At 41.5% G+C, this 50,869-nt stretch overlaps 1 protein-coding gene across 1 annotated transcript; it reads left to right on the top strand.

The window, feature by feature from the left end:
- The first annotated feature begins 2,901 nt into the window (after nt 1–2,901).
- On the top strand, nt 2,902–49,646 carry PPP1R1C (protein phosphatase 1 regulatory inhibitor subunit 1C). The gene is given in 6 exon segments (XM_033064077.1): nt 2,902–3,287; nt 3,290–3,402; nt 5,701–5,761; nt 24,016–24,053; nt 25,892–25,952; nt 49,258–49,646. Coding segments are annotated over 6 exon segments (495 nt in total). The 5' UTR covers nt 2,902–3,154; the 3' UTR covers nt 49,347–49,646.
- Nucleotides 49,647–50,869: the final 1,223 nt, after the last annotated feature.

Below are 50,869 nucleotides of genomic sequence, written 5' to 3'. Positions count from 1 at the left end.
ACAAGATATAAACCTTTCCTAAGACACCAGGGGAAATAGCTCAAGCAGGAACTATGCCATGAGTGCTTCCATAGCTCATCGCTATAGCAGGATAGGATATTTTAAAAGGCAGTGCTTCATACCAGAACACAGCAAATGACATAGAAAGGAAAGATCTTGGACAGTTATTACTATTTTTAATTCTATTATAGCTGAATCATGAAGGCATCGGAAACTGAAATTGTGGGGGATGCACTAAAAACAGAAGATGAACTGTGAGGATGTGTCAGTACTTAAACGTGTTTCAGCTCTTCCCCAGACTATGATGCAGTCTAGAGAAAATGCCAGTGCACTTTGCCTGGAGACTTCTAGTGCTGCAAATTGGTGTAAGAGGGAGCCAAGGTAGGCATCCTGAAATGCTATATCTGAGTGCTCTCTCAGTGTGCCTCTTACACTATTTAAAAAATACTTTTATTGTATTAGTGCATGTGAAGATTGTTGGGCAGCCAGCTCTAAATAAGTAAGGGGAGGAAAGCTGCAGGAAGCAAATACTTCCACATCTCATCTTTTGGGGGCTCTCTCCCAGTCCTAGCCACCCCCATTAAGGATTTGTCTTTGTGTTTTGTTCTGTCCTGTTGTCTGTCTCCCTTCAGAAACTGCAAAAAAGTGGTTTTGTTGGTTTGGGTTTTTTGTAAGATTGTTGAGCTTTTTTCTTATATACCATTGATAAAAATGCATTTGAGACTCAATTTCTTTTGGACAGCAATGTCCAGCAATCTAGTGCTGAAACACACTGTTATAATCCTTTGAGGACTTAATATTTTAACAAATTTTTACTTTCTGAATATGTTTTTATAAAATTACTTCAGCATTAACACAAGAAATGTTAAGTCTTTGCAATGATACTTAAAGCTCCTCTAATCAGTAACGTATATTACAATTGCATGAAGTTTCATAGACATCTAGAATAGGTATTTTATGGAAAATAGGTTTTTTCTAGAGAAACTTGATATTTAAATTATGCCATTTATTAATATTTATGGTAGCAACGTATCTGGAAAACATTTTTGTCACATTATCTGGGACTGCAAAACCAATTTTTTCTTTCAAGTATGACAATTCAAGAGGAAAGCCACAACTTCAGATCCCCGGGTATGCCCCACCACGTGTAACCCTCTGTCTGTGGGTGTGTATCTATCCCTGGTATGTCTGAAGCTGTCATTGAAGATAATGGCACATCTGTGCATGAAATTGTGAAATTGCATAATCAGACTGTCCTGAAAACTCTCTAATTGTCCTGGTGGAAGCAGAGTGTTCTTTTCTTACTTTAGTGCCTTAGACTTTGTTGTGCCAGTTCAACTGCCACAATTGCACTTCTAATTGTGTGTGGAAATCTAGAAAGCAATTTGTGTTTTGTCTTTGTGGGAATAGTGAAGGCTTAAAAATGGTCATATGAATCACTGAATATCAGTGTTTTGTGCATCTCTTTCATTTGTTATGGTAAATGAAACCAAGCATTTCACTTAAGCATGAAAAATATTCAGGACTCAGACTGAGAGGTCCCAGAATAACCTGGTCTCAGACTGGGCTTCAAGCAGTTGGTGGGACCAAGTATCTCCAGAAGGCCCTGACCAGACTTCTGTGATCCAAAAGTCTAAGTTAATGCCACCTAAACTATCATACGAAATCGAACAGGAAAGCTGCAGTTGCCAGATACTAGCTGTCAGCTGGAAACCACTGTGGTTCACAGTAGCTTTGATTTGGATGAGGAGGGGAATTTTGGCCCTCACTGAGAGTTATTTTTGATCATCGAGCCAACAGGATCCTTAACTTTAAGTGTATCCTCACCTCCTAAGCTTTATCAGGTCCTTCACAAACCAGCTAGCTTGTGTGCTTACCTCTGCTCAGAAAGAGCCTGGTGTTCCAATACTGAGTCGTGATTTTGATTTGTAAAAATCAAAGCCAAGCAAGTATTTAATGTCTGACTTGCTGGTTTGTTCTGTGTGTACAGCCAGTGAGTTGTTCTCATCCTCAACCCTCGCTCCTTCCCCACCTCCTCCGTGGCACAGGTGGGAAAGTACTCAGTGACTCAGTAAGCTTGTGGTGAGCTGTGAAAATCCTTACTGCTCTCAGTGGCCTGAACAAAGAACATTTTCAAATTCCTCTGAGTTTTTCAAAGAGGTAGGTTGAGTCAGTGATTGCTGGGTATGGTTTCACACACTTCTTTTGAATTAACATGAAATGACAAGTGAAAATCAATTATATTCACAAAGGAGTACTATTGGTATCATTGACCAAATTATTTTCCTGGTCTTGGAATGAGGCACAGATTTTGTACCCTTAAGTAGGATTAAGCCTCTGAATTTTAGTCATCCAAAAGTGATTTAACTAGTCTGAATCATCTTTCCTTTTTCTAGAGTTAATGGGTAGAAAATGTCATCTTGAGTAAACACTATATCCCACTTTACTTGGATAGGATGAGATGCCCATTGATGTACTTAGCATGGGGGAGCCCAGAGAGCTGGCTCAGATGTGGGTGTTCTCAGCATTGTCTGGAGTCACGGGAAGTGGAGCCCACCTAAAGAAATCACAGTCTAAATCTGCACAACAGACCTAAGGTGCAAACCCACCAGAGAAGCACTATGAGATTGTGGGCAACTCTGTAGCATCATCACCAAAAATCTTCCTGTTAGATTTAGTGGAGTCTAAAACTGCAAGATTTTAAAAATATTTGAAAGAGCAAAGGGAATTGTGTGATATGTGAAAAGAGGAGAGCGGTTCTGGCACACTGTAACAGAGATCGAATTTTTGCGTCCACCCCTTCTGCTACCTCCACCCCCAAAATCTGAAAACTTCCTGATTTGTGTTCATCAATAATTAAGAGCCCATCAGCAATACTCAGAGGGAGCTTGCATTGCACTTCTGAGCAGGCAGTTAGTAATGTACGGTGGAGAGATCCTCTTTTTCAAATCCCAAGGCTCCAGGCCATGCAATGCTAGTATTGCATTTTCAATTAGCTTCTGAGTGAATGCTTGGCATATGTAGAAGTGAGCTGGTACACAATTAGCTTATTGTTCCTTTCAGCTTTCTGCTGAGAGGATCTGAAGGGCTGCTGAAGAGAGGGGAGAGAAGGGAAAAAAAAAAGCAAATAGCCAAGGCAGTGGCATCTCTGTGGATGTGGAATAAGGGAGCTGCTGGGCTCGCGCAGATTCCCGTGCTAAGTCGGGAGTTCCAGCTGCTCCTGCGGAGCTCCCAGCCTGGCTGTGGGGACGGCGCCGGGGCACAGCACAGAGCCAGACCAGCTCCAGCCTCTTCTCCCGTCTGTGTCACCTCAGCATCACCATGGAGCCCAACAGCCCCAAAAAAATACAGTTTGCTGTGCCCCTGTTCCAGAGCCAAATCGACCCCGAGGCAGCTGAGCAGGTAAGGAAGATGGGTTTCCTTCAGGGTTTTTAGGGAGTGGGGTGGGAATGGGGCAAGATATGGGTGAGAGCAAGTGATGCTTGTGGCCTAAAGGCTTTTCTAGCTTGTATTAGTAAAACTGTAGATGAAAAACTCTGGAGCTTATAGCAATGTTTGATATACTTACAGAGGGAGAAGGATATGTCCTCTAGCCAGAATAAGGCTTCTTCACCTTGGCTAGGTTTATATTACTGCTTATTTGTTGTGCCTTTTCTCTAACTGCACTTCTATACTAATATTTACACTTCACATGGATACACTCAATTAATACATTCTCAACAAATTAAGTGTATTATATATACATAAAGCACAAAGTTGATAATAGGTACCTAACAGAAATGTTGAGAAGGCGTCTTATTTACCTTTGATTTTAATGTGAGAAAATCCAATTAATGTTTTGCACAAAAGTCATCATTTCAATTACTTCCTGTATTTCTTATGATTTTTACAGTCTTTAAGGCATTTTTACAGTGTTTTACATGTATATGTAAATGTATAATATATATGTATGGATATGTATAATATATATACCTGTGGAAATATGCCATACTTATGTCCTTGTTGGAATAATATGGATGCTATTTTAGGTCTTAACTCACTCCCAAAAGATACACACACACACATATATATATATATATATATAAATATATATATATATAATGTAATGATATATATATATCAGTGCAGATGTCTAAGGAGGAAAAGATATCTATTACTGGGTACAGATATGTGTAGATGTGCCTAAAAAAAGGTCACAGACAGTCTTGTGAGCAAACTGGATAAATCTTAATTAGGTGACCCAGTACATTTCTCTCTGTACAAGTACTTCTCAACATTTGCTTCTATTTGGGTATGTCTGATTTTAGATGATACCAGGGGAATATTATAACCTTGAAAGTCCCATCCCATTAGCCATGAAATTATTTGCACTGTTAGGACAGTTATCTATTTTCCTGAATACTCTGATGTTGTGTCTCTTAAAAGGCAGGCACCTTTTCCAGAAAATGATGAGTTGTGAGTGATCATTAAATGCAAAATATTAGAAGGGTGCAGAAAAGAATTGTTGTGGGTCCTCATTTTGTCCACTTCTGAGCTGTGAGATGTCCATACCTTACTGAATAGTTCTGCGATGAATTCAAGCAGAACGTGTTCTGATATTTTTCTGAAGTCTGTGGGAACCATAGGATTAGGATTTCCTGGAATTCCCATGGCTTTTGAAATGCTGTAGCCTATTTTCTGCCTGGTATTTATGGGCAGTCCTTTTTTTTTGGTGTGTTGTGAGTTTGATTCCAAGTGCTATACAGTTTCACTGTGGGTGTGCAATGAAATTAAAATAGTAAATTCTACAGTCAGCTACAGTTACACTAATCTGGAATAAACCCATTAACCCTGATGATGTAATTTTCCATTTACACCTCTGAAAGCAAAATTTGAACCCAGCTAAATACAGATGTTGGCTCAGCAAATGAAAAAGAACAAATGCACTGACATTGAGGATTTTTTTCAGAATGGTTTCTAGCTTAAATGCTCCTGATCCCTCTCTTAAATTCAATAGCACATCAGGCCTGGAGGCTTTCAGTGCAAATGTGTGCTATATTGGAGGGTATTCCAATACCATGAAGTTCAGCCACTGTTAATGGAACAAAAGTTACCCAGATAAACTCTGAAGAATGGTATACAATTCAAGACTATATATTGGTATATAAAATCTGCTGAATACTCTTTTTAAGGTCTTGAATACTGGAGTATTTTTAGCTAAAGAATGGTAGTAACACCTCTGACAACAGTTTAGAAATATAAGGCATGCCTGCAAAACTCTGAAATGCACTTGCAAAATATTATCAATTATTACTTGTGAGAGCTATGCCAGTACTGGTATCTGCACATACAAGCTCACAACCTACAGCAATCATCTTCCTGAAGCAAAACTATGTGTCAATATTTTACGATATGACTGATATTTTTCAGCAATACATATCCAAAAACTTAAGTCAAGATGATTACAAATCCTAAAGGTATTTTGGACATCTCTCCCCGTGCCTTTGCTCTCCCTGAACAAGCAGCAGCACAACCCTGAGTGCTGTCAGACCAGACAAGCTGTCAGTAGGACAGTGAAGTGCTGCTGTGCTTTAAATAGTTTCCTTTTTAACTTTGCCTGGTCTATACTCTGGAGGACTCCAGACAGATTTTGTGCTATGCCTTGTGTGTGTGGCAATTGATGGGCCCTAAATGATTCTGCTTGGTTTGTATCTGTTACAGATCAGGAAAAGAAGGCCTACGCCAGCATCACTCGTCATCATGAATGAGCACATGCCCCCAGGTGAGTGCCAACATTCCTCCTAAACCACTGAACTTGTACACACAGCATTGACTGCAAACCAGTTTGATTAACCACACGATTTTAAATATACAGCATTAATTTTGTAGCTCTAAATATCAAACAATGGATGTGAGGACTACTTGGAGTAAACCCCATGAACACAGATAATTCCTGGCCTTTGGATAATGTCACTGATTTCACAATTTTATTCTCCATGTAAATGGAGTTGTAGATGTAGAAGGAGAATTAATCCACAAATATTTGCTTTCCTTGGACGAAAACTTTGAAGATCCACAAAGTCCAATCTCTAGAGATACCAGGCTGGGTTCAACCTCAATTTAACCAAAGGAGTTGTTTCTACAAAATAGATTCTGTTCTAGTTTCCTGATAAAACATATAATGTGTTTTTTCATTATTCTTTTTCAACTGTGAATATATTATCTCCATCCAGGAGTTCCCACAGAGAATCTTCTGTGGGATGGGATATTTTGAGGTTGAGACATACTTTGTCATAGAAATATGACTTCAGAAGGATTCTTTAATAGCTGTTTAGGGAGTGTTATAAACAAAAACTCCACAAAAAGGGGAAAATCTTCAGTACTTAATCCCTTGGAACACACTGCCTACTTTATATCAAACTTTTTATTTTTTGTGCTCTGCAACATTTTTTTTCCTGCCATATCTCTTAGTCACCTGAATCTTTTTAAAAATCTTTTGGTAGAGTATCTTTCTGTCCTGCATTTCAGGCAATTCAGCTCTCAGAAATGGTCCATGGAAGATCTGCCTTGAACTGACTTTCTTTACCTGTATGGGATAACAATGGGATATACACTGTCTGTATTGCTAGGACTTAATTTAAAGCAAATTCACCTTGACTGTTAATCTCTTTTGCAATTCACTTTGTACACTTTGTACCGTCATATTTCCTTTTATAAACAGATACTTGGTACAATACCAAATCAAAACCAAACAAAGAATAAGAACTCTTTAATTTACAGGAAATTTTACTGTAAACAAAGTGGTGCATGTCTGTTATCACCTTTCCTGCAATGTTCATAATAAGTCTTTAAATAAATCATTTTTATTATGAGTCAGGATTGCTGCAAGTTTCAGCCAACTTCCATATAAGCTCATGAGTTAGTATTTGTCTTCACTTATTTAGATTTGTTTATTTAGCTATTATTTGTTCTTTCTAGATACTGGGAACTAATATTAACGAATTCATTATTTGGCTAAATTATAGTCTGGTCCTGTTTTTAAATTTTCTGTGAAGTTGGATAAAAACTAAAACTTTAAAAGCAGCTTCATTTTCCTGCCCTTCACCATGAGGTTCATGCAGATTCCCATAGGGTGTCCCTTGGACAGGGTGTGTGCAGGTGGGTAGCTCTGCAAACCTGCTGAACACAAGGACTGCAAGGCCAGGTTGGAAAGGCAGACAAGAGCTTCACAATGGAAGTGCAAACACTAACTAAAGCCTTTGTGGTCTTCGTCTTGTCAGGGGCTGTGCAGCTTCTGAGATGGTTTTGTGCCTCCAGCTTTCAGAGTCAGCTAGTCCCTGGGCCTCTTTAACACCTTGCTGATTAAACCCCAAAATGCTGATCAGTTACTGGATCTTGAATAGAATTTGGAATAGTAAATTCATCACTGCAAATGGATGCAGTTAATTAAAAAAAATAATAGTACAGGAGCTAACTTGACCCTCCAACAAATTGCTTTAGGAGTGTGACTCTCTAGATCAGTGGAGAAACTGAGCAGCAGAGAATTCCAGTGATACTGACAGAGCCACCCTTTTTTATTAGGGCTAAGCAAGAGTCCTGTCCCTTGAATTTTACCCACTGGAGTATTCCACTTCCTTTATTAGGAGTAAGGAGATAGTGAAAGATGTGCTTCCAAGAGTTTGAAATGTGTGCCCTGATGCAATCCTAAATGTTTGGATGCCCCTCCAAAGTTTACTCAAATTATCTAAACTTCTCTTTTTCTGAGAAACAGAAACAGGCATAGAATCAGACTTTTCTATAGCCTTCTGTTACAGCTGCTTCTGATTGCAGCAGGGGAAAAAAAGTAGCATTTCTGTGGTATTTTGGTGTTCTGGATGCACACCCATCTGGAAACCAGAAGGCAATAAAATGTGTTTGGACATTTAAGAACTTCATAATAAATTCAGCTTGAGTTCTTCTGTAAAAAGGCCTAGAAGTTATTTTTCTATTAAGTCTTCTCATCCATCCCTGATGCCTGTTACAGCTTTGACAGGGATATGTCTTCACCTATTTAGGTCAGGTCAATTGTGCTATAAAGTGAATGTCTACTAAGCCTAAGTCATTTTAAACCAATGACAGCTGCTCAGAAACCATAAGAAGAGTCTGTTTGACTTCTTTGCTTCCAAGGAGACGGTGTTAGACTACACTGAATGATTCAAAGGCAGGTGATAAATGTGACTATAGGAGTTCATATCCAGCCTGGGGCATCATTGACTCTCACATTTTCTCATGCTCACCCTGGCTGGCATCATTTATAAGTGCAATCACAGCCAAAAAAAGAGAAATTTGAGTTGCAGCAGCAACAGTGATTGAAGTGGACAATATGACCTTGTGAAGCAGCATAGCAATGAATAAACCCTCAACTCTATCTGTGAGTTCTCTCTAAAGTGCTCTTAGGTGGGTTGTGTCACACCTGAGCAGAGAAACGACCAATAGCAAACTGAGACTTGAGTTACACAATCACTCAAATCTACTGTGCTTCAGTTCCATCAATGGAGCGTTATTTTCTGAGCATCTGATGTTTGATTTTTATAATATCAAATCAGTTTACTTTTATTTTAAATTATAAGACCCTTTTACTATCTGTGAAGGCAAAGACAAGTATAAAGTGAGGGAGCTACACAAATGGGCAGCATCTCATCCTGTGAGGGCTGTGCATGGGTTACTGGGGTAACCCACTTGCATCCTGCTATAGCCACAGTTGCTCTACACCTGCCTTTTAAAAAAAGGAATGTAAGCACACATGCTTAGTTTTAAAGATACAGAAACTGAGTATCACCATCAAAAACAGTCTTTTCTGTGTATGCACAACCTCCTGTCTCCATGCCCAGCATAGCAGAAAATACAGGAATATCAGTTCTTACTAACTGAAATAAAAATCCGAGCATGCTTTAAACCAGCAGAATATCATAATGCAACAGCTCAAGAAAAAGCTGGTAGCAAAGTAGAGAACTGCTAGCTGAGGGAAGAAAGCACGTCAGAACACAACTCAGGTTTAATACCATTAGGGCTTGCTTTGATCAGAAAACAATGCCAGCGTTCCTGTACAGACTGGCTTTGTCACAGAGCCAACACAACATCAAACAATCTGGCTGGCAAAGGCTCTTCAACTCATGTCGAAATGTTCAGTCTTCTTGAAGCATTAGAATATGGGTAAACACTAGGATAAATTCTGTGTATCTAAATTTTCTATGTATTTTCGCTTTCCAACTCCACTTTCTGCTTTGTTGCCTGTTTTGATTTCCTTGCTTGTAATGTAAATGTTACTCTGTGTGTAGAAATACAGCTGCCTTTTGGTGCTTTGCTAATCTCATTTCAAAGAAGGAAGGATATATTACCACTGCAAAAGCAATATAAAATGTATCTTTCCAGTATAACACAGTACATCTGAGCTTAGAATGCTGGAAACCGTAACTTGAAGAAAAGCAATCTGAACCTGTCTCCAAACAAGGAAGATGTTTGCAGCTTGTGTCTGGGCACTGGCAGTTTAGCTTTCTCGTTCCTAGATGATTTTTGGTTATCCAGAAAGGATCCATGCCAGCTTACTGTCACTTCCCCAGAGCTCTGCTGAGATGCCTCATGGGCAGTCTCAGTATTTAGTGCAGCAGCAAACAACACAGCCAGGTGAGTGGTGGGAGGAACATCTGTCCTAACACCTTTGTCAATTCCATGACAACCCAAAGTAGTTGAGGTTTTTATGCTAAATTGGTTTTAGACACTCTTGGACTTTCCCTGCACAATAAATCTCATTACCACAGACAGATCTGCTTTTCTGCTGATGCAAACTGTACCAGCACCACATTCTTGATGGGATTAATGTGAGTTACTTTGCCCAGCATTAAGGTTTATGACTAATATTAGTTGGACCATGCTTCTAGGTGAATGAATATGTTTGGGTTTAGATCTAATGGTCACATATTTTTTTTTCTTCCAAGGCACAATAAACTGAGCTCAAGAAAAGACCTACTTAGTAGGAGGCAGGTGTTACTGAGTGTTGCCAAGCAATTCTCCTATCCTTTCTCAGGGAAAAACCTCAGCAGAAAACTCTTGGTCTCAGAGTTCATGGAAACTGATATGTTTTTCAAACGATTGAGATTCTGGTAGGACATACTGCTTACTTTGGTCCAAGAACTAGAGAGTGAGTAAGCCAAATAGCAGCTGTTTTCAATTGCAAATTTAGGCTTCTAATGTGGTAATAGAGCATTCAGAAAATCAGTATGTGAATAAAAACTGGCCTTAGATATATTTTTTTCAAACTAGTTGGTCTTTCTATATGCTAAATGTATATGCCATTTAAGTATTCTGTCTCTTTTTACACCAGCCCAGGAGTCTGTGGAGGTATTTCAATAAGCAATGAAAAACATTTGTGCCCCCTCACAGCAGAGGACTGGTAGAGCCCAGTGTACATTACTTATGGCACCAGGATGTTCAGAGATCAGGCACTTCTTGCCAAGGCAGTGAGGACCTTCGTGTTCTTTCAGCCTGTGCTGGAAAGGACGATCTGACACAGGGAAACAATGAAATATGGAAAGTAAACATTGCCTAAGACCTGACAGGTGATAGGGTTTCCAGGACAGGGATGGAAATGTCTGTGTTCCAAAGTATCCTGCTGTTTGCAGGATGATGTGTGACTGCAAATGTTCAGTGGCAAACACATCCCTTTTTCTTACCTATATGCACTCTGCTCACGTGATTTTTGTATTTGGGTTACTCTGAATTTATTCTGCAGTTCAAGCTCTCAGAATTTCCTGCAACAAGGCACAGCAAAAGTTCCTCACACATATGCAGTATGAATACAGACTCCATGAAAACTAAAAGGAAAGCTCAAGGACTAAGGAAAAAAAAAAAATTAAAGAAAAAAAATGTCAAGAACCTATGCTTGAGCTGTTCTTTATTCAGCCCAGAAGGAAACAATGAATTAAAACAAAAAAAAAAGGATTTTTTTCATCATTCATGAAAATGGTCCATTTCCTGAAGATGCTCCATTTTCGTGAGAGGATGAGGATTTTCTATGTCAGTGTCATCACCTGCCAAAAGAGTTGCTATGCTCCCTGCAGCGCAGTAAGGACAGCAGGCTGGAGGACAAGGTCTGAGTTGGTTGGGATGCAGTGGCAGTGCTGTGCCTGGACTCAGGGTTGTCACCAAAGCAACCCGCTGCCTTTTCACAATTTTTGCAGTCCTGAGCACAACAATTCACAAACAGATGCATTCCCTGTGAATATTTTAGCAATTGTGTAAACCACATAGAGTGAAACAGTAGGAAACATGTACTATTTCATATAGAGCCCAGACAGAGTCTGGACAGTCTCTGTAGTCAGTAAACAGTGAAGGGTCTGACAGCTACACAGAGACAGTCAAAACAAATAGCTATTATGCATATTCTGGTAAAAATTTACTTATTTTGTTGATTTTTTTGGTGTTTATTTTTATCCATCCTTCCTTCATTTTCAGTGTTTATTGATTGACTGTACAGGTACATGTTGCATGACCCATATGAACAAGTTTCTCCAGTTGGCTGAAGTGAGCAAATTTAGTCAAAACAAGAATGAGTCTCTCCCATTCACCAGAGCCTACTGTCCCTCCATGAGATGGGGCAGCCCAGGGTGCAAACACTGCCTGAGAAAGCTCTGGAGGATGGAAATAGAGGTTGGATATCCAAAACCAGGACTCAGATTTGTGCCTACATCAGAGCAGTGCTGCAGCTGAGAGGGCAGGAAGCCAAAACCCCAAAAGCTTTATTTGCTCCCAATATGGACAGAATTGCACTGATCCATCACTCTTGTTCCAGCCTTGAATACCTAAGAAATTAATATAAATAGTTTTTTATTTACAGTGCAGCTAAACTCCTAATGTGTACTGTGATTTTACTTGTTCCTCCTGCTCCCTGTCTCCCATTGGTTTTGTGTTGGAAGGGTCAATGTCCGTGGAACCACCTGAAAGTGAGTGTGGTATTTTTAGATGCTGAACCTTGTACTCTTCATCTGTTTTCCTTGTTCCTTATACAAAAAGCACCATAGAAACCGCCTTCTTCCACCCCAGGAGATTATTTGCAAAATATTTTTAATATACATGGCTTCACGTTACAGCTCTGCAGCTGCTTGATCATCCAGCGTCAGGCCTGATAAGCTTTTGGAATGTTTACATTTGTTATCACCTCTGTGGATACAGCACCACAGAGCCAGAGCCCTGGGGAATAGCAGTGGGAGTGGCTGCCTGGCCTGCTGGGGAAGTTAGCTGGACAGATTCTAACTTTATTGCATTCATAAGGCTTAATATTTTCCTAGAGGAGTTCTTAACAGATTTGCACTGTGCCTAATACTTATGCACCTCATATAGCTGGTTTTGCTGAGAATTCGGAATAGATGGTGAGTTTTCTGGTTGACAAATGAAGTGCCTAGGTGTAATTACTTCTTATAGTCAAATGCTTAAGCTATGTTTAATACAACTACATGAGCATATGGCATTTTAAAAAAAGAATTTGGATCAAAATATGTCCATTCTAGTCTGTGGCAAGGAATCTATTTGTATTGATGGAAAGGGGTGTTAAATCACAAAAAAAAATCAGAGAATATTTGAAATTAAGTCCACTTAAGCATTATAAGACAATTTTAAAAAATAAGGATGTCAAGATAGTTTGTTTTGAGATTATGTTTAAATCAAACTTCAATAATGTGCTAATACTTAAACATATTTTTTCGTTCACATCAGGTAATAAACTAAAATCCATTAATAGAGGTTTCAGCCTTGCTGAGGGGAAAAGAATACAACACAGGGTTTTTCTGACCTCTGCTATTTAGTACTTAATGCAGCACTCATTTACCATGGTGACGTGTGCGGAATAAATAGATAATGCAGATAGATGAGAGAGAATCCAGCTTTTAGCACTAACCTCATTATGTTCAGAATATTGGGAAGGGGTTGCACTTAAAGCATCAATCAAGGTAGCCCATTTATTGAGCTTTTAGAGGCAAAAATTAACTCTTTATATGGCTTAACTGAAGTTAAAACTTCACTTCAAAAGACATCAAAGTCAGGAATTGAATGAATGTGGACCTAAAGCTAGCAGAGACCAAACAAATTGATGTATCAGTCCTGAAAGGTTTTGCCAGCTACAGAAGACCGCAGAAACTCTGTGAGAGGGCAGAGAGCTTAGCTTTGCTTTCGTGTGAGTCTGAGCTGCCTGTGTCATCAGCTGGTGGAAACAAGATCAGATGGACCAGTCAAGTCTCTTTTTGCAGTAACCAAAGCAGTTCTGGGGTAGAATTAAACTTTATGTCTATTGAAAGGAGCTCTGTTTTCTCCTCCCCTTCAAAACGTTATTCCTGTCTAAAATCACTTCTAATTTTTTTTCTCAAATGGTGGATCAAGAGACTATCAGAGTAGCAGAATGGAGCGTAGTGACCTTCTCCTTCTTTGTGCACGTTTTCCCTGGGATACCCAGCATGCAGATGTCCCACAGAGAATTGATATCTTGGTATTCTTCAACCTGTGCAACCAAACTGCACTAACAGAGTCAGCAGTGTTGAGTAGATGAAGGTGCATTGTAAAGGTTGTGTTTTTTACATCAGGCCATGTCCTTTGCTCTGATAAGATAAGCAGTGAAAATTACACAGAAAATGGACATGAGCAAGGCAGATTGGAGGCTCAATACAGCAGTGAGCTCTATTGCACCCTACAATATGGCTTATCCCATAACCTAGACATTTCTGCACTGAGCCTCCACCACTCAATAGCACACAGTGATAGAATTCCCTTCAATTCTTTCTGAAGTTGCCTGCCGTAGCTGTTCTCAGGTGGTGGTGGAAAGCAGAGATGTGGCTGACCCTGTCCTGCTGTTTCCTTGGCCACCTCCACAGAGTAGCTCCTCTGGGATTCTCAAGAACTTGCTCTGCCTTTTCCCTCTTGTAGTAGGATCTGCAGGACAACTGCAGAATCAGGGAGCTATTTAACCTAAAAGCCCAGCTGGTTTGAAAGCAACACGTTTCTATTGCTACAGGCTCCTTTGTATCCTTTTCTCTTACGAGTGGAATTGTACTCATGAGCTAAAAGGAAGAGGGGTGGGGAACAGGGGATAGGGGATAAAAAAGAGTTTTCCCTTTAAAGAATTGTGGCCTAGAAGATTTTTTTGATCCTGGTCAAGATTAGGATTTTACAGTCTGTTTCTGAAATGCAGAGGACAGGGAGCAGGCTGTGGCTGATAAGAGGCTTCCAAGCCCCCTGAAATGCTGCTGCTGGTGTGTGACTTAGGCTTTAGTGTGTGCAGCACATCCCATAGGAGCATGGGGCTCGTTCCAAAGGAATCACAGCAAGGTGTTTCTGATTGTGACAGTACAGATGCAGATGTACAAAACAAAAGCCCTGTGTCTCTGGTATGTAGTAAGGCTAGTAGAAATTCTGAAAAATGCTTTTGGAATTTACAGCTGACTTATTCCGAGCAAGCAATGATTGCCCTGGGCTCTTCCAGCCCACCTAGCTGTGCTTAAGGGAAGAATGCGATTATGGAACCTGGTTTTGCTGACTCTCTGAAGGCTTGGAAAACCCAACAATGGCTTTACAAAACTGATATTTGCATCTTCCTTTTTTGTAAAAAAGGGTGTTAACCCCCAAGAAGAGCTATTATTAGTAGGTGACTTGATTCCTGTGTAAGATGATCCATGTATGTGAGGAGCTCTCTGCATGTGCATTCTAACCACAAGCAAGCCACAAGCAGTTGGCCAGGACTAGCTTTACAAAGCATTCCTTGAGGTATTAAATCCTTGAGGTATTATTCCAAAAGGAAGGAAATCGCTAAGGCAGCAATAATAATCACTGACTAAGGAAAAATTTTATTTGTATGTTTTGTATGTTTTCTTATCCCAGGGCAAATGCCACTGTCCCGAATGTACAAACACATTCAGAGAGGATACATTTTAAATGGTTTTATGAGCTATAGCATGCTAAGAAATGTTTGACTGGGTTTTTTTTTGTTTTGTTTTGGCTGCTGCTGCTGCTGGTTTTTATTTTGGAGCTTAGAATATTCCTACAGCTCCCAGCCAAGAAAGGAACCACTCAAAGTGATGGCATTTGCAGCTGTAACACTGATACAAAAATTGTGATCAGTAGGTCAATTCTGAGCCATTTTCCATCACAACTGATCCCTGCGTATGAAGTTATTAGAAAATGGTTTAAAAGTTTATCCTGGGATTTGCCAGCACTACTTTCCTGGTAATCATGGATTTTACTTCAGGATCTTTTCCTCAATATTATATTTAGATCTTCAACCTCTTCAGTCATTTGAACACAGACTGAACCTAAAGCAAGCAGATGGAAAGTAGCACTTTACTAATACTATCCAGTGTTACTGATGGACTCCCAACACTGGGCAGCTCTCTGCTTGTCTTCCTTCTGCATGTGAAAGAACTTCATGACACCACTAAGTCGTTTCACAAACAAATAATTTTGTTATTACTTTGTCAATGTACAAAATAATTGCAAGCTGCTTGGGAATTTTTTTGAGCATGAGTGTTGGGTACATTTGATTAAGCAGTAGCAGCCATTAATAAAAGTAATTGTCTGGCAGTTTGTTTTACTTGGGGACACTGCAGAGCCATGTTTCTGCTCTGAACCTGTTTCTCTGAGTATTTGCTAGCAGCTTCTCGACAGCTCTGGCCTTCTTCCAACCTCCCAAAATCCTTTCTTACCTCCACTGCTCTGCTATTTCCTTCATGTGAGTCTTGTCTTTCATTGCCAGATTTCAGGCCAGGTGAGAGTATGCTGTGAGTGTGGAAACTGCCCTTGGTCCATACAGCAAAGATGTGATCTTTATTGACATCTGTCCTGTCAGAATAGCCCCTATGTCAATGTAACCTCTAAATGAGGGGAGTTCTCATTCGACACAGCTGGACAAGTTTGAGACAACATGCTGTGATTTAGGTCTACTCTGCAGTCTTTGTGCTTTGCCTTGTTCTGTATGTCTGTGAAAGTCTAATTTTCTAAGGTTTCCTTGCTGTTTAGTTTGGCCCTCCAGGCCTGCTTGGGACACCCAGAAATGATGGCAGTCCAGTTCCCTTCTGGTTCATGCCAGAAAATCAGAATCATTCTGGTTTACATTTATTTGCTGCAAGAATAAGAGATTTTTTTCGAATGTGTATTTCAGTCTAAAAGGGAGATTTTAATTAATCTAAGTAGCTGTGCATAAAAGGGTCTTATGTAAATCATCATGTGTCTTTTAAGTCTTACTTTACTCATTTTGAGACCTGAGTTTACCAACAGCTTTCCCAATAGACCAAGGATTTTAAATTTCATGTCAGTAATCCCAGTAATTTTCTTCACTTTGTCTCATTTATTTTTACTTATTTGAATGTATTAACCTGGACCTTCAATGGTGCAGTGAATATTGATATGACTGTAATTACTTAATTTAGATAATGAGCAAGAGTTTTGACTAAGAGGCAGTTTATGTATGAATGAAGTTCTTTCCCAGTTGCACTAACTCTAGAACTAGTTTATTAAATTAGAAAGTATTTTGCCTATTATTTTTTAACCAATTCACGCTGTATATAAAGGATAAAATACTGACTCTCCAACATTCTGTTTCACCCAGTTTGTTTTGCTGGTGCAGGATTTGCACTGAACTCCTGTGAGACTCATTTTGCCTGTACCACCCTTAACACCCAGCAGAACCAGGCACTGATGAACTCCTCTTTGCCGAGGGTCAGACCGCAGCAGGCAGCCCAGATTCCTGACTGAGCTTCACTCTGTCATGCTGCAAACAGAAAGAAGCACTTTGCTGTTAAATAGGTGGATTGTCTTTGGAATGAGTAGATTTTAGGGAGCTTTGAAGCAATGTGGAGGCAAGCTCTGATGCAGGGCTTCTGCCCACAGTGACACCCTGTGGTCCTGCCAGAGGTCCCTCCTGGCTCTGGTGCCAGGAGTCCGCACTGGTCAGCTGCAAAGTACATGAGAAGTTTAGCTCAGAGTCACTCCTGGTAATTTAGTCAGAGATTTTTGTTTGGTCCAGAAAACATCTCATCTGAGAGATCGAAAGAAAAAATAAAGTACTTACCTCCTCCTGGCTAATCTTATTTAGTCAGTCATTCTTTGGAAGGCTCTCTCCATTTCCTTCACCAAAGAGGAGTTTGTGCTCTTTAGAAAGCAACTAGAAGAAAGCATCAAGGCTGCCATTGTTTCTATTGTGAATTAAAGCCAGTCTTCACATTTGTTGTCCAAACAGAATGTTTATTTCATACATGTTTCTCCCTGGGTTGATTACCTCCCTGGGAAAACCTGCCAGCTCTGCAATTGTCCCCATACCATGGATCCAGGACATCAGTCAGGAACTCTGTGCCTTGCTCACCTGCCTCTCATGGAGCAGGACTGGGCCTCTCGTGTTTCAGAAAAAGAAAATTCTGCATGGAACTACGCTTTCCATGAAAGGTTTTCCCACAAAACCTGTTTTGTTCAAAGCCAGCACAGTATCAGCATAAAGCCTTACAGAGCTGGCAGCAGCTGGAAGACCACAAAGGCAGAAATGCAACACCAAGACAAGAGGCGGAAAATGCAGTTCTTTTTTAAGAAGGGAGCAAAAAATTAAATTTTAATTCTCTTTCAAAATATATTTTGAGAAGCTATATTTGATTTATGATGCTTATTTAGAATTTGTCTTATATTAATATTTATCATGTATTTTAGGGAGGGAGAATGAAAAAATTGGAACAAAATGCTCAGGAGAAGGATGATTTTTGTGCTTGTTGCAATAATTCGTGATTGCTCTGTGGAAAGGCTGCAGACCTGATTCATCACTCTTGTACTCTTGTTTAATGCCAATGAAATGAGACTGATTTCCATGAGTCTGGCATGAGTCTGGAATAACAAGGTGGTGAATCAGGCACTATAATTCCCTTCTGAGAATCATGTGATGTAAACAAATACATTCAGATTCACATTTGAGGTTTGTAATGTCTCCAGTTTCTTCCAAAATAGATTATGTTTACCAGAATGCAAGTTTTAAAGAAATTTTAATCTGTGTAGTTTGTGAAAGGTGTTATTATTTCTATATATTCTTATGGCTGTGCAGCTTGAAGTGGGTCCTTAGATGCTGTCTGTATGATCAGAGATGTTTGGCTCAGATGCTCTTGCGTGCATCAGGAGGAAAAGGATGATTGTTCCTTTCATTTGGGGGCTGACTTTGAGCACCAGTAGGAAGATTTGGTCCAACAAAGGAGATTGCAGCCCCTACTCTCAGTACTAGTAATGGCTGCTTGAATATGGAAGGTGGGAAATACACGGTTGTGTAAATAAGTGATTTACCTGGGGAAAAAAAATTTAAATGTCCAAAGAGCAGATTGATTTGGCCTGCAGGATTTTACCGAAGTACAAAGGGCTGGTTACAGACAGGAGCTGGCTGGGAAAAGCTGTGCTATGATCTCTGAGAAGGAGGGACAAGAGGTCCCTTGGTGCCAGTGCTGGCAGCACAGTGTGGGACCTTCCCCAAACTGCACACCTGAGCTGCAAGGGTAGATAGGCATGCAAATGCCTCTGTATCCAGCAAATTCCTCTCTACCCCATGCTTTCATTACTGCTTGCTATACAAATCTTGTTATTAGCGCTCCCTCAAGGGCCAGGCAGTAATTTAGATGCTGATTAGGGAGTGAGATGCAGCAGCAGCAGCAGCAGCGCAGCGCCCGCTCCCTCCTGTCAGCCCTTGACTGAGGAGGGGAGCAGAGCTCCCAGCTACGCCTGCACAGCAGCTGCAGCCCCAGTCTAATGAGCTCTTCCTGCAATGGGAGTGTTTTCAGAAACACACACTCACTCCAGGAGCACTCCAGGATATTTCTTTGTAATTAAATGTAATGACATCTAAACCCATAGTCAAGTTCTCATTGATAAACACTGGCAAATAAAAACCAGCAAGCAAAAATCAAACAATTAACTATGTAAGCATTTCTTAGGATGGTCTTTTCCGAATTTTTTTCCTTTTCTGAATTTTTTCCTTTTCTGAATTTCTTTCCTTTCCTACCCCAGTGGTTTAGTAAAAAGTGATGAAATGCTAGCTGATGTGGCGATGTGTAGCTAAGACTCTGGCAAAAGAAAACATGAAATACTTTTTGGTCTTGCTATGGCTTCTAGAAGAAAGGAAACGTAGTTGTGATAGCAGAAAAAACTAATATTATGTTGGTCAATTTCTAAATCAGACTTCAATGAGCTTGTTTTACAGATACCAATGGCTAATACAGGTGGTGGTGGTCAAACACCAGCAAGGTAAACTGGTAAATTAAAAAATATTTATTTTATTTTACTGATGGAGAAATTGAAATGTGAAATGACTGAAACATAATTTTCAGAAAATTTCATCTTTTTCTGTCACTAAATGGAAGGAAAATGAAAGATTATTTTCTGGTTTTAGTTTCTAAAATTGCCTGGGTCCAAACCTATCAGCCCCTTGGGATTTTTATCTGCTCAGCTGTGTTTTCCCAAGGAAATTTCCAAACTCTCCACAAGAAGCTTTCTCCAACAATTATACCAGTCTCTTACTGAGTTTCTTTTGTGTAAAAACTGGCCTCTGACCCGTTCTGTTTCTCCAGTGCCTGATTGAAACCCTACAGAAAAGCTTTTATTTGCTCCTGCCGAGGAGAAAGCAAGCAGGGTACTTAGCTGGATGAGATAAGCCTTTGCTGGATGAGACCACTGCAGAGCCCATGGGTGATATCAGAGGCCAGCTCTTTTTAACAGGTCACCTCCTGCCCTGCATGGCTGCTCCAAGTGCATTAGCATTATCCAGGGGGAGAAGCAAGGCAGATGAATTTTGATCTCACGCTAAAACAACCACAAAGCTTCCCCCAGCAAAGACATGATGTTTGCACAGCAGTGGAGATCCATGGAAGAAGAGATTTGCACCATCAAGCAGATTCCATTCCAGCTACAATCAGCCTCCTTCCTCTGGGCTCTTTTCTGGCCTCAAATAAGGACACCTTTGGGGGAACTCATTAGATCAGCTGGGCTGGGGGATGTGCCAGTAAAGATTCATAGGGCTCTGCTAACAGCCCAGTTTGGGAGACAACCCCCTGGTGTTTCTCCAAACTGTTTCAGCAATATAGTCGGGCCAGGTTTCCCTGCAAGTGGGTGAGATTCTGCCCTGGGTAAAGGCTACAGCTTAGAACTCTGATTCTGTGCAGGCAGATGGGCTCTCAGAAGTGACTTCCCTTAAAAAACTAAGGCTTTGTTTCAGAAAGTCTGTGCACATATCTGGATTGATGGGAATACCCTTTGGACTGAACCCTTCATTGTATATTTTTTATATCCGAGGATACAGAAAAAAGCATTAAATCCTATTTATTTTCCAGGTGATGCTCCAGCTTACATGAGGTAAGGATCACATTAGGCCCAAACATTATTCACCCAGCAAAAGGGAAAGTCCTCGACTGCTTCTTCCTCTGCATGGGTATAAAGAAGTCTGTAAACAAAGCTCCAGGCTTGTTTTTACATACTCCACTTGGCTATGTATAAGCCCATTCTCAGGTCCTTATACGATTTCTATAACACCTCCTTAAAACAAAACCACAAAAACTGTCAAGAAATTAGTTGACTGATTAGATTCCTATTAGTAATTAGTGCAGCCTAGAATAAGTTAAACTAGAAAAAAGATGTATGTTGAGATTTGGAATACAATACAGCTATATTGTGTTCTGTGAACAATGTTATGGGCTGTGAGGAAGGAAAATGGAAAACCATTTTCTTTCCTTCTGGCCTGAAAAAGAGAGCAAACTTGTCAGGAGAAGTTACCTACTGAGAGCTGGGGGTTTGTTTCATATATAAGAGAAACAGCTGATCTCTTCACATTCTCCATGATATAATTGCTATGTTATAAACATGAAAAGTGAATTTCTCATTCTGTATAACTATGATTTTTTTGTGAGCAGAGTCTTGCCTGCACAGTAGTCAACAGGAACTAAAGGATATTGACAATGCAGAGATTTCTGTGAATCAAGTGATATCACAGCCTGATATTTGTGATTTAGTTTCTGATTATTACCTGACCCTTCTCAAGATGAATTCATGCTCTTAGAGCTCACTAAAGAAATTCAGTTTATAATTGTCAATGGATTTGAGAGGGATTTGAGGGTAAGAGATGCATGGCTTGTTTGACTTCCAGTGGTGGAAATGTTTGATTTGTAGGTGCTAACTGATGATGTTTTTTCTTGCCTTGTACCTTCCATTCTCCCAATAAGGTCTGTTGTCACAGAGATTTTCTACATGACCTCTTGATGCCAGTACTGGCCTTTTGCAGGGAGAGCATTAATTCTTACTTTAGTTCACTCTCACAAGGATGCTTTCCTAGTAAGACTGCTGTAACAACATGCTTTCATTAACTTATTTTAACTGCTTTATAAAGTAACTAATATAAAGTATTTATAAAGCATTACACTGGAAAACCCATCTTTGTCTAAGGAACAACGTTCACACAATTATTAATGTAATCCTTCAGCTGGACCAAGATGCCTCCAAGTATTTGGCCAGGCAGAGAACTCCTGGCTGAGCTCCAGCTCACACTGGACTCCAGCTCTTATCTCTGTCATCCCTAAATTTCCCCTTTTACTGTTGGTACAGCCTCAGTGTCCCTGTTTCTCATTGCTAATTCAGTTACTTACAGGTTCTTCTATCTTCCTTCCATGTCCCCCTTGCCTTTCATCTCTTCCTCCTCATCCATGCATAGAAGGTTTGTTTATTTTATTCTCTCTGCCTCAGTCTGTGGCATTCTGGGATTTAGGCTTCCCTTGTTCCCAGTCCTTGTCACCTCGCCTTAAAAATCTATATTCATCACAATACCTGTCAAAAATAAGCGTGTGATCCTACTTCTATCCTCAAAAATAAATTCATGTCAAAATGTACCATTGCCCAATGGTACACTTCATGACTCCTGCCTTCAGTTTTTATTTTTCAGTCCCTTAGGTTACTTTCTGATCTCTGTTTACTGATTTGGAAATTTTTTTTGTTTATGTGATTTTATGGGTTGTTCTTAAATGTCCATGTTGTCCGATGCTTCTCATTGGCACTCTTTGCCCTGTGGTGTGAATGGTTTCTCCAACTCCATACAGAACCAGCCCTTGTTCCCAAAGTTGTCTGTCATTTAAAGGCTGCTGGGTGAAAGGAAATGTTCAGTTCTGACAGGTTTAATGTCACATCACTAAGAACACTAAGTGTGCCAGCCCAAAGGGTTGGAGCTGTGCACATTCTCAGGATCAAGACCTGAAACACAGCAAAGCTACTGACGCCAGTTTCTGTTCCTTGTGCAAGTGTCAAACTGGGTTTACAAAATATATTTTTAATCTGGGCAAATTTAGATTCTCAGGAAGGAATGGGATGCAACTTACTCTTTATTGTTCTTTGCTGAAAGTTCCTGATTTATTAAAATTTCAGCATTTAATCTAAATCCAGTATCCTGAATTAAAAAAAAGTCCAGTGTTGTCTCATTGATGTGCTGGTACATAACCAATAAGAAAGGCTGCAAGCACATAAATAATCACTCATTTAGCCAGCTTGACTTCATACCCCGAAGTGTTTATGGACTTGAATAGACACTTCTATACTGAAATAGACACTTCTATACTTATTTACAGGTAGGGAAGTCCAGGAGGAGATCAGTGACCTTACCAAAGTTCATGCAAATGTCAATGGCAGGAAACTGGCTCCTGATTTTCGTCTAATTCTGTATCTGTGGGATCATGCTTTAGTAATCAGCACTGTTTTCAACTGCACTTTTTAACCCTGAGTATGAGTGATTTTAATATCTTTCAGAGGGAGGTAATGGGAAATACACTGAAAAACCTGGTAAGTCAATTAACATTTGCAAGATGCACAGAGCCAGTGGTAAAGAATGCAACAGAAAATGTGATCACATTTATTTGTGATCCAGCTGCATAAACTGGCTCTTCCCCCCATACACAGTGCACCACAAGCAGCCAATATCTAGAGAATAAGTCAGATGAAATGATATTGCCTAGACCTAATTCTTTGCTCAGACCTATGCTTGCAGATCTGTCACACCTCAGTGAAAATTACACACTGGTATCTGCAAGTGGAAAATTTTCTAAGGCCCATTGCAGCAGTGAGAGATTGATGTCTGTGTTTTTAATGGCACTTTATTTTGGAGCTCCAAACTACTCTGTATCAAATATTCTGCACGATCTTTGTCAAATATTTGTGAAATTGTCAGCAGGAGACAGATACCTTCTGGCCATTAACCACATGAAGACAACAGCAGCAAAATAATTTAGCTCATACAAAAATTGGTTATGTGCCATTGTTAGGAAGAACCTTGAGCCTCCTCTGTGTCATACAATCTTAGTTGTTCATACAGATTCTCAGAGGCATTTGTTTTTAGTAGAAATCTCAAGTTTTGCCAATTCTGCCATACATACAGTCTAAAGCAAATTGAGGCATCGAAAGTAAGAAGTTTCAGGAAAAAATTCTATCTGCTAATGTCATGAAATTTCCAGGGTAAAGATTGCTCTTTGTAAAGCTTTGTTGTGCTAATTTTGCATATTACTGTGAGGCAGTCTTCAGTACCAGCATGGGTGTAACAATAACTAAGGCGAGGTTCTTGTTTTCATTTGAGTGCACTAGAACTCCCTGTGAGTTTGCTCCACACCATTTGCCAACCAGGTCTTTTCTGACCACAGAAGAAGGCTCAGTCCCTGGGCAAGGCAGCCGTGTCCCCCGACAGCCCCACTGGCAGTGCCCTGCTGCCAGCCAGGACAAAGGACCTGCTGCTGCAGGAGCTCCAGGGCTCACTGCTATTCACTGACAAAATGGGAACTAAGGGCTTCACACCACTGCTTATGTCTAAATGCTAATCAGGGCCTCTGGCTTTCTGAGACACACAAATGAGAAGGAAAAGCTGTAAATAAGAAGGTTAATTTCTTATTTACAGCAGTGCTGTAGGTTCATGGCAGAGCTACAGTGTTAGCTCTGAGAAACACTTCTGTATTAACTTCTCTCTTTTCATATGTTTTTCTCTAGAAAAAGATGAGAAGAGAACAAACATCTCACAGGCAGAGGTAAGTTATTTTATTTTTTTAAACATATTTATTTTAAAAATAGTTCTATTTTTAAAAACTCTTGGAAGCTCACAGGGTCGCCCTGTTTGATACTATTATTTACATGATCATGCCATCTGAAGTAACACAGCATTTAAGACCCCTTATTTCCAAAGCAGGGCTGTGTAGAGCTGTGTTGTGTGTTCTGCCAGCTCTCCCTCCCCCTGCAGCAGGGAGCTGGGAGAGGCGAGTTCCCCTGTGCCTGCCATGCCCGGTAAAAGCGCAGCAGAGCCAAGGTGACCCTGCCCGTTCACCCACCCAGCACTGCTGGGGATCTGCAGGTCCCTGCTGGGCCACAAAGGCATTCAAACACCTCTCCCCTCCCTCCATCACCTGTGGAGCCTACAGCAGGCAGTGCAGTGATGTTGTCTGCACAAGAGTTAGAATCTGGCTCCTCCAATCCCATTTTCTAGCCTCCCCTTGCATCGTTCCTCCAGTTCCCTGATCTCTTTCTCCTTCACCCCATGGCTCAGAGGAGCAGGCAGCACTTTAAATAGCAGCAGGAGGTATTGATTGGGTCAAATTTGAACTCCAATACAAACTTATAAAGATTTACTGCTGTGAGGTTCACCAAGATATCCCATAGCGTTTATAAATAGCTTTCTCTTTCCAAAGACAATATTTTATTTATAAATGTTATCATTCTATCCATGGTGATAAGCTAAGGTAATAGGATTAGCCCTACTTGTGTGAAACATGTCTCAAATGTTCCATGAAGAAATAGATCTGATTCAAATTCATGGTCTATATATTAGACATTTTTAGCAAATATTTGGGGAAAGGCAACCTCATAACTACAACTAGAAATTGATCAAATGAGGGGGGAGAAAAGCTTGGCTACACACAGATTTCCCTTTTCCTTAACCTTTTTGTTAGGAGTGGGATATGGTGCTTATGTCTTCCAAAGCTAGCTAAGGGTGTACTGCACAAGCCTTTCTTGTCCTTTAATATAGACATAATTCATGTTGGTATAATATTGACACCAATTTAGCTGCTTTCATTTTGTAACAGCTGCTCTGCTTTAGCACTGAATATACTCCAGTTAGTTTTTGTTAGCTAAACATTGGTAATAATGTGATAATACCATTATTACTCTGTGTGTATTGGTATAATATAGTAATACTATTATTACTCTGTGTGTAATTTTACTACCATTATTTTGTAATAATTTGTCTTTCATGCATAGATGTGATTTTAGGGCCACTAAAAGTTTTATTGTGTCTAAATACAACACTTAAATGAGACTCAGTTAAAGGCTGAGTGATTGGCTGCCGAAATTATTATCTTAGGTTTAATAGAACACACTGTAAAGGTACAGGGGGAGGGATTTTCCACTTATTTATATTAAAATGTACATATTAATATTTCAGTACTACCTTACACATACATATAATCACAGATTACACTGCAACTTGAATGTTGGCTAATGTAAACCTTGCAACTATTTTAATATATGTAGACATTTATTTGCCTTATGAGACTCAATTACACAGGCTGTTAAAAGCACAGGCTACCCTCATTTTATGTTTAACAACATTTTTATAGAGCAAAGGGTGATTTTCAGTAGCATTGGGAGTCATAAAGGTTGTCCATCAAACACATATTTGGGCCTTGGTTTTCCTGTGTACATGAGAGCCCGGGAGCTGATGTACAACATCAGTAGTGCACAGAATGTTTTTGTCACATCAGTTGTACACAGAATGTTTTTCTCAGCAGCTCTCAGATGGGTGTGTGCCCCAGAGCTGCCCAAGCTCTCCGTGCCCTGTCTCACCTCCTGTCTGTGCTTTGTCCCTCCGCAGTCGCAGAGCGCGTCTCCCAAGCAGAGGAAGCAGAGCGTCTTCACCCCACCTGCCCTCAAAGGTACTGCGGGCTCCTGCCCTGCCCTGCCCGGCTCGGGGGCTCCTGTGGGAGGGGACAGTGGCACCAGAGCAGTGGCTGTGCCCAGGGGTCCTGCCCAGCCATCCCTGCCCTCACACTCTGCTCTCACTGCCTGGCGCTGCCCTGTGCTGAGCATCTCTCCATCCCCTGCACAGAGAAAAGTTTTCATGCTTCGATTAGTTTGCTATAACAGATAATTGAATGCCAAACTATGAAAAGAGCTGCTTGAATATGTAAATTATATTGGTGCTGGCCCCATAGAGTTCTCTGTTTCTTATTTGAAACCACTTCCCCATATTCTGCCTCTCTTTCCAGGCAGCTGTGAAAAGAACAACCAAAACTGTGGGCTGGGTATCTGACCATAGGGAGGGTGAGGACTTTCTTGGGAAGATAAGGAAAAATGAGAAGTCTTGGAAAAAGTTTTGAGGGCTAACATGCTTTTTAGGAATACATACAAAAGCAGAAGGAATATGCCCTGGGATCAGAACAGCTACACTTAGGCCTTGCTTCTTACATGGCTCTGAACAGAATTTGGCTTGATGGTGCTTGCAGTGAAGCAAGGTCTGTGGTGATTCACCAGCACTTCTGACTGACACTTGTCAGAGCAGGATTATTTTCAGGCTGCAGTCCAAAGGCCATCCTGCCAGGTGTCTCCTGATAGATAATGAATACGTAAATTTCCATCTGGCTGCTTAACAAAATTTATTACCTGGCAGAAAAGGTGGGATATCTGATTTGCTGTGTGAAATACTGCTGCTGTCATGAGGTAATTTACCATATCAGCCAGTTCTGTGTATCTCATTCTGTAGCTTCAGCTCTCTAATACTTGTCTTAGGCACAGTTAAAATATCACTCAGCTGCCACATAGGACTGTCTGTTTGCCAAAATGGGCTGAAGTTCATGTGCTGGATATTCTAAATAACCCTATTATGTTCAATTACAATATTTTTTCTGGAAGGAAAATGCTTTGCATGGATAGCAATACCTATTGATCTCACTGCTGTACTATTTTGCTGCACAAGCCTGAACTAAATACTGTGCAAATGAAGTGCAGTGTAAAACAGATCCTCATAGATCCTCTCAAGAACCTCAGCATGCTAAATTTCACTATACTCCCAGATACACAGGTGGGCACTTGGAAGGTGATAACTCTTCGTGTAAACAGGCTGGATTGCTCCAGCTTTACCATACTGTTACTGTCATAAAGATGACTCTTTTTAATTTAAGAAAGGAATCATGGTGGAAAAGTCCTTATTCTTCGTTTTCATTGGTATGTTGGAGATATTACTAATGGAAGATGAGACAGACTGGAATCTGGTACCTTACATTTAAAGCTGGAGATAATAAATGGAGTGGAGGAGAGGTGCAAATATTTTAGTTTGTTAACTTCTCTGGCATTTTAGTAGTTTGTAGCTGCTGTTAACTCAAAGCTCCCAGAAATAAGCCAAGCTTGCAGGCAGGGGTGTGGGGAGAGCTGAGGGGCCATTGCAGGAGCTTGGCTCTATGCCTGCAGCAGAGAGGGATCAAGTGAAACCATGGGCAGAGCTGTGCTTCAGCCTGACTCCAAACCTCCAAGCAGCTGAAAAGAGTTTTGTTGCAATTTCTGTAAGTTTTTTGAAGTAATTCTGAAACTGTGTGAGAGAAAGGTGGCTGGTTTCTGAACTGATGGCTGGGCAGGAGAGAGAAAGAGGAATTGAATATGCACGTTGTGGTTGCAGGAGCCCATATAAAATGGGAAATTGTTGGCATGGATGAAAAGAGCAGAAGCAACATCAGATAATGGTGATGGCTGGTTACAATACCAGAACTGTAATACATGTTACATGAAATATCCAAATACATGAAAATATATGCAAACACCATAGTGCTGAGGTTTTAACTATCATGGTAAATATATGGAGATCAACTTCTCAGTTAAATTGCCCAGATGAGTCACATTGCCCAGAGAAGCTGTGGCTGCCCCATCCCTGGAAGTGTCCAAGGTTGGATGGGGCTCTGAGAAACCTGGTCTAGTGGGAGGTGTCCTGTCCATGGGAGGGGGGCTGGAATGAGATCATCTGTAATGTCATGTCCAACCCAAACCTTTCCATGATTCCGTGATTCTGTTCTTTGATATATATGGGGGAGTATTTTTTCCCTCTGCCATTGCACTTATTAAACTAAAATTCAGCATTATTAGCTAAGATCCCCCCAAATAGTTCAGTCTCATCATTACAGAAGCTCCTCTAGCTTAAGGCTGGGCTGTGGCTGCTGCAGCAAGCTGTAGCAAACCTGGTGCAACAGGCAGGTTCTTATTACTGCATATCTGTGTGTACTTTGGCTCCTGCTTTTATTTTCCTAAACAAAACCACACCAGAGTTCCTACAGACAGAACAAATAGCTGACTCATCTCATTGTTCTTTTTACTGGAATACAGTGTGCTGGAAAAATCAATGTGAGAGCTATTGATTTAGGTAGTAATCTGGAGAGGGACCCAGCCAGCCAACCAGATAACAGCTCACGGTGTGCTTCTTAGTGTTATATTACCAAATCTAATGGATGTCAAAGAGCTTTTCCATTTTGCTTTCATAGATATTTCTTTTCCTAATCTGCCACACTAGAGTTTGTTAATTCCATGCTGGTATGCAGCATACAATGGTGGCAGAAGTCACTATCTGAAGATTGCACCAAATGAATCTGTCATATTTTCTGTGTGATGATTCACCTCTTGTCACAGTTTTTTTCTATGTTTAGTAGCAATCTTAACTGAGGATTCATCATCTCAGTTCCCCTCTCTTTTTCTTCTGTTATTCATAGGCTTTCATGCCTGAACTTCAAACTTTCTCATCCTTTAAGGTCTTCTTCATGTGTGAAGGTTGGCTTGAACCTCCTTATGAAAAACACCATAAAAACCACCACAGGAATGTTTTGCAATTTGAATAGTCACCAGTTTTGCCTCGGGCAGTGTTTTCCAGTCAGTTCTCACTGTGTAAGGCCTTTTTTTCCTATTTACTAATCTGCTTCTTGTTCTGTGTGACAAAACCAAGAAGAATCCTTTGATCCTTTTCCAAAGTAGATGTCCAGCTGTTTTAGCACGAGGATCCATCCATCCATCAAAGCACAAACAGCATCTTTAGAAATATCTTCATAATTCTGCTTGGTGGGCTAGAGAAGCCCCTGGAAGTCTTGCTGGAGTCTCATTTTTTACCCTCACGCTTGTCAGAGAAGTCTAAAATGGGATAATAACTCTCCCAGATAGAGGGGCCAAGTGAAGGCATCTTAGACTGCCAAGGCAGAAGTGGCTCACACCTACCCCAGGCAATGGTGCTTCCTTGGTGTCACATTACCCCTTGAAAATCAAAAGAGTACATTTGAGTGTCAGAGCTGCAACTGCAGCTTTCCATCCCAGGGCATACCTGGGGCTGAGGCAGGTCTCCTTTCACCTAGCTAGTCATGTTTTGTTTGGTAGCTCAGCTCATCCTTGGAAGGAAATGCAGACAGCAGTGACAGGAAGCAAGGTTTACAAAGACTAACAGAAGCTGTTCCCAAACCTGCATTGCTCCCCAGAGATCCCAAATCCCCACGTTATCTACCAGCTATTGCTATTAATACTAGTGGCTATTTAAATACCACCAAGGTCTCCCCCTGTGAAGGAAGTGCACATTCCCCAGCGATTTGAGGATTTCATTAGCAGCGAGTCTACTGGCCTGGATGTGCTAGAGGTCAGGGAAATAGGAAAATTTCACTCATCTTAGTTCACTCTGCAAGAGGCTGTTTGGATCAGATCAAGATCCTACTAATTTCAGAAGGCTTTAAAGAAAGTTATTGTAGCTGTCTGTGCTCACTGGACCACCTTTGCAATGAGGAGCCATCAAACCATAATTAAAGTCATTCCCCACACAAGTAAGGGATACATTTGACTGTTTTCCCTCTCAACCTTTTGGGAAATAAATGCTTTAAATTCCTCTCCCCTAATGTATTTTTCTTTGCATAAAAACAAAGGCTTTTTCCTGGGCTAGGCCCCAGCTACAAGATTTGAAATGGGATTAAATCAGAGCTGTTATAATCTAAAGAACATTCAAAGACATTATTTTGGTTTGAGTCATTAAAACAACCAGAACTCACTGGCTTTTCCCAAAGTGTTCAGACCCAGGGACTTGATACATGCATAATTCTAGTATTTACAATGATGGTTGATATTAAATGAGCTCCTTCTAGCTTCTGCCATGAATTTCAGATGCTCTGCTTGTTTAGTGCCTGCTCGTTCTTCTCTCTGAAGGAAACAACATGCAGAATAAATGATTAAAATCATGATGTCCCTCCTGAAATATGTAATTTATTAGAAGCAATTAGTACAGTATGTGGCCCTCATCCAAATTTGTAACCCCTTAGGCCAGCTTGATGATGTCTGATGCATCTCATTACTTTGTGACTGAAGGTTAACAACGAACATGGGTAGAGTCTGGAGACATTAAAGATTATTGTTAGTTTGGTAAGCACTGAGTTTGGAGCCCATGAGAATCATTGTGGAACAAAAATCTCAGACTAAATTTACTTCAAGTGGCACAGGAATGAAGTTTCTAAGACTTTAGCAGTCGCTATAAAAACTTGCATCATTTTACTACCTTCTTACATGGCAAACTGCAAAGAGCTTCTAGTGTTACCTAAACAAATCAGTGCAAGAATGGTAACGCATTATTCTAGAAAGAAAAATACCATGTCTTTTTTTTTTTTTGCTTCTGCTTCATACATGGGCTTAAATTTAATTTTTAGGAAATTAATGTTAGCCATAACATCAGACATCCTACAGAGTCTTCTAAACATCAAGGCCAGGCCTGTGAAAATTCACAAATTGAGCTGGTGCTCAGTAAAGCTTTTCTTACGTGGGTGAGTCACTTTGACTCAGGCTATTGCATTTTCCTAATCTCTCCAATGATGATCGTTTTCCAAAGATGATTGTGTTGCACATCAGCCATGTGGCCAGACCAGGAGATGGAGAAGGTTTTCAATTGTCTTCTCAGTCCTGACTGTGTATTTTGGACCTTCTTCCTCTTCCAGTAGGTTAAATGGCTGTGATAAATACTGGGCAGGGGGCTTGGGCTACTCCACAAAAACAGGCAATGCCCAGTGGTTGGAGCAATTCCTGAGGTTGGGGCAAAGTCTTCCTCAGAAACATCTGCTCTTTAGCCTGGTACTACCAGTTCTTCAACACATTTCTTTTAAGTAGAAAATCTGTCTCAGTAGGATTTTCTTGGGTAACAGAAGGCTGAGTTCTGCCTCTTTATGAGCACTTCTCTTGTTTGTCATGTGCTGTGATGTGACAAAATGCCATCAGTGCATTTCCTGGGTGGAAGGCCCACGGCTGTCTGGACCTTCTGAAGCACTGGGAATAGAAGATTTATGCTGCAGTTTTGTATCATTGTGATTTTTCCTTGTCCCAGACTAGGTCCCAAGAGTGCAGCTTTGTTTCCCAAACTACTTTTCTTGTCGTTTCTGTACTGTTCTTATCCACATCTTAGTCAGAGGCACCTGACACAACCACACCGCTTGGTGCGGAATAGCTTTGAATAAATTTCCTGGCTTTTACCAAGCTATTACCTTCTAGTGCCTGGTCTTTCCCTCTCTCTCTACCCTCCTCTCTCCTTCCTCAGACTTGAATACTAGGATGATAATGGTAGATACAATTATGGGGGAAAAAAAGCTAAATTAATTAGTGAATCACTGAGTTGGTGACAGGGATACATCAGATTGCTGCCATCTCAAGTTCAGTTGGCTGCCACCGTTATGGTACTGCCCAACACGTTGGCAGACACTGCTGTAGTCTGTATTTAATTTCTTACTGTTGGCAGCTTTGAATACATTTCATTTCGCACAGCTGGCAGCTCCTGCTTCAGAATGGCTCTGGGCTTGGCTGCAATAAATATTGCAGTACCTATAGAGAGACCAAGGTGTCCAGCAGACTGAGCTTGACATCTGTTCCACAGAAAAACTGGGATGTTTGTGTTATAACTTGTCATCTGCCACTATTACCTGGAGTGAAGGAAAAAAGGCTGTGTTGAGCACTAATGTCAGTCCCTAAATTACCTCGTGTGGTCCAACACAGACCAAAGTCTGGGGGAGTATTTCCACTGACCTCATTTGGCTCAGTGTGAAATCCACATATCTGATAGTTCCTTCTAATCTTGTGCAATGAATGCTGAACTGGCCTCCTTCTAAAGATGCAACTTTATTTTTATGATAGAAGCTAATCTGAGAAAAATGCTGTGAAACAGCATTTATGACTTGAAAACAGTGTTATTAAGCAGTGTTGTATTAAATACAGAGCAGTGTAAACATCATACTGTTTCTAAGCAGAAAGAGACAACATTAAAAAGTCAACCTTTTAAGAGCTACAACAAAAATATTATAGAACAAAAATGTGGGAGACATAGTACATATTTTAAAATGTAAAGTAGAAATCCCAGAAAGGGAAGCATGCATTGTTCTGGTTATTTTATAATATAAGACGTATTTATAGTGAAACTACAAAGATTTTGGCAGTTTTGTGTTCTGAACTGAAGCAGCTTTTGAGGAAAAAATAATATTTTTATAGGAGAAGATGTAAGATTCTTATGAAGTCAGCCATTTGACAGGGCATTAAATTTTATTTCCTTGCTGTATGTTCTGTGCTGGAGGTTAACAACCCAGCCACATGGCAGACACTGACTCCAGCAAGCCGTGCTGTAATAAATAATAATTGCCCCTCTGTTTCATCTAAAGCATTGTAAATCTGGAATTTGATCCCAAGCAAGATGGCAGAGTGAGGACCTGGATTACACACTGCTGCTCCTGTTCAGTGTTTGACATCTTTGACGTCTCCCACGCAGGCAGGGCAGGACTGTGCATGCAGTGGGGACAAGTGCATGTGCCAGGGGCTCCTTCCCTGTGGCTCTGTGCCATTATCAGCCCCGCTGGGGAGAGCACAGTCCTCCTACAGCACTGCAGGGGTCACAGCTGGGGAAACCCTGGGGAGCTTGCTCAGTTTATATTGGGCTGTTCTGGCGGTAGATGAGGTATACAAATACAGAGGTACCTCTCTAAGTAGTGTATTTCTGAAAAGTCTCCATAGTATGTGGGCTGCTGTCTCATTTGATGTACCCTTAGAAAGGAAATCCTTCCCTGCATTTGCACCAAACTGCGTATTTCCACAGTCCCTCTTTGTCTGTTAATGTCTCCTCTCCATGTAGTCAAATTGCATTTATAAAAATCCCCACCTCCAAAAGGCAAAGCCTTCAAAGACAGAATGACTACAGGTAAGTTGAAGGCTAATAGTGAATTTGTATAACATGAAAGGCACCACTGTGCATTGAGCAGTGGCATCAGCCTGACACAGCAAAATCATCCCAGGACCTTCCAGCTGCAATTCCATCAGCTGTGCTGGTCTTTGTGAGCATGTGCAAGTAGGTGCAGGCTCACAGCCATCAGCCAAGCTCCCACCACCTGCTCTGACTCCTCCTGCGATCAGGGCAATGATTTCCATGAGCGTGGCTCCTGGCCACAGGTTGCTCTTCCAGGGACAGTAGCTTCCATTAGCTCTTTTACTTCAGGTTTCACCCTGGCCCGAGTCAAGGTTCCAGTAGCACATCAGCTTTGTGATATCTCTCTTTCTGAACAACATGGTCCTTGTTCCTGTGGTTAAGCTAAGAGAAACATGGAGAAACCATGCTTCTGATTTTTAGGGACCATCTGTGCTGCGTTTCTTGTGGTGGGGTTGTTTTCTGGGTTTTTAGTATTTGGTTGTTTTTTCCTTTTGAAGTGGATGCCTATTGGTCTGAATTTATTTAAACCAAAAACTTTCTACAGGAGGCATGTGGTTCTACTCCCCTCCATAATTTCTCCCTTCCTTCACCCCTTGGGATGCAACATTGCCCAGTATAGCAAGAACACAGAGTTCCCAAAACCATCCACCAGAGCTTTGGCATGGAGACAAGAACATGAGCAGCCTGAAGATTTCAACCACATCCTTTCAGGCCTGCAGCTAGGACTGAGTGCTCACATGAATTATGTGTGACTGTGACCAGAAAAACACAGGAAATACTGCAGCTAGCATATGGATGTGAAAAGGGATTCATCTTCCTGTGAGCTGCACAGGCCAGCAGGATGTTGTTTAAAAGCTCTCATTTGATGTAGCTGCTGCTTTTTCTTGAAACAGAGGGAGGGAGGATACTTCAGGTTTTTCATCTCTCACACAACCTGGGAACAACCAGCGTCATTCCACAGATCTTTTATAGCCTGAGGAGATGATCGGCAGGCTCCGAACAATTTACAGAATAACTATTTCTAACAATACAATTAAAGGAGTTGTGGGCTCTAGTGACTGCTCAGGAGGAAAACACTCCCCTGACCTGTTTGCTGTGGTTGTCCCAGCTCAGGGTGCAGCATTGCTGGCTGTGCTGGCACACACAAGGAGGGGATGTGCACACACATCTCTGGGAAGGTGCAGGAGCGTGGCTGCTCCCTGCAGGGGCATCTCTCCAGGTGCCAGGGACACAGGGCACGCTGTGGCTGCACCTGTCCCTGCAGAGGTGCAGGGAGCCCACACAACCCATCCAGCTCAGCTGGGACTGTGTCCAGACACAAGCCTCAAGGAAAGGTGCCCAGTGGAAGGAGAGCTGGGAAGGCAGAGGCACTGCCAGTGAGCAGCAGAGCCTGTGGCTACCACTGGCCCAGCACCCATGGCTGGTACCCTCTACAGAGGCAAAGGGAGGCAGCAGGCTTCTCTTTTTCTCAGCAATGGGGAGAAATTATCTAAATTCAGCTTTCAATTTCCTTGCAAACCACAAGAAATGAAAGGTTTTTTTTAAAACAACAGCGGAATTTTTGGCGTGCAGGCTCCCTCTGGTGACTCCTAGGTGCAGCTCCACTGTTGAATGGCAAGAACCGTTATAAGGAGTGGAATTATATTAAATCTGACTGATTTCAGCTTAAAATCTGTGAGGTTATTACTGCATTTCTCCTGCCTTCCAGCAGTATTCCCCACATCCCATCAATTGTTAGAGCCTGACTTTTATTTCAACTCACTCTTAGCAAGATCTAAGATAAGAAGTGTGAAAACTAATTTTTAAAGAATTTATGACTGTGATCTGAATGTGTCTAAACCTTTAGAGGAGAGTCTACCTTTTCTGTACCTTGTCTATATTTTCCCCTGTTAAACTGAGTAAACTGATATTCTTACTGTGCTTTCCAGAGAAATTGAGAGCAATTCTTGTTTTCAGGCTCTGACAATTCTATGTCAATGTGTTTTTATGGCATAATTTCCTTATGGTTGTACCGGATGCTGGCTCTGGGGTATTTTGATGCCTTGGGCAAACCAGAAGAGGTAGGTTTCTTACAGGTTCAAGTCACTCACACAATAAAGAGCCACCAAAGATTTTTTCCCAATGTTTTGCTGTCTGTGGCAACTGTAAGGTAATACTGGCTGTAGCTACTGCAATGCAAATAGTTTGTGGTGACTGCATTTCGTGTTGAATAATGTAATTATTAACACTGAGTTTTAATTTTCCAGCAATCAAAAATACTTAAAGATAAGAATTTGGTTGGGTTTCAGTTGCCTATAAGCTGAAGATGTTAAAATCGAAACATTTCAAATTTAAAATATTACTAAAGATGTCACACTAAACTTCTGTTCTCTTTTTGCCTCTGCCAAAAGATCAGACACTGTACCAGAATACCTTTTTATGTCTAAGCTAGGAATTTGATTTTGCTAAATTTCTCTACCAGAGAAGTGCCCTGGTTGTGCATAAACATTATGTACTAAATTGGTCTGTATTTTTGTAAGAATGGGAAAATCTGCCTATATTACTGTGCTAAACACCATAAATTGCTACAATCCAGTTTGTTTCCCGTGATTCAAGGGATTTGTGCCCTTACTCTGTGAAAACTCTTCCTTGCAGCAAAGCAATGCTGCTCCCTTTTATGCTCCCAAGTCATGAGAGCCATCCAAAAACGCCCAGCAGAAATGCTCACGGGTGCCTGCAGCCAGCTGGGAACTTTCTGGGTGAGAGCTGATTGGCACAGACCAAACCTTTCACGCCATGGGGAGGACAACACAGTGAAAACATCATCCCACAGCTGCCTCTCTCCAAATTTCACCTTTCAGTCCAACAGGTGCCCTCTCTTGGGGAAGAATATTCTCTACCTCTGTAAGACAGCTCTCTGCTTGTCACTTTGCATGGCTGATGATGTGTCCTAGGAAAATGTCCCAGAAGCAAAAATCAGGACTTGCTAGGGTAATATGAAGAAAATAATAATGGCCTATTATTCATATGCCACCCATGAAACAACTGCAGTGGGGATAAGCTAAACACTGGCCTAGTAATCACTTGTTTAATCATACAAGGTTTTTTTTAATTTTGAAGTTGTTTGTAAAATATGTAAAAGAAAAATTAATTTCAGCATTTACAATATTAATGATGTGAGGTTAGGCTGATGCTAAAATCCTATCTCCTTTGTCATCATAGAAAGGATCACAATGAAGATTATAATTATAACTCAGTAGGGAATTAATCAGCAAATTAACAGAGAAGCTTATAGACTTCTGGCAAAAGAAAGAGACAGGATTAATTAAAAGTGAAAGCCACACATGGAAGTGTTGCAGAGAAATACCATTTTGGAATTTTGGGTGACCAGCAAAGATTTTGCTCCTGTCTTCATTTTGAAAACTCACTGGAAATATTTTCTTCCTAACCCCAAAAATCTCAGGCTGCACAGAGCATTCAATGAGAAATTTATGTCTACCATGAACTAATTTGTTTCTGTATCTGCCCCAGATCATGGAAAGAAATAATAACCACAAAAAGAATAACAAAAATAGAAAATGTGGATCCAGAGTATAAAGTGAACAGAATGCTGGGGGTGTCTTGCCAGACCTGGGGGTGAAACAGAAGAAGCAAAAGCTGTTCAGGCATTACACACAGGACTTCATCACATACTCAGGATTCTGCTTCTCAGTATCACAGCCTTCTCTTCTCTGCCAAGGATTCTCTCCCCTAAGGATGTGGCAATAAGTTTTTTCTCAACTGTTTGGGTTTCTTGACCTCAGAAAAGTTCCCATGTCAGTCAAAATCTAAAGAAGTAGAACTACAGTGCAATTGTCCAGGAAAAAGTGAACAGCTGGGTAATGCTGTCCACTAAAATGAGAAGTCAGATAAGAATGCCTTAAAAAATACAGCTTCTTGGAAACAGCTTATGAAGTTGAGGAGATTAAAATGCTTTGTAAAGCATTTTCAGTTAGATTTTGAATGAAAAGACCTTCATTTCCATTGTGTTTTGAAGGCGTATGAAAATCAAATTAATTTTCCTATAGCATCCCTATTTTTTTTTTTTTTATTTTATTTTTAACAAACTAGGCAAAACTAAATGTTCTGGTATTGCTAGTTTTGGTTTTTTTTTTTTTATTTTTATTTTTTTTTTGGTAGATTTTTTTTCTTCCTAAAGGGAACTGGAAAATTTCAGAGCTATTTTCCTAATCAGGAACAAATAAAAATTGTCCGGCTTGAAGGAGGTGCAAATATTCAACTATTGAAGTCTGCTGCTGTCATATTTAAAAGTGCCCTGGTTTGAATCCATGCTGCTTAAAGCAAGTCAGGCACAGAGTTGCCCTGGGTCTGTTACAGACTGCCTAGAAAAAAACCAAGCCCTGGAAGTCTCTCTGCTGGCTGGACAAGGAATCACAGACAAGTGCATTTCTTTTTTTTGGGACCAAATCACTGTAAGTAAATCACAGGAAAAAACACTAGGGTTTGTTCCTACTGCTCAGAGGTTTGCAGAAAAGTAGCATTTTCCTTTTTCACTTGGCTTGTGCTGGCTGTGCTGCCAGGACAGCAGGGTGCAGTGGGCTTGCCTTGCTCTGGGCCATCCATCCCAGCCCAGCTTCAGCTCTCCCCACCATCAACACTGCTCTGCCACACAATATGTTTGTTAAACCTTAACAAAAACTGCTATTTGAAAGGATGTACAGTAATTTCACGAATACAAGCCGCACCAATTTGACCAAAATTTTGGTGGAAACCCGGAAGTGCGGCCAATATTCCGGGGCGGCTAATACATTAACAAAATTCTAAAAGCTGCCAACACGGAAGTGAGAGCCCGCGGCAGCCCCAAGCCAAGCTGGAGCCCGGCCGGCCCCGGCAGAGGTGGGAAAGCCTGGCAGAGGCGGGGCCAGCAGTGTGGGGGGCGGGCGGCAGAGCCTGAGCCAGCAGGGCGGGGCAGGGGGGCGGCAGAGCCCGGGCCAGCAGGGTGGGGGAGCCCGGGAGAACTGGGGCTAGCAGTGCAGGGGAGCATGGCAGAAGCAGGAAGGCCGGCGGGTGGGGCTGCCTGGCAGCGGGGGAAGCCCAGCAGAATCGGGGCCAGCAGCATGGGGGAGCCCGGCGGTGCGGGGGCCTGCAGTGCCGGCCAGGGCGAGGAAACGCGGCGGCAGTGCAGACGGGAGGGGGCGGCCGGCGAGCCCGGCGGCAGCGGCGGCAGCCCGCCGGCAGGGCTAGGGAACGCGGCGCGGCGCGGCCGGCGAGCCGGGCGGCGGCAGCTCGCCGGCAGGGCTAGGGAACGCGGCGCGGCCGGCGAGCCGGGCGGCGGCGGGCAGGGCTAGGGAACGCGGCGCGGCACGGCCGGCGAGCCAGGCGGCAGCGGCGGCAGCCCGCCGGCAGGGCTAGGGAACACAGCGGCGACGCGGCCGGCATGCCTGCCAGCGGCGGCAGTGGCTGGCCTGCCGGCAGGGCGAGTACGTAAACGCAGCAGCGGGGCGGTGCTGACAGGAGAGGGGGGGCCAGTGAGCCCGGCGGCGGCTGCAGCACCACCCGGCCGGCCCCGTCAGCAACCATGAGTGGGCCGAGCCTGCCTGGCCCCGCCCCGAGCCAGTAAAGCCCGCTATGCCGCGATCCTGTTACTAATTGGCCAATTTGTGAAAGCTGCGCACGGATTCTCGCGACGAACGAAAGTGCGGCTAATATTCGGGGTGCGGCTTATCTATTGACAAAGACAGCAACATTGTCGAGGCACCGGGGGTGCGGCTTATAATCCGTGCGGCTTGTATTCGTGAAACTACTGTAATTTAATTTGAAGTTAAAACATACGGCATGGATAAAATATCGTGTTACTCTTCTGTCACAGTGCAACCATAAGAACTTCACAAACCAACTAAGGGCAAATGTCAGCCCATGTAAGGTCCAAAAAGCCCAGACTCCTTCAGTTCAGGTCCTTTAATACAGTATTTCCCCCAAGAATTAATTGCTGAAGGCAAATCCTTTAGGATTTGAAGACTGGTTTGCACAGCACCAGCAGGGGTTTGGAATAAGAATACATACAGACAAAACTGTGCTGCAGGAAGAGAAATGGCCAGGAGAGCAGGTCAGTAATTTCCCATTAAGAAATAATAATAATAAAAAATTATTAAAATGTTCTTGATTGCCATTATTGGCAGGAACAGATTAGAAGAAATACAACTGACATTTGATTCCCTTCCTCACACATAAGTTACTATTTAATCTTCTAACATATTGGGAGCAGAACTCTTGTTTCTTCCTCTGTAAAAGTAATAGTAACTGTGAACATAGCATTTGTTCCTAGAGACAAGTGGAGGACCATTTTTGTAAATGCTCACTGATTTCAAGGCCTGGAAAGGACCCTTATTTTTATAACTGAATCTCTGATGTAAAGCACAGCCTTCAACCTAATTCTACACTTGATCCATATTTGAAGTTGAACAATGGCATATATTTTAGAATGCAGAAGTCTTCTTATGAAAGTTAAAATTTATCTAATTGTCCTCAACTTTTCCTTTACTTACTTACAGCAGGTAGGATGATAAAATTGTTTTATTTTGTACATAGCAGTCTACAGAACTAAAATTTGGCTTGTCCCCACCTCTAAACAGACTTATCTTCTGTAGGTGCAATACTGAGCATCATTTCATGCTGTCTTTAGCATCAGCTTTTGCTGATGTGATTTTCTAGCTGTAAAACCTACTTCCCACTTCTAGCCTCCTGGCTTAAGGTAATCAGGCTACAGAGTGGCTCCACCTGGATGCATAGGCTGGAGAAGATGTGGTGAATACTAAGAATGACAGAAGTGTCCTGCGAAAGTGTAAGATGGTTTAATTTAAAGAAACTGTGTTTAGAAAATGCTACTCATGAACCTTTAAGGCCAGTGGTTTCTAGCACATAATTTGTGGCAGTAGCAGAGCTTTTGACTTCTGTTATTATGGAGCAGCTGATTAGAGATTTGAAAATGTGGCCTTTTATTTGGTGGAATTACTGTAATCCTTTGACATAAGGGAACAATTCTGCCAGCCCTGTGATTTTGACCTACTCTCAGGCAGACAGCTGCCTGACTGAACATGGTGCTGATGTTAAAGTGAGGGCTTAGCAATTCCAGCAAATAAACATGTTGCCCAGTAAGATTTGGCTTCCAGACAAGTGCTTTCTCAGAGGAGATTCTGACCATCCAACAAGCTTCCCAGGACCTGTCAAAGCACAGCACCTTTGAAGGTCTGCCTGCATTGGTTGAATTTGAGCACACTCGTCAGCAGCAATAAGCCTGTCTTTTAGCTGTGAAAAATTGGGATGGAGAAGTGTCAGCTGAAAAACTCTAATCCCCTCCTGATTGCTGGCCCCAGCTCCTGATCAGAGCAGCACAGGAGCTGTGAGGAGGAGAGCCTTGCAGTACTGCCCAGATTCCTGACTGATGTGGAAGCCATCTCCTCTTGCTTTCCTGATCAAGTTTTTGAGGTATTTAACCAAGAGCCATACTCTACAGAATCAGCTAAGAAATATTTTCTGTTTTTCCAAAGGGTGATTAGTGCTGGGCTGAGGCTGATAGAGGCTGAAACATGCACTTGCTCCTAGTCTTCATCTGAACTCTGAAGACTGGCTGACTTGTGCAGTCTGAGGGCTAGCAAGGGAAGGAAGGGCCAGCAGAACAAGATGTTTCCATACAGGCAGAAGTTGCCTGGGGCAACAAAAACCTCTCTGTTTACTCTTTAGACTACAGTGAGTGGGAGATGCAGCCCCTCCAGCCATGGCAGAGCTGACCCCTCTCTCCAGTCCGTGTTCTGGCCAGCCTCTGGAGGGCCAACAAAAGCTTTTCTGTGCAAGAAGCTCCTTCATGCTTCTCCTCAGGAGCCAGGGCTGCTTCAAGCCATTCTGAGAGGGAAAAATGGGAAGTGCAAAGCGATGTCTCAGAGAACAAAATGGAAAGTAGCCAGACATTTGCAACATGATTTTTGCTTCTCTCATACAGTCTTCATTGTGATAGTTTAACAGTGAGCCTTTTGACTGAAAGCAGCCTCAAATAAGCCTCAGCATTTGTCATTTAAAAGGCTCACCATGACGACTGAGGATTGTGTGACTTGAGCTAAGAGAAGAGTTAGCAGTAGCCAGCAGATTTAGAAAATTAGTCATACTTTGTTGCTGGGTTTCTGAATGATCGTTCACAAACCTCTACAGGGCCATGGTGACCTGCTGAATATGCTGATGATCTGATCTGCTCCAGATCAGATATGTGACCTACATAACCCCATCATATTTGCCAATGCATCAGATCATTTGTTTTGGTTTAGTCATGCATATTAGAGAGACAAAAAAAATTAAATGAACTTGCAAGACTGAATAATGTCTTGATCTCATAATCACAACGAATAGGTGAATTTTTTTCTCCTAAATTTGAGCTGAGGTATAAAATACTGCAACACACAGAGGGTTTTTAAAATTATTATTAATATATTGCTAAAATGTCAGCATGGTTTAAACTGCCAGATTGGTGCTACAGATTATTTTAATTCTAAATTTGGAAGTCCACCATATCTGCTGGTTTGTAAATCACAGAGTGACAGCCTGACTTTGCTTTTTCTTGGCTAATCTAAACAGGAGTTTGAGGATATCTAGTGGACCTACTTTCTATATCAACTTGTTTATCTCATATCTCAAACTTTAAAACCATATACAACAGTAATTTCCAGTATTTTACATAAATTCATTGCAAATAAACAGTATGTGGGGTTTTGTCTTTATAACTGGAATTTAACATCAATTACGTATGTCTTTAACAATAGTAACAGAAAATCTCATTAATTTCTGGAGCAGTGGGACCAAAATTTGCATAATAAAGAAAAGACCTGGTTGTATTCAAACTCACTGGCCACAGGATTAAGGGCAACCCTTACATGTTGGTTATCAAGCCTCTGTGAAACCTTGCTTAACAGAAACTTACAGGCATGGGTAACACTCAGAGTCCTTTGAGACCATTGCACAGTGCAAAATTTTTCAGTCTTTCTCAACAAAAAATGACCCAAATTTTTAAAAACTTTCTGCTACATCAAGCAGATTGTTCACAGTAACCAACATCTATAAAGCAAAATTTCCACATCTGTTTATTTTTATTTTGCCTTCCCTTCCCTGTGTTTTTCCTGTTCACTCACTCATACACGTGGGACTTGCCAAGGCCTGGAACTGTGTGTTTTATTGTGTGTTGTTGTCATGTCATAGATAACTTTTTGATACTCTTTGAACCACCAGTAGCTTAGAGACCACCCAAGAGAGTGGCTGCCTTGGGACACACAGGCTGGGCTCTTGTTGCCAGATCTGCTTGGAAGCAGGATTAACCTCCTGCCACAGGTCATCTGGTGTGGTTATTGAGCATGAGCATCAGCAAGTGAAATAATAGCTGCCAGCTTGTCAGACTGAAGCCATTCTTCCAGCTGGGAGGGAAGAAACACAAGGAAAGGTATGTAAAATGCATCTTGTGTTTGCACACAAACATCAGCCATTGTCTGGCTCTTTGTTCATACTCAGTAATCATCGACCGATCGCTGTGTGCCACAATTCTTGTCATATCATATCGAGGTTAATGAAGCATCCAGGAACCCACACCAGGAATTTGGTCTATGCCACATAAACCTTGTTCAAACATTTAGCAGAAACTGGTTGTTGCACCAGGGAACTCCCAGCTAGGGTGTAGCAGTCAAGCTTAGGAACAGACAGAGAATCTCAGGGAGGAAAGCAACAAGTCTTTGTCTCAGCAGGCTGGCAAGAAAAATATTCTCAGGGTGTTTCTGAAATTCTGTAACTGGGGATTTTGAGGAGGATTTGGAAGTAGCCTGGAGGCAGATAGTTGTACCTCTCCAGAACTTTAGGAGAAGGAATGAAAAGGAGTGAGAAGGAATGAGAAGGAATGAAATGCTAATCTAAATCCAAGCAATTTGAGAAACAAAGTCGTATCATTTCCTGATTTGAGTGCGGATGATGACCATAATATATGAAAAAATTTAATTTTTCTTGAAAGCATAAATAGCCATCATTAGTCTGAAATGGAGGGAATGAATGGGGGGAATTCAAGGGGGAAAGTAGTGGCAGGAGGAAAGGTACACTTATAAAGCTTGGAGAAAGAACTGTGGTAGTAGTGAAGACCCCTGAATAAGGAGAGTTTCAAAGTCTGGATAAATGGTAAAGTCTATATGGGATGCATTAAGCAAGAAAAACATGCAAGACTCAGATGAAAATTTGATATAGGGATCTAGAGAAGAGTGGAAATCAGAAATGTGTAAGCCTAAATATCAGGGGGAAATGACAGCATTGTTCATAGTAGATGAATGTTTCGGGCAAGACTTCAGATCAAGAGCTTGATTTTGACCACTTTGAGGTATTGTCTTAGACTTCCATGAGCTTGCATAGAAGATGCACTCCAGAGTTTTAATTTGGATGGAAGGGACGATGACTATCAGGGAGAATGACAAGGAGAAAGGCATTACAGCAGCAGAAAAACAAGGGGGAAGGAGAATCAGGGCAAAAATTGTCAGGGGCAAAGATATCAGCAAGCTGGAAAGGATGGAGAGAGAGGTCACCAGGCACTTGGCCAGAAAGCTTTGAGACTGGGAATAAGGGCAACTGGATCAAAGGAAATGGAGGATGGGGGCAGAGAGGGCTGATAAGGTAAAACCAGTGAGCATAATTTGTGGTGAGCTGAATGGCAGAGGGCAAAGAAGGGGAGGTAGGTAGGGTTAAGGATAAGATTAATGGTTTTTAAGAGTTACTAGTGAAAGCTTAAGCACTGAACTCTGACTTGTATGCAAGCACAGCTTATCTAAACCACTCAATTAAGTAAAAAGAGATTAAAGGTTTCAGGAACTGATTGTACAGATGAAGGAGAGAGATAACAGGTCATTTATGAGAAGAGGAAACAAGAGAAAGCTCTAAGTAGGTTTTGGGCCTCCATTTTTCTTACTGGTTTCCTGTTCTGCTCTTGCATGGAATGTACACCCTCCTGTATTTCAGCTGTTTAAAAAAAATTAAAAAAAGAAAAAAAGAAAATACACAGTGGGATTTAATTTCTTTCCAGCCAAAGAACCAAAGTTTTGATCAAGAAAGTCAAAATGCATAGGAGATGTGTGTGTAGGAGTAGTCATTTAGGTTGCAAGGAACCTTTGGAAAGCCCACAGTTCAATCTAATGCATAAAGCAGAATTAGCACCAAATTTAACACAGTGGTTCAATGCTTTATCTAGTTCAGTACTGAAAATCTCCTTGAAGAGACATATCACATTTTCACTGAGAAATCACACCAGAGCTAAAATACACTCAGTGGAATGATTTCTTCCTTATATCCAGTCAGAAAATAATCTCTTCCAATTCTCGACCAGACACCTTCATCTTCTGGTACTTTCCCTGGTACAGGCAGGCTGCTGTCTGGTGCCCCAGAGCTGCCCCTGACCTGATGCAGCTACTTGTTCTGTAACTGCAGGGCCCATCCCTGTCCACGGAGGAGGCTGCCCTGGAAGACATGCCAGCTTCATGTGGCTCTCCACAAGTGCTTTCCATTGCACCAACTCAGCCAAAGACCTGTGCTGGCTGCTGGATTTAATGACATTAGTTTGTGGATTTTTTTCTGTTTGGTTGGTTATTGTTGGTTGTTTGGGTTTTGTGGTTTTTGTCTGTCTGTCTGTTTTGTCTGTCTGTTTGTTTGTTTGCTTTACTTCAATTACGAGGAAGACACATCAGAGAAGTCAAAACATATTTAACTGGTAAATGCAAACCAGAATGTACCATTAAAAAGAATAGACTTTTTTTTTTTGTTTTGTAGTATGAGTATATGATATTTCTTTTGATATTCTCATTTTTGCTAAGGAAACTAGAAAATAATTCATTTAGCATTGGCTGAGATATTTTTATTTGGCTGTTATCCTCTTTGGTCAGGTCTGTTTGCATGATAATTTCAAAGTGATTTGAGTTCTGAAAGGCTGAAAATGAACCTGTTTTATCTCTGCCTTTCACTGCTTTCTGCAAATCTGGAAATTTGTTTTTGCTAGAGAGAGGATCAGCTCTAAATCATAAAACTAAATAACCCTTCAAACTTTAGGGAATTCAAGCTGCCAACCAGACTTCAATCCTGAGTTTGATAAATGTCAACACCCTTCCTTGGGCAGTGAAGCAGAGTGAAGGAAGAAGTGTTAAATAGGATGGGGAGCTGCCTTAATTACTTGAATATTTTAAAAATTATCTTCCAAGAGATACTTAATTCAGGAACACTTGGTTATTTCAAATGTTGTGACCCTACTTAGCTTTCTAAGCTGGTGCATTGGTTAGGTGGAGAGAAGCAAAAAAAGACAGCTGCAGATGTGATGTGACTACAAAAATGACAAAAAATTGTCCCATTCTCATTCATAAGTATCTAGAATTTTACAAATATTCTTTGAGACAGTGACTTCATCTAATAAGAATTGACAGTTCAAATTATATTAGTGTATGGCTACTCAATCTGGTTTGAAATTATGGGTTTGTTTATCAACATTAATTGGATTAAATTACCTGCAGTGAAATATAAACCCTTTGGGAAATACCAATTCTTGTCCTGCTGGCTTTAGCAGTGTCCAAACAGACTTTGTTTTAAAGGAGCATAAGGATGAGTGTGAACACGCTGTGGGTATGAAACATCTTCAGAGAGCGGTGAGAAGGGGCAGTGTTTGGTCTGTAAGGGGGTTTGTGCTGCAGGTGAAGAGCAGAGCCCCAGGCAGGGTGTGACGTGGTGAAGCAGGGGCTGGGTCAGGTACAGAGGGGACTGGGGACCCATGGGGACAGTGGGATGGGTGGCACCCTGTGAGCCCCATCCCCAAAAAAGGGCAGAGCAGGGCAGGGCACCCAGTGAGAGAAACGGAGCAGCAGCAGAACAGAGCTTCAGGAAATGGAGGGCCCACAAATTCATTGCTTGGGAAAAGGGACATTGATGGGACAGGGTGACTCCATGGATCAGCATTTACAGTCCTCCCTATTTGCAACTGATACTGCAAAGTTTGTGCAGTTTATGTGGAATCAGTAAATTTTTTCTAACTTGGATATGCTCTTACATACTAACAATTTCTTCTAAAATATCCTGGCTTTGTTTTGCTTTTTTGCTACAAGTAAAATCTTGCAGTCTGTATTTCATGCTCATCTGTTTTTTGATTGATTTCATGCAATCAGTGAACAGAAATAATCCCCAAACTACAGCATTTTGGTCCTTCTTGGCTACTAACTGAGAAAGCTGAGGGCATTGGAAATATGAGAAGGAAATATCCTTTCTGATAAATTAGTGTTGCCATGGTTGTGGTTGTAAAAATGGTTGAGTTGACCCGAGTAATGAATTTTTATTCAGTCTCTAACAGAATGTAACCTTTCAGCAAACAATTCAGATATTGCCAAGCAAAGATGCTGAACTGATCCAGCAACACTCGCTGTGGGTAGAGGTTCACCTGCTTGTCATATGGTTCATATTGACAAAGGGCAGGACTCAGCCTGAATAACCCCAGTGGAGCCATACTGGACAGCCCCTGTTCCAGCCTCTTCTCTGGAGCTGTGGCTGAATGTGCCCGTGTGCACCTGCCCAGCTCCAAAGCCCTCTGCCCACCCTTGGCAGCCACTGCCATGTTATGTGGCTAGATATGCTTTTAATCCAAGTGTGTGATTGCTGTAATTTAACTAAGTATTTTTATTACTCCAGGCCATTTTTGCACTGTGAAAGTCTGCAGCTTTGTGCAGGAAATGTATCTTTTCAGGATAGTTACCAGCATTTCCTGTCATACATGTTCATATGTTACTGACAGGAATGTCATTACCTCTATGTCAATTCACACTAATTTATTCCATTGTGTAGATGAGCATCTTGTTTCATAATGCCACACCAAGGGTCAGATCATTCTGACAGCCTGATGCTGTGAGAACATCTTGAGGCTTACATATAAGTGCATGAAGTCCTACAAGTCACTTATTGGTCACTTAAGGGACAACGTAACAGAAAATGACTGGCAGAGGTGAAGGCAGGCTGCAGAATGGAGGTTATGAAAAATCATTAAATAAGATCAATAGCTACTTGCCATGTGAAAATCAATGGGTAATGCTCATTGATGTAATTTCTCTCAATTTACTACAATTTTCATATTTAATACTGCAATTAAACAGCATAACTAAAAGTCTTCACTCCTACAAAAAATTCAGTTCCATGGTTTCATCACACCATGTATCACATGCCTTCTTTTCTGTCCATAACTTTCCCCTTCTCATCTTTGAAAAGCTCCCTAAAAAATGATTCACTCTGGCTCCTAGCAATTCCTGTCTGAAGTACTGAACAGCAGCTGTTGGGTGAGTACTGTGAATTGTGAAGAAATGGCTCTGTAAGTGCAGAGGAAACAACAGGAGACAAATTTACCTTAAAAAACACAACATAATTTGGAAACAAACGTCCATTAACGTACAGTTAGGTGAAATCATATTTAAAGTGTTTGTCTTACTAAAGGGTGTTGCTCAAGAGGAGCTGCTAAGAGCTTGGTAGCAGCTGAGCACCTTCATGTATCACAGTTCCTTAACTGGAAATGGCTTGATGGTTGCAGGGCACACTTACAAGGAGTGTGGCTTTGGAGCATTAATGTGTTTGCTTGGTTTATGCCGGAACAACAGTTTCCCAGGAGACTGTGTGCTGTCATTTGTGTGGAAGAAAACAGAGAGAGGAGCCCAGAGTCCAGCACAGAGTGATGGGCTCCTGTTAGAAGTGGAGCTGGTTGTTGTACAGCCATTATAAGATACTGTTTACAGCTATTTGTAACTTTCTGGAACTGGAATTACTTATGCTGAGATATTTTTTTAAGTGATATATTTGGAAAAAATCTATCCTGTATTTTGGAGTGGTGTAGACATAAACAGTGGGATATAGGAACTTCCAGATTAAGTGACACTGGAGCCAAAACTCTTGGACTTACACCATCATCAATTCTTCTTACTCACAATTAGCAGTAACCTGGATCTTGCCCCCACCCCTCAAGGGTGAACCCCTTTTTGAACCCCAAGTGCTATGACTTGCAGTGTGCACATTGGGATGTTTGATTATCTACATAAAGCAGCTGGGGTGTCATTTCTCCTCATAGAGAGGAAGTGATAGAAAAGGGAAGTGTTTTCCTGACAGTTAGAAATGGTTCTGTATGATCTTTAATGAAATCAAAAATATTTTTATGTAATGACAGTAATGGCACCAGAAAACAGCCTAATTCAGGCATAGTTATGTTCCTACTTTGTCATAAACAAGAGGACCCTGAGACTTATCGTGTGCATTTGCTCTTTAGGTTTTATTGAAAATAACAACCCTTCCTCTCTGGTCTCTTTTTATCTTGATGTTGCTTCCTTTTCCAGCTCCAATTCTATCACACCAAGGCAGAGCTGAGAAGATGGGACTAGGCCCATTCATTGAAGTCTGCTTCCTTGTACTGAACATGAGACAGGGAAATAACTGTAATTTGATTCATTTTCATAAAGTCTGCTTCACTTGTTGGCTGAAACCAGCCAGCAGTAGGTACTTCATAACTTTCCTCAAACTTGAACTTCCAAATATCCTGTGGTAGGAATTTCCCTTTTTATCCAGTCCCTCATGGTACTTGGAGGTCAAAAGAACACATTCTCCATGTCAGAAATCACCCAGTGTTGTCACAGCTTTGGTGCCAGCAGTCTGGCCTCTGTCAGGACAGAGCCTCTGCCAGGCTCTCTTTGCCTCAAGACAGCTTTGCAATGGTGCTCAACACAAACTGGACCAAGGTCTACCAAGGAAAAAAGAGAAGCAAATACTGTTCAGAGACTTTATTCAAGGAAGAGAACATCTCTGTTGTAAATACACCATAAAATGACTTAAACTAAGAGGTTTGTGAAAAAAGGACTCAATATGGGCATTAAAACTTACCCTTATTTTGGTTTTCTGTTTCTTCCTTCACAAAAAAAATACCTGATGCAAGCTAAACACAACCTTAACCATGACTTCTGTACTTTCAGGCATTAAGCACCTGAAGAGTCAGAGTGACTCGGTGTTTCCAGAAGAAGAGGAGGGAGTTGGCGAGCGGGAAGAGGAGTGGGGCCATTAACCAGAGCTGGCCTGAGCCCGTCCCACAGAGTCCCTGAACTGGCCCTTGGCCCCCAGCTCCCCGTGCCCCAGGGGGCTCTGCAGGCGCAGCACGGTGTCCTGTGGCCCTTCTTCACGGAGATCAAACAGTTATTTTAAAGTTGTTTTTTTTTCTTTTCTTTTCTATGACTTAGAAATGTAATTTGCAAATGTGTTAGCTCCCTGACGCCAGTACTGCCAGAGCTTAACTACTGCGTGTGAGCTGTATTTAAGGCTTGTTGTAAATAAAAGTACAAAATAAATAATACATTAATTTAGACGAGATTGTCTGTTGTACAGAGGGTTTGTCTTGCTACAGAGAAATGTTCATATAAAATGATCCCTTTGGTTAAGGGCAGTTTTTACCATTGTTGGTAGATACTTGCAGCGATGTGGATAGAGAAAAGGTAACAGAGTAAGCAGAGGTGACTGTCTGGAGAACAATGCAAAGACACTCTTCCCTGTGTTCCCTGGATATGTGACGCTTAAATAATTGTTTTGCTTTGGTCTGAGGCTGCCTTGTCACACAGCCAGAAGGATTTCTCTACACAAGGCCACTGTTATCTGGTGGCATTAGAACAGGTTTCAGTGTGGAAGTGAGGAGCACAGGTGTGTGCAAGGCCTGTGAGCAGGGTCCCACCCCAGCTGAGCCACGGGAAGTGCCACATCCCCCTTGGTCACCTGCAGCAAGGACAGGTCACAGCCTTCCTGCCCTGTGCTTGGCTCAGCCTGAGCCAGTGACTGACAGCACAGCAAGCTGCACAGATTCACCTCGTGTCTGAGTCCCAGGGCTTTGGCTGAAGTCAGCATGGCTCATACCATCCTTTCCAATTTTTGGAACATGCAACTCTATGGCATAAAACTGAATAAGGTGGAGAAGGAAAACAATGTTTCTTCAAAGTCACACTTTACAGATTATTTTGATTTTCAATCAATGGTAGATTTTTAAATGAATTCACTGTCATTTTGCATTAACTGTTTGCCTTTGATACAAAAGTTTTGTCCTCAGTTTAATTTTCCACTGCTGCGAGTCTCTTTTAAAGGGTTGAGCTAGCAAAAAGAAAAAACAAAAACAAACAAACAAACAAAAAAGAAACAGAAAAGAAAAGAAAAAGATATGAGATATCAGAAAACACAGAGCCTTTTGTCTATGCCTTGCATGGTGATTTCACTCTCAGTCTGAGGTCTTCCACAATGACCTGCTGAAAACAGGATCTGTCAACTAGTGTTTCTTTACATTTGAGAGCCATTTTTTCCCTCTATGTGTATCTCTGTATCTGTCCTCTCTGGTTCCATTTTCTGTAGAAACACTGCAGACAGGATCCATGACTCCAGCTCAGCAAGGCTGTGCCAGAAGGACTCAAGAAGGACTTTGCAATTATACAGAAGCCTCTGCAGGACTTACAGGACTGGGAGCTTTTCATGTCCCAAACAACAGAAGGAAGGAAATGACCCTTCAGAAACTGATGAATGGCCCCAGGTCAGGTCTGGAATGGCAGCAGGAAT

The sequence above is a fragment of the Catharus ustulatus genome, chromosome 7 (assembly GCF_009819885.2).
Source record: "Catharus ustulatus isolate bCatUst1 chromosome 7, bCatUst1.pri.v2, whole genome shotgun sequence".
In the NCBI taxonomy this organism is placed as follows: Eukaryota; Metazoa; Chordata; class Aves; order Passeriformes; family Turdidae; genus Catharus; species Catharus ustulatus.
This window is presented reverse-complemented; position numbering and strand designations above follow the sequence as displayed.